Source organism: Bubalus bubalis, chromosome 9, assembly GCF_019923935.1.
Source record: "Bubalus bubalis isolate 160015118507 breed Murrah chromosome 9, NDDB_SH_1, whole genome shotgun sequence".
Lineage (NCBI taxonomy): Eukaryota > Metazoa > Chordata > Mammalia > Artiodactyla > Bovidae > Bubalus > Bubalus bubalis.
The window spans coordinates 42,398,339-42,450,976 of record NC_059165.1 but is presented as its reverse complement, the minus strand read 5'-3'; the positions used below and the strand labels follow the sequence as shown (position 1 = coordinate 42,450,976).

At 39.5% G+C, this 52,638-nt stretch overlaps 1 protein-coding gene across 1 annotated transcript; it reads right to left on the bottom strand.

Annotated features, from left to right (window-relative positions):
- Positions 1 to 16,511: 16,511 nt before the first annotated feature.
- Positions 16,512 to 40,914, bottom strand: LOC112586850 (hepatitis A virus cellular receptor 1-like). The gene is made up of 8 exons (XM_025292351.3): positions 40,789 to 40,914; positions 36,513 to 36,845; positions 30,941 to 32,296; positions 29,799 to 29,894; positions 26,635 to 26,690; positions 20,935 to 21,049; positions 20,011 to 20,047; positions 16,512 to 17,436 (listed from the first exon to the last, which is right to left on the bottom strand). The coding sequence occupies exons 1-8, from the start codon at positions 40,829 to 40,831 to the stop codon at positions 17,334 to 17,336; spliced, it is 2,139 nt and encodes a 712-aa protein (XP_025148136.3). The 5' UTR covers positions 40,832 to 40,914; the 3' UTR covers positions 16,512 to 17,333.
- Positions 40,915 to 52,638: the final 11,724 nt, after the last annotated feature.

Genomic DNA, 52,638 nt, shown 5'->3' with positions numbered 1-52,638 from the left:
TGATTCCCTCCGGAATTTCATAAATTAAAAACACTTAAGATTAATTTTCCAACTTGTTTAAAAGCCACTGCCTGGAACTCTGCAAAATGATCTCCAGTAGAAAATGAATGCTTCCCAATCCTATCTGGATGCAGCCTGAACACTGTAACAAACAGGCTGCCTGCATCCTCGGTGACCAACATCTCCTGCATGAACACAGTAGCACTTTAGTCATCACCCAGAGAAGGCCGTTTTCAGGCAGGTCTCTACTGTTGATACATCCAGCAGAAAAGAGAAAGAAAACAGGAGAGTAATAGACTTCCAGGGTGTGAGGTGGAAGAAGATGCTGAAAAACTAAGAGCTGGACAAGACCAGAAACAGAGGATTAAGAGTATTTTTGAGTTTCCTACAAGTGAAGGTACAGAGCTCTATCTGAACTCTCCAATGGAAAAGTTTTTCCAGAAATTTACCTTTCTGCTTATTTAATTTTTTCACTCCAAAGATATTAAATAAATCTCTATTATGTGTCAGAGTTGTGCCATAACTGGGGAGAAAAAGAACAGGCAGGATGGACCTACTCTCCACCATCTTGGCACTGAAGCTTAAGGACCATTGTCGAAGCATGAAGGGGTCTGACTCTGACGAATAAAGACAGCTAGAGACCTTCACCTACTTTGCACCAGGGAACAGAATTTGTGTCCCAGTTACTGCTCCTTCTTTTATGAAAAACTCTGCTCCATTTCTCTCCATGAATGAAGAGGTCAGTTAGAGATCTTTCCCTTTGAGTACCCCCAAGCAAAACTGGTCAACACACACTGAGTGTACTTCCTTTTTCTCCAGGAGCATCTGCCACACCACAGGCCTTGCTGGGTCATCTTATTAACTGAGGCCAAGGAGAGCTGTGCATTGGCACTTACTGTTGCAGAGTCAACATTCAAAGAAGTATAAACCTTTAGGCTTTGAGGGAATCAAGACCATCTAGTCCTACTCCAGTAGTTTCCTAACCCATTCCATGGATCACCAAGCTCTTTGAGAATCACTGACTCCTTTAGACTTCCTATGTTGAAAAAGAGTAATATATACACACATATATAATATGTGTAATATATACACATGTATCTCAGCACATAATTTCCCCTGTATTTTCAGGAGTTTCATGGACATACCATGTAATAGAATATCTAGAATTCCAGAGATCCCATATTAAGAATTCTTACTCTCTATAAAAGCCCACTGGAGCTCTAATGTCCCAATTAGCAGTCTCTGAGTTGGGTGGATGGAATGCAGAGGCAATGTAATGCCTGTGTATTACCACACAGGTCCCAGCTCAGTCCTCAAGTGAGTTAGTTATCTTTAAAATATGGAAAACCTCTGCTGGGTGGCCAAGCACAGAATTTCTCAAATCAGTCAGCTGAGCCATCTCATGTTTTCAAAGACAACACCAAGCCCCTAAATGAAGTGGTTGAATCTGGTGGCATTGAAAGGTGACAGCAGCCCAGAGGCTGTTAGGATTGCTGCCCACTGTTGATGGAGCAGTAACACTCGTATGGATCCTCCACTTCATATACATTTTCCTCAATGATATAGATGTTTTCCTCTGGGTGCATCCCCTCTGCTGCTGTACTTGCCAACCCTGAAGGAGAAAGGTTGGCCAAAGTGATGATGCTGTGGAAATAAAGTATTGCAGTTAAGCATTTTCTGGACAACATGTAATAGAATTGAGAGAATGGGCTTTGCTGAAGAGTTAGCAACCAAGGCAGTATACGATCCTTGATCAGGTCCTGACTAGGAAGGGAAAACATAAAATAACAATGAAATAATCTGGGGAATACTCTGTACAAATTCAAATTAATCTGAAATTTCTTAGGTATAAAAGTAATATTGTGTTATCTAAGAGAATATACTCATTCTGAGGAAGTGCAGACTGAAGTGTTTATGTGAAGTGTCAAGATGTCTGAAACACCTGTACAAATGGTTCAGAAAAAAACAAAATTGTATACATAGAGAGAGAAACAACATAAATGTGACAAAATATCAAATAACATGCTCAAATTGCACTGTTATTTCAATTATTATGTGGGTTTAAACAATTCCAAAAAGTAAAAGGAATGTGTTATGGATCCAATGAGACTTGAGTTTGAATTCTACCTCTGTTGCTTATCATCCATATGATCTAGGCTAAGTTGGATTTGCCTTTTCCATTTATTCATTCAAAAACTGTTTAGTGTGTTACACACTGAGCCCATGCATCAAGAGATACAACAGTGAACAAATCACAAAAAGCTCCTGGAGGCTGTATATTAGTAAACTCAGGGTGTTAGGGTCCTCACCTATACAATGGGAATAAGTACTCTTCTCTCACAGGGCTGCTGTAAGGAACATTTATCCATGCAATCCTCAAATATTTATGAAGTGTGTATGAAGAATCAGGTGTGCACTAGGGGATACAGTTGTTAATGTGGCTGATAAGTTCCTAATTTTCTATGGGGTTTACATTTATAGGTAGAGATAAAACACTAAGCCAATAATTTCATAAAGAATGAACTAGTAGTAAATGTAAATATTACCTATTGATGTTATAATATTTCAGGTTTCAGCTCTAATAAATACTGGTTATAGATCATATAAAGCCATGATGATTAGATGTTCTATTTGGTCTTATTTGACTTTTTTACTGCAGACTACTTTGTCTTCATAATTACAACATCTAGTGTGTGAGAATGCTAAGTCACTTCAGTCGTGTCCAACTTTTTATGATCCTAGGGACTGTAGCATTCCTGGTTCCTCTGTCCATGGGATTCTCCAGGCAAGAGTGGGTTGCCATGCCCTCTTCCGGGGGATCTTCCCGACCCACGGAGTGAACCTGTATCTTATGTCTCCTGAACTGGCAGGCTGGTTCTTCACCACTAGCACCACCTAGACTTAGTCTAAAATTATTAGTGATTCATATAGTATTCAGTGGACAGAATCATTTTTTTCTTAAAATATATTTCATTCTGTCCATGTCCCAAATGTCACAATAACCCAGTAAAAGTTATATAACCTTTGTGTGTGTGTAGGGTAGTGTAATTAGGAATGGAGACTAATTCTGCAATATGAAAGACAAGCAGCTTTCAGCTCTGTTTGTACAATTACTTAGAAAGTTTTTTGAACAACAAAGGCTTCCCTGGTGGCTGAGATAGTGAAGAATCCACCTGCAATGCAAGAGACCTGAGTTTGATCCCTGATTCAGGAAGATCCCCTGGAGAAAGGAATTGCCACCCACTCCAGTATTCCTTCCTGGAGAATTCCATGCACAGAGGAGCCTGAGAAGTCTGAGAAGTTATGAAAAGCTCTGAGAGCAGATACTGAGCTTCTCGTTCAATTCTGTAACCAACAGCCTCCTAGAACCTGGGTGGAGTAGGTGCTCAATCAGCTGTAGGGTCACTCAAGATCCCCACCTTATCCTACCCTACTCATGATTCTTACCTTGAATTTTGTATCTTCTCTTTTCTATCAGGATACCCTAAGTAGAAAGCAAAGAAAAGTCCATTTAAAATACTTTAATAAAATAAATGAGGTAAAAAACAAAACAGGCTAATGGGAGGCAAAGATTGTTTAGGGAAATCTGGTCTACCGGTTAAGATTGAATTACATCAAACCACTGATAGGTGTCTTGGTTTATTACATAAACTGTGGTAGAAAGTAATAAAGATGTATTTTCATATTTAACAAATATAGGGAGTGCCTACTACATATCTGGTAGTATGCTAAGCACCAGGGACACAAAAAATGAATTATGAGCCCTGATATCATTAAGCTTGTCTTCCAGTGGAGAGGCACTTAAGAAAAAAAAGTAAATAGAAAAAATAAAATAAGTTCAGACTGTGATGTGACAGAAAGAAAAGTACTGCAGCAAAATGGATTAACCTAGAGCTTATCATACTGAGTGAAATAAGACAGAGAAAAACAAATATGGTGTCATTTATATGTGAAAGCTAAAAACATTACAAATAGCTTTATTTACAAAACAGAAACAGACTCACAGACACAGAAAACAAATTTATGGTTGCCAAAGGGAGAAGGGAGCAGAGATGAATTAGGAGTATGGAATGAACAGATACATACCACTAAGATGATCTTTAAGCTCAGTTCTGGAAGAAGAGAATGAGTCAGCCAAATGAAGAACCAGGGTGAGCATCTGGATCGAGTAAAGCCCTGGTAAAGATGGTGATAAGTGCCTGAAACTGAAAGCATGACTGGAATAAAATAGTGGCACAAGATAAGGTCTGAAATGGAGGCTGGGCTAGATACTATAGGACCCTAGAAGTCATAATCAGGAGCTTGGGTTTTATCCTAAGACATAAGAAATAATTGAAGGCCAGAAATATGATATAACTGGGTTTCAAGAAAATCACTTTGGTTGCTATGTGCAGAATGAACTAAAAGGAGGTATGAAAAAGAGACCAGGTAAGGCATGAACTGCCTCAGAGTAAGGTAGTGACAGAGAGGCTCAGAATCATTAATGGATTTTAGATATGTTTTGGGGAAAGTGCAGGAAGTGAAGCTGGATTGTGTGTAGTTGTGATTGTGTGTTAGGAGTGAAGAAAGAGAGAATTCAAGGATGGCTTATAGCTCAGGCAACTAGCTGGGTGGTAGTGAAACACTATTATGAAGACCCAGCGAGGGGAGGTACGGTTTTAAAAAGGTGGAATATAGACTCCAGAGTTCCTTTTAGGACACGGTAAGGTCGGAGACAAATAAGTGGAGATAACACCTGAACAGCTGGACAGTCAGTACCAACACCCTTGAGTGCCGAAGACAGAAACTAAGGATGACATTTAAGTCTATGGAAATATAGGTTATCATCATCCAGAGGGTATGGAGAGAGGAAAAACACCAGCTGTGGAGAATCTCAACACCTAAAGATCATGCTGAAGGAGATAAAATAATAAAATTGACTGAAAAGAAGCGGCCAAAGTGAGAGTGGTGTTTCAGAAGTCAAGAGAAGGAAGACTTTTTTGGAACATGTGAGGGTCAACTTAGTTGAATATTACTGAAAGATGGATGTACTGCAATGAAGACAGAGGTATCTCCTGGGTTTATCAAAATGGAGATCACTGAGCTTGAACTAAAACTACTTCCATGGCAATTCAGGTGTAGAAGCTAAATGGGGCTGGGGGTGTTTGAAGAGTACAGAGGAATGAAATGTAGGAATAACTCATCTGAAATATGCCTGTGAAGAAGAGGAGAGAAATGGGAGTAGCTGGAGAGAAATGTGTGAACTAGATCTTATTTTTACACTAATAAAAAAGCATAAATAGGAATGGAGAAAGAGATGATTCTGGAGAAAGCGACCAAACGAAGAAAGAATTCATGGCTATGGCAAAGTAGGTGAAACAGGCTTTTAATACTTCATCAGTGCAGCTAGAAGGGAGGGAGGTTTGAGCAGCAGTGAAATATGTGATGCTCATCTCAGACACTGCACTAGGAAGATTCAAGATTGCTGCACATTTCTGAGTGCCGATTTATGGCTTTGATGTCATGATTAAAAACCTGTTACCCTCGTTGTGTGATTTTCTCTAGCAGCTTCTAGGGGAAAGACTGCAAATTGTACACAACTTTCCCATCTATTCTAAGTAGTCATGTTTTGAGTTTTGGCAGTAATCATATGTGTGTACAAAACATGACTTCTATTCCTCATCAACCTCTTTCCACACCCTTTTAAACAACCCATAATGGTCCCTAATATCCAGGCCTTGGCAGAACTCAAAAATTGGGTGTTATCATTGCTCCTTATCAACCTGTAGACTCCATATTCGTGTGGTCAATTCTCAAACTCCACTGCTACCTCTCCATAAACTCGGGAAAGTGGGAGTGAGTAGCTTCTTCCTCTGAACAATTCATTTACCATTAAAGGCAGAATAACAAAAAGGTAAGCAGGATAGCCCTGGTTTCAAATCCTCTATCAATTAACAGTGTCACGTTGGATTAAAAGTTACTTAACCTTTCAACACAATGGCTCTCCAACTGGTAAATGAGAACAATATTAGTATCTTTCTCAACAGGGTAATTATGAGGATTAATGCACATAAAGCACTTGGAAGCATAATGCACATAAGCCACACAGGATGAGCAGCTCATCCCAGTTTTCCCTAGACAGTCCCAGTTTTAGCACTGAAAACCCACATATTCAGACCCCCACCCTCTTCAGTCCTGGGAAATTAGTAAGAAAGGCTACTAAAATAATAGCGGTATAAGGCCTTGGCCTCTGCCCCAAAGAGAAGACAGTATATTACAATTATTAAAGTAAGTGAGGTTTTTGGAATGATGGAAGTGTTTGGTCTTTGATTTTGGTGATGGTTTCCTGAGTGAAATTATCTACAAAAGTTCATTAAATTGGACACATTTTAAATATACAGTTTATTGCATATAAATTATACTTATTTTTAATAAACATAAGCAACTTAGAAGCAAAAAGTTTGTTGAGTGCCACAATGGAGGAAAATAACAAATGCTGCAACCTTGACCATGACCCAGGGTTAAAGGAACCTGCTACCCCTCTTTAAAGAACCACACTTAAGAAATAAATAAGATAGAAAATGCATAGAAAGAAGTGATTGTTGATTCATGAATTTAAAAGATTTATGTTCTTTACAAAATAAGAAAACAGGTACTAGAATCAACCTGCCTGAATCTGAATTCCAGCTTTGCCACTTACTGATTCTGAAACCTTCCAAAAACCTTGATAGTTGACCGTCTCTAAGTGTTACTCTCCTCTGCTGTAAAAAATGGGGATAACAGTACTACCTACCTTATAAGATGGTGATGATGATGATAAATATAAAAACATGCTTGTTACATGGTAAGCACTGAATAAAAACGAACTATTATTAATCCTGTGGTTTGAAAGGACTAAAGAGTATTCATTCTAATCATTAAACCTAATAATTATAATACCTAGTTTGGGGTTGGTTCCTATATTAACAGCTCTGAATCATAGGGAGAGAGAAGCACCATCAAATAACTTTCATTTGAGAATTAAACCACCAGAGTTAAGAATCAGAGCCAGGAAAAAAAAAATTGGGGGGTGGTCCTAAGATGGTGGAGGAATAGGACGGGGAGAACACTTTCTCCCCCACAAATTCATCAAAAGAACATTTGAACACTGAGCAAATTCCACAAAACTTCTGATTGCTGGCAGAGGACATCAGGCACCCAGAAAGGCAGCCCATTTTCTTCGGAAGGAGATTACGTGCCTAACGGCAACTCCCAGCAGAAAAGCAACCCAGATGCTCGCATTGGCCACAGCAAGCAGGTGCTGGACAGGGAGGCTCAGGCTGCGTTGCTTTGGGTAAGGAATGGGCCTGAATGCCTTGAGGGCAATCTGAGGGATCTAGCTTGAGATAGCAAATCAGACTGTGGGATAGCTATCCTGCAAAAAGCCCTAACCTAAGACACCACCATTCAAGAACAAAGGACTGAGCAGAACTAGCCAGCTGTAGACTGGCCCATCCCCCACTGGAGACAAGCAGGCGAGGGCAGGCAGAGCCGGAAGGGGGCAATTGCGATCCCAGAGATGCATCCTCTACCAAACTGCAAGCAAGCTTCACTGCTATCCAAGACTTCTTGGGATTCTGGATGGTTGACATCCACTGGGAGGGTCACAACCATAGATCAGCTTCCCAGAAGACACAGATAGCATACCTGAGAAGGTGCAGCCTTTGTACACCCAGAAAACTGAGTGACTGGGACAGGGGAAGTGATAAGATGCAGCCTCCAATGGCGGGGCCGTGGCTGGGTGGGGTGGGAACTGCGTTCAAAAATCACCTGGTCACCTGAGCTGCTCGGACCTGGGAAGGGCACAAAACGCAGGCCCAACCAAGTCTGAGCCTTTGTGGACTACCCGAGAACCTGAACCTGAGCGGCTTAGACCTGGAAAGTGCTTGCAACCCACGGCCTGCCACAGACAGTTCCCCACAGAGCAACCTGGAGCCTGAGCAGTGTAGACTGGGAAAGCACACATGCCATGAGCAGGGACAAACCCAGTGTGGCCGAGACACTGCGAGCACTCCCCACACATGCTAGTGATATTTGTTTGCAGTGTTCCTCCCTCCCCACAGCACTACTGAACAAGTGAGCCTAAAAAAAGTGACCTCCACCGGCCCCTTGTGTCAGGGCAGAAATTAGACACTGAAGAGGCCAGCAAACAGAAGAAGCTAAAATAAACAGGGAACTGCTTTGGAAGTGACAGGTGCAATAGATTAAAACCCTGTAGTTAGCACCAACTGCTTAGGAGGGGGCCTATAAGTCTTCTGAAGTATAAGCTGGATGAAGGAACTATCTGAAAATGAACTGACCCCACAGTGTCCCCAACAGCTCCAGAGAAAGTCCTAGATATATTTTTTACTATTATTATTTTATAAATTTTCTTAATTCTTTTAAAATTTTAAAGTCCTCTATTACTCCTTTAATTTTCATTTTTATAACCTACTATTACCTTGCAAAAAAAAAAAAAAAACCTATTTTTAAAGCAAACTTCATATACATATATTTTATAATTTTTGTTACTGTTTTGTTTTTTTAATATTGTATTTTTGGACTCTGAGAGAGAGGGAGAGGGTGGGAAGATTTGGGAGAATGGCATTGAAACATGTAAAATATCATGTATGAAACGAGTTGCCAGTCCAGGTTCGATGTACGATACTGGATGCTTGGGGCTGGTGCACTGGGACGACCCAGAGGTTTGGTGTGGGGAGGGAGGAGGGAGGAGGGTTCAGGATGGGGAACACATGTATACCTGTGGTGGATTCATTTTGATATTTGGCAAAACTAATACAATTATGTAAAGTTTAAAAAATAAAATTAAATTAAAAAAATAAAAAATAAATAAATAAAAAAAGAATTGCATTAAACATGGGAAAAAAATATTGTATTTTTGAGAATCTAACCTCTACTCTAGATTTCTAATCTTTACTTTTTGGTATTTGTTATCAATTTTGTACCTTTAAGAATCCAATCTTCAGTACCTATTTTTACTTGTGAGTGAGATTACTGGTCTGATTGCTCTCTCCCTCTTTTGACTCTCCTTTTTTTCCACCAGGTCGCCTCTACCTCCTCCCTCCCCCTTCTCTTCTCTACCCAACTCTGTGAACCTCTGTGTTCCAGACTGTGGAGAACACTTAGGGAACTGATTACTGGCTGGATCTGTCTCTCTCTTTTTGATTCCCCCTTTTATCCTCCTGGGCACCTCTGTCTCCTACCTCCCTCTTCTCTTCTCTTCTCTTCTCTGTGTAACTCCATGAACATCTCTGAGGGATCCAGACTGTGGAGAACACATAGGAAATGATTACTGGCTAGCTTGCTCTCTCCCCTTTTGATTCCACCTCTTCTCCTCCTGGTCACCTCTATCTCCCTCTTCCATCTTCTCTTCTCCATGTAACTCTGTGAACCTCTATGGTGTCCCTCACTGTGGAGAAACTTTTCATCATTAACCTAGACGTTTTATCATTGGTGCTGTATAGATGGAGGAGTCTTGAGGCTACTGTAAGAAAAAGACTGAAAACCAGAGGCAGGATGCTTAAGTCCAAATCCTGAGACACCAAAGAACTCCTGACTCCAGGGAACATTAATCAATAAGAGCTCATCAAAAGCCTCCATACCAGCACTGAAACCAAGCACCACCCAAGGGCCAACAAGCTCCAGAGAAAGACATACCACACAAATTCTCCAGGAACATAGCCCTGAGCTTCAATATACAGGCTGCCCAAAGTCACACCAAACCCACTGACATTTCAAAACTCACTACGGGACACTTCATTGCACTCCAGAGAGAAGAAATCCAGCTCCACCGACCAGAACACTGACACAAGCTTCCCTAACCAGGAAACCTTGACAAGCCACCCATCCAACCCCACCCACAGTGAGGAACCGCCACAATAAAGAGAAACCACAAACTGCCAGAATATGGAAAGGCCACCCCAAACACACCAATATAAACAAGATGAAAAGACAGAGAAATACTCAGCAGGTAAAGGAACAGGATAAATGCCCACCAAACTAAACAAAAGAGGAAGAGATAGGGCATCTACCTCATAAAGAATTCTAAATAATGATAGTGAAAATGATCCAAAATCTTGAAAACAAAATGGAATCACAGATAAATAGCCTTGAGACAAGGATTGAGAAGATGGAAGAAATGTTTAACAAGGACCTGGAAGTAATAAAAGAGTCAATATATAATGAATAATGCAATAAATGAGATCAAAAGTCCTCTGGAGGGAACCAACAGTAGAATAATGGAGGCAGAGGATAGGATAAGTAAGTTAGAAGATAGAATGTTAGAATTAAATGAAACAGAGAGGAAAAAAGAATTAAAAGAAATGAGGACAAACTCAGAGACCTCTGGGACAATGTTAAACACCCCAACATTTGAATCATAGGAGTCCCAGAAGAAGAAAACAAACAGAAAGACCATGAGAAAATACTTGAGGAGATAATAGTTGAAAACTTCCCTAAAATGGGCAAGGAAATAATCACCCAAGTCCAAAATCTCAAAGAGTTCGAAACAGGATAAACCCAAGGCAAAACATCCCAAGACACATATTAATCAAATTAACAAAGATCAAACACAAAGAACAAAAATTAAAAGCAGCAAGGGAAAAACAACAAATAACACAAAGGGGATTCCCACAAGGATAACAGCTGATCTTTCAATAGAAACTCTTCAGGCCAGAAGGGAAGGGCAGGACATACTTAAAGTGATGAAAGAGAAAAACCTACAGCCCAGATTACTGTACCCAGCAAGGATCTCATTCAAATATGAAGGAGAAATCAAAAGACAAGCAAAAGCTCAGAGAATTCAGCACCACCAAACCAGCTCTCCAACAAATGCTAAAGGATCTTCTCTAGACAGGAAACACAGAAAGGGTGTATAAACTCGAACCCAAAACAACAGAGTAGATGGCATTGGGATCATACTTATCAATAATTACCTTAAATGAAAATGGGTTGAATGCCCCAACCAAAAGACAAAGACTGGCTGAATGGATACAAAAACAAAACCCCTATATATGTTGTCAACAAGAGACCCACCTCAAAACAAGGGACACATACAGACTGAAAGTGAAGGGCTGGAAAAAGATATTCCATGCAAATAGAGACCAAAAGAAAGCAGGAGTAGCAATACTTATATCAGATAAAATAGACTTTAAAACAAAGGCTGTGAAAAGAGACACAGAAGGACACTACATAATGGTCAAAAGATCAATCCAAGAAGATATAACAATTATATATGCACCCAACGTAGGAGCACCACAACATGTAAGACAAATGCTAACAAGTATGAAAGCAGAAATTAACAGTAACACAAGAATAGTGGGAGACATTAATACCCCACTCACACCTATGGATAGATCAAATAAACAGAAAATTAATAAGGAAACACAAACTTTAAAAGATATAATGCACAAGTTAGACCTAACTGATATCTATAGGACATTGCACCCCAAAACAATGAATTTCACCCTTTTCTTAAGTGCACACAGAACCTTCTCCAGGATAGATCACATCCTGGGCCATAAGTCTAGCCTTGGTAAATTCAAAAACATTTAAACCATTCCAAACATCTTTTCTGACCACAATGCAGTAAGATTAGATGTCAATTACAGGAGAAAAACTATTAAAAATTCCAACATACGGAGGCTGAACAACACACTGCTGAATAACCAACAAATCACAGAAGAAATAAAAATATGCATAGAAATGAATGAAAATGAAAACACAACAACCCAAAAACCTATGGGACACTGTAAAAGCAGTGCTAAGGGGAAGGTTCATAGCAATACAGGCATACCTCAAGAAACAATAAGAAGTCAAATAAATAACCTAACTCTACACCTAAAGCAACTAGAAAAGGAAGAAATGAAGAACCCCAGGGTTAGTAGAAGGAAAGAAAACTTAAATATTAGGGCAGAAATAAATGCAAAAGAAACAAAAGAGACCATAGCAAAAATCAACAAAGCCAAAAGCTGGTTCCTTGAGAAGATAAATAAAATTGACAAACCATTAGCCAGACTCATCAAGAAACAAAGGGAGAAAAATCAAATCAACAAAATTAGAAATGGAAATGGAGAGATCACAACAGACAACACAGAAATACAAAGGATCATAAGAGACTACTATCAGCAGCTATATGCCAATAAAATGGACAGCTTGGAAGAAATGGACAAATTCTTAGAAAAGTACAACTTTCCAAAACAAAACCAGGAAGAAATAGAAAATCTTAACAGATCCATCACAAGCACGGAAATTGAAACTGTAATCAGAAATCTTCCAGCAAACAAAAACCCAGGGCCAGACAGCTTCACAGCTGAATTCTACCAAAAATTTAGAGAAGAGCTAACACCTATCCTACTCAAACTCTTCCAGAAAATTGCAGAGGAAGGTAAACTTCCAAACTCATTCTATGAGGCCACCATCACCCTAATACCAAAACCTGACAAAGATCCCACAAAAAAAGAAAACTACAGGCCAATATCACTGATGAACATAGATGCAAAAATCCTTAACAAAATTCTAGCAAACAGAATCCAACAACATATTAAAAAGATCATACATCATGACCAAGTGGGCTTTACCCCAGGGATGCAAGGATTCTTCAATATCCACAAATCAATCAACATAATACACCACATTAACAAATTGAAAGATAAAAACCATATGATTATCTCAATAGATGCAGAGAAAGCCTTTGACAAAATTCAACATCCATTTATGATAAAAAACCCCCAGAAAGCAGGAATAGAAGGAACATACCTCAACATAATAAAAGCTATATATGACAAACCCACAGCAAACATTATCCTCAATGGTGAAAAATTGAAAGCATTTCCCCTAAAGTCAGGAACAAGACAAGCGTGCCCACTCTCACTACTACTATTTAACATAGTTTGGAAGTTTTGGCCAGAACAATCAGAGCAGAAAAAGTAATAAAAGGAATCCAAATTGGAAAAGAAGAAGTAAAATTCTCGCTGTTTGCAGATGACATGATCCTCTACATAGAAAATCCTAAAGGCTCCACCAGAAAATTGCTAGAACTAATCAATGGATATAGTAAAGTTTCAGAATATAAAATCAACACACATAAATCCCTTGCATTCCTATACACTAACAATGATAAAACAGAGAAATTAAGGAAACAATTCCATTCACCATTGCAATTAAAAGAGTAAATACTTAGGAATGTATCTACCTAAAGAAACAAAAGACCTACGTATAGAAAACTATAAAACACTGATGAAATAAATCAAAGAGGACACAAATATATGGAAAAATATACCATGTTCATGGATTGGAAGAATCAATATAGTGAAAATGAATATACTACCCAAAGCAATCTATAGATTCAATGCAATCCCTATCAAGCTACCAATGGTACTTTCATAGAACTAGAACAAATAATTTCACAATTTGTATGGAAATACAAAAAACCTCAAAGAGCCAAAGCCATCTTGAAAAAGAAGAATGGAACTGGAGGACTCAACCTGCCTGACTTCCGCCTCTACTACAAAGCTACAGTCATCAAGACAGTATGGTACTGGCACAAAGACAGAAATATAGACCAATGGAATAAAATAGAAAGCCCAGAGATAAATCCATGCACCTATGGACACCTTATCTTTGACAAAGGATGCAAGAATATACAATGGAGAAAAGATAATCTCTTTAATAAGTGGTGCTGGGAACATTGGTCAAACACTTGTAAAAGAATGAAACTAGAACATTTTCTAACACTATACACAAAAATAAACTCAAAATGGATTAAAGATCTAAACCTAAGACCAGAAAATATAAAACTCCTAGAGGAGAACATAGGCAAAACACTCTCTGACATAAATCATAGCAGAATCCTCTATGATGCACTCCCAGAGTATTGGAAATAAAAGCAAAAATAAACAAATGGGACCTAATTAAAATTAAAAGCTTTTGCACTGCAAAGGAAACTATAAGCAAGGTGAAAAGACAGCCTTCAGAATGGGAGAAAATAATAGCAAATGAAGCAACTGACAAACAACTAATCTCAAAAATATACAAGCAACTCCTACACCTCAATTCCAGAAAAATAAATGACCCAATCAAAAAATGGGCCAAAGAACTAAATACACATTTCTCCAAAGGAGACATACAGATGGCTAGCAAACACATGAAAAGATGCTCAACATCACTCATTATCAGAGAAATGCAAATCAAAACCACAATGAGGTACCATTTCACGCCAATCAGAATGGCTGTGATCTAAAAGTCTACAAGCAATAAATGCTGGAGAGGGTGTGGAGAAAAGGGAACCTGCTTACACTGTTGGTGGGAATGCAAACTAGTTCAGCCACTATGGAGAACAGTGTGGAGATTCCTTTAAAAACTGGAAATACAAAACTGGAAATTGCGATATGATCAGCAATCCCACTGCTGGGCATATACACTGAAGAAACCAGAATTGAAAGAGACACATGTACCCCAATGTTCATGCCAGCACTGTTTATAATTGCCAGGACAGGAAAGCAACCTAGATGTCCATCAGCAGATGAATGGATAAGAAAGCTGTGGTATGTATACACGAAGGAATATTACTCAGCCATTAAAAAGAATACATTTGAATCAGTTCTAATGAGTTGGATGAAACTGGAGCCTATTATACAGAGTGACGTAAACCAGAAAGAAAAACACCAATACAGTACACGAATGCATATATATGGAATTTAGAAAGATGGTAACAATAACCCTGTATGCGAGACAGCAAAAGAGACACAGTTGTATAGAACAGTCTTTTGGACTCTGTGGGAGAGGGTGAGGGTGGGATGATTTGGGAGAATGGCATTGAACTGTGTATATTATCTTATGTGAAATGAATCGCCAGTGCAGATTCGATGCATGATACAGGATGCTCGGGGCTGGTGCTGGGATGACCCAGAGGGATGGGATGGGGAGGAATGTGTGAGGGGGGTTCAGGATGGGGACCACATGTGCACCTGTGGCAGATTCATGTCAATGTATGGCAAAAACACTACAATATTATGAAGTAATTAGCCTCCAATTAAAATAAATAATGGGCCAAAGAACTAAATAGACATTTCTCCAAAGAAGACATACAGATGGCTAACAAACACATGAAAAGATGCTCAACATCACTCATTATCAGATAAATGCAAATCAAAACCACTATGAGGTACCATTTCATGCCAGTCAGAATGGCTGTGATCCAAAAGTCTACAAGCAATAAATGCTGGAGAGAGTCTGGAGAAAAGGGAACCCTCTTACACTGTTGGTGGGAATGCAAACTAGTACAGCCACTATGGAGAACAGTGTGGAGATTCCTTTAAAAACTGGAAATAGAACTGCCTTATGATCCAGCAATCCCACTGCTGGGCATACACACTGAGGAAACCAGAAGGGAAAGAGACACATGTACCCCAATGTTCATGCCAGCACTGTTTATAATTGCCAGGACAGGAAAGCAACCTAGATGTCCATCAGCAGACGAATGGATAAGAAAGCTGTGGTATGTATACACAAAGGAATATTACTCAGCCATTAAAAAGAATATATTTGAATCAGTCCTAATGAGGTGGATGAAACTGGAGCCCATTATACAGAGTGAAGTAAGCCAGAAAGAAAAACACCGATACAGTATAGTAACGCATATATATGGAATTTAGAAAGATGGTAACAATAACCCTGTGTACAAGACAGCAAAAGAGACACTGATATATAGAACAGTCTTATGGACTCTGTGGGAGAGGGCGAGGGTGGGGTGATTTGGGAGAATGGCATTGAAATACGTATAATATCATATATGGAACGAGTTGCCAGTCCAGGTTCGATGCACGACACTGGATGCTTGGGGCTGGTGCACTGGGACAACCCAGAGGGATGGTATGGGGAGGGAGGAGGGAGGAGGGTTCAGGATGGGGAACACATATATACCTGTGGCGGATTCATTTCGATATTTGGCAAAACCAATACAACATTGTAAAGTTTAAAAATAAAATAAAATTAAAAAAAGATTTATAAAAAAAAATAAAATAAATAAATTTATATTTAAAAAAAAAGCATCCAGCCCTCATGGACCACTTTGGTGTGAGTAGCTCTGAATGTCCCCCAAATTACTCAAGCATGAGTTATTTCAGGGTTTACTCAAAGTGAAATTAATCTCCAGTCTTTTAACTGTTCATGTAGAAATGCTTCTAAATGATTAAAATTATCCTTACATTTAGCCTTTGTCTAATTCTCCTGGGAAAACCAAAATTTAATTAAGTTGTGAAAAAGAAATATAACACAGGTATTGATTCAATATGAAAAAGAATTTTTATCCTTCCAAAACAATTCTAAAATTTTTATCCTTCCAAAACAATTCTAAAAATCAAAGTGGTTTGAGGACAATTTAGCATTTTGTAGAAACTGGTAACACTCTCAAACAATACTATTATATTTGCAAACTCTATTTTCTAAAACAAAAAGCCTGTTTTGCTACTCCCTCCTTCTCTTTTTTCCTTGTATTTATTTCTGCCCTGACTCATTCTAAAAATCAGAGCCTCCCAGTTGTCAATATAAGTACCTAGAACTGTGGCACTGAGGTAGCAAAAATATCATAAATTATATGGCTATTGATTTTCTTCTGGTGCCTTCATAGTCTACTCAATACCATTGCTTCTTCTAACTGCTAAAATACCATCCTCCTCCCAAAGAAAGCATTTAATGCCCTGTATTTCCAGAACCCTGAGAAACCAAATTTGTCTATAATGGGAAAATCACACTCACCTACATTTTTCTATTGGATAAATAGAAACCTGTACACACCATGATTTGAAACCTTGAGGACCCTATGCAATATCACATTTGGAGTCACTTTATTAAAAAAAAAAAAAAAAAAAGGGACAATCATGAAATGCTTCCATGTTAAGTCCTCTAAGTCCCAGACTAGATGTTCTAATTCTAAGTTGTTTTCAGGTATTCTTGACAGCCTTGGTAACTGAGGTAGAAGTGTTTTTTCTATCTTGCCAATGAGAATTCTTGATGGAAAACAGGATTCATGAGATCTAAAGAGAATGTACAATTCTAAGAAGTATGTTTCATGTTTTGAAGAGACCTCTGCAATGATCAGAAAGTTTGAGCCAATTTAGTATAAAAAATTAGGACTCTGTGACAGTGTTGACTTTACACAGTTGACCTAGCATCACTCTACCCAGTGTCCCTGACTCATAGGAATGCCATGGGAAAATGACTGAAAAATTCTGCAGCTGATTGACAGGACTCATATGGTGCCTGGTCACTGTCTGCTATAGTCAAGGGCATAATACTTTAGAATCTGGATCCAGGACCTAGTGATAGTCATCAATAATGTAGACATTGTCTTCTGCTTGGATAGGCTTCAGAGCTGCATTTTTCAAAGCTCCAATGCGAGTATCTTTCAATGGAATCACACTGTAGAAACAATAACATGAGTAAGAAAAAGAAGATCAATTCTCAGGTATGAGCAGCATATTTGTTTATATTCATTCAAGGCTGGGTATTTGCATTTCTCAGAGCCCCACTCAAACATCCTATGAAATGAATAGAAGCTTCCAGAATTGTGAATATGAAGTTACAGGAAATTATTTTTGATAAGGAGGTAGAAAGTCACACCTTTTGGTTTCAAAAATCTCACACTGGTCTCTTTCAAGACACTCCTCATGCAATAGAACACAAAAATTTATAATCTACGAAGACAAATACCACACATCAAATTGAAGTATTAAACCAGGATGCACAGTCTCAAAGATGGCCAGAAAATGGTTTGGCTGGTGTTTTTCTACTTGAGGACTGTGAGCCTTTAGTGAATGTTATTTAGTGGTATGTATCCTGTATTTAAGATATATATATATATCTTATGAATATGAATATATGAATACAAAATATCAGAGCATATCAGATGTAGTAAAATAGTATTGCTTCACCTAAGCATGTTCTAGATCCCAGAGTCAAAAATCACACCCTGCCTTAACAGTCAAAATTAGAAAGCCATGGGTTAGATGAGTTTTATAACATGAATGCTCACACATCAAGTGTACACAAAGGTCATTTGTGGAGTTTTAATATCAAGGCTTTTTTAGAGGTTGTCTGTAGGCACCATTTTTATTACCTAAGCCTGCCCAGAAAAGAAATGCACTGAATCATAGCTGAATGATGAAATAACATCATGAGGAAATACACCTTTTTGTTTTGTTTTGTTTGATTTTCTATATTATACAGCATCTTCTACAATAAATATTTTCTTTTCTATTTAGTTGATTAAAAACTGAAACTTTAAAAAAGTAACATTGAAAAAACAAAAATGAACTAAAAGGATGTTATCATTCATAGTTTTCTGTCTGTAAAGAGTACTTTTTTCTTTTTCCCTCTTGGAAGACAGTCAAAAACTCCTAAAAGTCTAGTTTTGGACTCCGGGGACCTCTGTGTGATATGACATTGGATGTCACTTAACATCTCTAAACCTGTTTTCTAATTAGTAAACTGATAATAATACTACTGCCTGTCTCACAGGTTTATTGCTGTGAAGGGCATGTTTGCAATAATAAAATCCAGCATCTATGAAACACTTGCAATATGCTGGAGATTATTCAAGGCATATTTTGTGGACTGGCTCATGTGATTAACTCAGATATAGGAAAGATTGGGTACAAACATTCAATGAAAGAGAACTAAGAATAATGGATGGCAGTTAAAGAGGGACGAATTCGGAATCAAAGAAAGACTTGACTTAAAGCCCAAGCTGGACCAGATGAAGCAGTTTATTTTGCTGGAAGTCGGTAGTGGTTTCCTACCTTTACAGAGGCTTGGGGAAATGACTGCAGGGATGCATACAAAGAAGATTTAATTTTTGACTGGGTGAAGGGGTAAACTTGCAAAACTGTAAATTGAAATGCCTGTGAGGCCAGACAACTAATGTAAATGAACAGAGCAGGCTGGGTATGGAATAATAGGGGATGGTGGGAACTGTGGGGAGCCGGAGGCATGTCCCTACCCACTCACTGCCTTTGCGGGTCTTAAGCCTGGAGGTGTCTTCCTGCAGATTTTTGCAGAGCTACCTTCTGCTAATTTGAGGTTCACTCACATAGCCTACTGCCCTGCTCCAGTATTCCCCATGGTATTTCTCTGGAAGTTCTATGCTGCTACTCCTGCTAAGTTGCTTCAGTCATGTCTGACTCCGTGCGACCCCATAGACAGCAGCCCACTAGACTCCTCTGTCCCTGGGATTCTCCAGGCAAGAATACTGGAGTGGGTTGCCATTTCCTTCTCCAATGCATGAAAGTGAAAAGTAAGGGAAGTCGCCCAGTAGTGCCCGACTCTTAGCGACCCCATGGACTGCAGCCCACCAGGCTCCTCTGTCCATGGGACTTTCCAGGCAAGAGTACCAGAGTGGGGTGCCATTGCCTTCTCCGGGAAGTTCTATAAGACCCTGCTTATTCATTTATATGTTTTCTGTCTGTTCTCATCTTTTCAGAATATAATAGAGATTCAATACACATGCAATAAACAAAACACTGAATGAAATCAAATAACAAACTAAACAACCCATTCAAATGACCCCTGAAACAATATCTGCAATTTAGTTCTCTTGCTCTAAGAGATAAGGTTTGAGGTGTTATTTCTGTAGCAGTTATGACACAATTCCAGGGAAATATAGAGGTGCTTGGAGAAGGAAATGGCAACCCACTCCAGTATTCTTGCCTGGAGAATCCCAGGGAAGGAGGAGCCTGGTGGGATGCCTTATATGTGTTCACACAGAGTCGGACACAACTGAAGCGACTTAGCAGCAGCAGCAGCATAGAGATGCTAAAATCATCACTGGAAGGTTGAACAGCAATGGAGGTGCTCTATATACTAGATTTTTCAGGATGCAGAGTATAAAATGGAGAACTTGGAAGGAAAAGAGGAGAGGGACAGAGAAATTTTCCTTATGTTTACTAGAGTAAGAACATCAAAAGGCATTATTAACACAAACCATTTCAAACTTACCGTAGTAGCTCCGCCTTGCTCCCCAGGCAAAAATATCCTAAATTGAGGGGGAAATGAAGAGAAAATTAAACAGGCAAGCCAAAGAGTTCATGAGATTTTTTTTCTAAACCAGTATATTATTACCATTATTAGTTTAATATGAGCAAAATCAGTACAGCTCTCAGATTCTAAAAAAAAAATTAATTTAGAAGAAAGAATATTTTTAAAAAGGAGAAAAAAAAATCAATCTGGACCCTAACGTGATAACTCCAGGTAACTTCTCTTGAATCTCCAGGAGCCAAGTATACCCTTGGTATAGAGTATCTTGTGATTCGTAGGTTTAGTGTATTGGCCTACATGCCCTAGCTTACTTTAATGCCATTATATTTCACGGAAAAGAAACCCTGAATATTGTGCTTCTCCCATAGAAGACAGGTTTTACACACACATACACACACAACTGGTGGAAGGAGACCACAACGTGCTGGATGACTGTCATGTGAAACCCTTTGTTCTTCTCCTAGCTCTGAAATCATGTACCCTCCTAATGTCTCTTGTGCTTCTTCTATTAAGTGGGTGTTATAAAGCCATCAACAGTTTTACTCCCGATAGGGATAAAATATTGTTATTGAGGGAATAGGAAAAGAACAAAATGGGAGGGAACAAATGTTGTATATTACAGTGGCTTTTGGCTTCCAAATCTCAACTTTACACAACCAGTGCTTATTTCTCCATATTTAATTTCTCCTATCTAGAATTTAAATATCATGTTTATGGAATGATAAATTTAAAATAAATAAAAAATTAAAAAAAGAACAAGGCAAGAACCAAGGAAGTTACGTGAAACTGATATCATATCAAATGTAAAGCCATATGTATTTGCCGCAAGAATACTCCTGTGGGCTCAAGAATATTTCTGAATATTTCAGTCCTGAGGTGACTTACTTCTCCTAATCCAGAATACCACAAACATGACCAACAATGCTAAAATAGTAACCGAGATTCCAATGTAGACTCCCTTGTTGGTGCTCATCCATGTTTCCTGTGCCAGCGCCTCAACCTACAGAAACATCAGCAGATCAAACACAAAACAGAAAAATAAAACAATCTTTTTAGAGTTATAGGCAGAAAACATTTCAGAAAATAATATACCCAGGCAAATTATTGTTTATTGGCCCCTGGCTACTTCTGGATCATGAGGGATAAGACCAAGTGATGTACAGTTATAGACTTATGATGAAATTCTAAGACTACTCAAAATTCAAAATGTATTTGTGGGTGGTGGAAATGTTTACATCTTACATGCGGTGGTATTTAGACAAGGGTACACATTTGTTAAAACTCAAACGGTATGCTTCAAATGAGTGTGCTTTATTATTATAAATTATACATACTGTAAAAAAAAAAAATAAGCTCTTTTCATAAATAATCCTCTTCAGTTCAGTTCAGTCACTCAGTCGAGTCCGACTCTTTGCGACCCCATGAATCGCAGCACGCCAGGCCTTCCTGTCCATCACCAACTCCCGGAGTTCACTCAGATTCACATCCATCGAGTCAGTGATGCCATCCAGCCATCTCATCCTCTGTCGTCCCCTTCTCCTCCTGCCCCCAGTGCCTCCCAGCATCAGAGTCTTTTCCAATGAGTCAACTCTTCCCATGAAGTGGCCAAAGTACTGGAGTTTCAGCTTTAGCATCATTCCTTCCAAAGAAATCCCAGGGCTGATCTCCTTTAGAATGGACTGGTTGGATCTCCTTGCAGTCCAAGGGACTCTCAAGAGTTTTCTCCAACACCACAGTTCAAAAGCATCAATTCTTCGGTGCTCAGCCTCCTTCACAGTCCAACTCTCACATCCATACATGACCACTGGAAAAACCATAGCCTTGACTAGATGGACCTTTGTTGGCAAAGTAATGTCTCTGCTTTTGAATATGCTATCTAGGTTGGTCATAGCTTTCCTTCCAAGGAGTAAGCGTCTTTTAATTTCATGGCTGCAATTGCCATCTACAGTAATTTTGGAGCCCAAAAAAATAAAGTCTGACACTGTTTCCACTGTTTCCCCATCTATCTCCCATGAAGAGATGGGACCGGATGCCATGATCTTCGTTTTCTGAATGTTGAGCTTTAAGCCAACTTTTTCATTCTCCTCTTTCACTTTCTTCAAGAGGCTTTTTAGTTCCTCTTCACTATCTGCTATAGGGTGGTGTCATCTGTATATCTGAGGTTATTGATATTTCTCCTGGAAATCTTGATTCCAGCTTGTGCTTCTTCCAGCCCAGCGTTTCTCATGATGTACTCTGCATAGAACTTCAATAAGTAGGGTGACAATATACAGCCTTGACATACTCCTTTTCCTATTTGGAACCAGTCTGTTGTTCCATGTCCAGTTCTAACTGTTGCTTCCTGATGTGCATATAGGTTTCTCAAGAGGCAGGTCAGGTGGTCTGGTATTCCCATCTCTTTCAGAATTTTCCACAGTTTATTGTGATCCACACAGTCAAAGGCTTTGGCATATTCAATAAAGCAGAAATAAATGTTTTTCTGGAACTCTCTTCCTTTTTCCATGATCCGGCGGATGTTGGCAATTTGATCTCTGGTTCCTCTGCCTTTCCTAAAACTAGCTTGAACATCAGGAAGTTCATGGTTCACGTACTGCTAAAGCCTGGCTTGCAGAATTTTCAGCATTACTTTAATAGTGTGTGAGATGCGTGCAATTGTGCGGTAGTTTGAGCATTCAATGACATTGCCTTTCTTTGGGATTGGAATGAAAACGGAAATTTTCCAGTCCTGTGGCCACTGCTGAGTTTTCCAAATTTGCTGGCATGTTGAGTGCAGCACTTTCACAGCATCATCTTCCAGGATTTGAAATAGCTCAACTGGAATTCCATCACCTCCACTAGCTTTGTTCCTAATGATGCTTTCTATGGTCCACTTGACTTCACATTCCAGGATGTCTGGCTCTAGGTGAGTGATCATACCAAAATGATTATCTGGGTCGTGAAGATCCTTTTTGTACAGTTCTTCTGTGTATTCTTGCCACCTCTTCTTAATATTTTCTGCTTCTTTTAGGTCCATACCATTTCTGTCCTTTATCAAGCCCATCTTTGCTTGAAATATTCCCTTGGTATCTCTAATTTTCTTGAAGAAATCTCTAGTCTTTCCCATTCTGTTGTTTTCCTCTATTTCTTTGCATTGATTGCTGAGGAAGGCTTTCTTATCTCTCCTTGCTATTGTTTGGAACTCTGAATTCAGATGCTTATATCTTTCCTTTTCTCCTTTGCTTTTCACTTCTCTTCTTTTCACAGCTATTTGTAAGGCCTCCCCAGACAGCCATTTTGCTTTTTTGCATTTCTTTTCCCTGGGGATGGTCTTGATCCCTGTCTCCTGTACAATGTCACGAGCCTCTGTCCATAGTTCATCAGGCACTCTATCTATCAATCTAGGCCCTTAAATCTATTTCTCACTTCCACTGTATAATCATAAGGGATTTCCTTTAGGTCATAGATGAATGGTCTAGTGGTTTTCCCTACTTTCTTCAATTTAAGTCTGAATTTGGCAATAAGGAGTTCATGACCTGAGTCACAGTCAGCTCCCAGTCTTATTTTTGCTGACTGTATAGAGCTTCTCCATCTTTGGCTGCAAAGAATATAATCAATCTGATTTCAGTTTTGACTATCTGGTGATGTTCAAGTGTAGAGTCTTCTCTTGTGTTACCTCCTTTACATAGCTTAATTTTAATTCTAAAGATGTCCCACCAGGTAGGTATTTTAACAGAAAGGAAGTGGAAAATCAGAGAAAAAGATTAAGTCTCAAGTCTCCTCCTGCATAAGAGTTTAATCTCTGGAGTCAGAATCCCAGATTAACTTTTATTTAGTTGCTCTGTGACCCTAGCAAGTTATTTAGCCTCTCCAAACCTCTTTTGCTGTCAAATGCAGATTAAATAGGGTTCTTGGGAAAGGTACTTCAGGTACCTCCTGATAAACACTCTGAGGAATACAGAGGAGGGTGACCTAGCCTCTGAGCTGTCCTTGCCTAAACGGAAAACAGTCAGTGCCCTGGAAGGGAAAAGCTGTGTTATCACCTTACTTGTGGGAGGGAAAGCAGTTAGATGGAACACAGGCTTACAGGAAGCCATCTTTGCTTGCTTTTTAAAAAATATTATGTTACATAAAAACTGGAAGTTCATTTTAGAGTGTGCAGCTCAGGATAAAGAAAGGAAAACAAAAATCAATCATAATTTCAACATCCAGAAATAGTTACTATTACCATTTTTCATTACATACTCTTAGAATTTTATCTTTCTAGTAGTTTTCTTAACAGACACAGTTACCATATCCAATGTATACTACAGTATATACATCATTTTACCTTGTATCTATAATCTATATATAATAAATATATATATATTTTTTTAAATTTTTGGCAATGCTACATGGCATGTGGGATCTTAGATCCCTAATCAGCCATCGATCCTCTACTTACTTCATTGGAGGCATGAAGTCTTAACCATTGGACTGTCAGGGAGGTCCCAATGCTATCTGAAAAGTTAGTTTCTTCATTTAACAATTGACACTGTCTTCTCATGGCAGTAAGTACACTGAAGTGACACCATTTTTAATGGCAATAAATGCGCATGCTTAATTGATAAGTTATTAATCTCTTATTATTGAACATTTAGGTTGTTTATAACATTTTCATGATTATAAACAGCAGCAATGTATATCTTGTTTTATACATCTTTATGTATATGTTCATTCTCCTCTTAAGATACAGCTCAAGAAGTTGACCTACTGGGTGGAAATATAGGCTGCTTGGTTTCAAGATACCCGGGAGACACCTTGATATCTTCACGATCAAGACACAAAAATCCCACGATTGTACTACCACCTATTGAGAACTTGCTTCTGTATTACTTACATTATATAGAAGAGATTAATTGCTATTGAATATACCTGTCCTGCAGGTAACTGAGGTCAAAAACAATCTTCTCATTTGCAGTGTTTGTTTCTTTTTTTAAAACTAGCATAAGTCTGACTGACATGACATTTACATGGTGGCAGTTCTGCTATTTAACAAGCACAACAAATTCAGCCCATATCCAGCAGATCAATCAGTACCCATATCATCAGAGTGACTAAATCTTTCATATCATTCCTACGTGGTAGTGTTCTCATTGTCACTAAGTTATGCAACATAAGGCCATTTGACGTCACATTAACCCCACTTTGCTTAAACTTGAATATCTCTTATAATGTCCATGCTGCAATTTCTCACCACTTGCAATCAAGATTACTCTCATACCTGAATCTGTTCATGTTTTTTGCTTCTAAGAGTTATTTGCACATAGTGAAAGGAAAGTTGTTTCACCCAAAGGAGCCAAAAGTGAAAAATCTCACTGATAAATTCTTCTAACTTACACACAAAGATGAGGCTTTGATGAACATCATAAGACTATAATCCCTTGGATATTTCCCAAGCTAATTGTGGGAAAAGTGCAAGAACAAATTACAGATTACAAAGTTGTTGAAGACCTTAGGACCTTAATATGTCATCATATGGGGAGGATCATATATAGAAAGACTCAGCAGTGGCCTCAAAATTTCTCTATAGGAGGAAAATTGGATTGGAAAAGGATATTAGGGGGCCAATGTTTAAGGAACCACACTTTCGCTGACATAATATTTTTGGTGGGGATGGCTCTCATTCCACTACATCAATTCAAGGCTTATTATTTCTCTAACAATGATCTAAGTCTTTCTTGGTATGTAATGTTAAGTCACTATGCCTGAATTAATTCACTCTTTTTTTCTTATTTTCTGGTCAGGGGAAATTCTGTCTTGGGTGTATATGTGTGTCTAGAGAAAAATATCACTTTTCAGGTATTTCTAACAAAGTAGTGCATCTATATAGACTTTTTAAATTAATTAAACTATCCATGAAATTAAAAGATGCTTACTCCTTGGATGAAAATTTATGACCAACCTAGACAGAATATTCAAAAGCAGAGACATTACTTTGCCACCAAAGGTCCATCTAGTCAAGGCTATGGTTTTTCCAGTGGTCATGTATGGATGTGAGAGTTGGACTGTGAAAAAAGCTGAGCGCCAAAGAATTGATATTTTTGAACTGTGGTATTGGAGAAGACTCTTGAGAGTCCCTTGGACTGCAAGGAGTTCCAACCAGTTCATTCTAAAGGAGATCAGCCCTGGGTGTTCTTTGGAAGGAATGATGCTTAAGCTAAAACTCCAGTACTTTGGCCACCTCATGCGAAAAGTTGACTCATTGGAAAAGACCCTGAAGCTGAGAGGGATTAGGGGCAGGAGGAGAAGGGGACAACAGAGGATGAGATGGCTGGATGGCATCACCGATTCGATGGACGTGAGTTTGAGTGAACTCTGGGAGTTGGTGATGGACAGGGAGGCCTGGCATGCTGCGATTCATGGGGTCGCAGAGTCGGACACGACTGAGCGACTGATCTGATCTGATCTGACCCCTATTTAACAGTCAAATTCTTTTCTTCCTTTATTTTAAATTAGAAAGAATCAATCTGTGGACTAGTCTGACAATAATAATCTCTAAATGTAACTTGATTCCAGAAGAGACATATAAGTGAATCAGGCTAATAAAATAGGAAGGAATATGCTTACAGTTTGATTGTTATGCCATTGGGGATCATGAGATGGTGTCACAGTGCCATTTCCATCTGCTCAACAAGAAAGAAAATTAATAAGAATTACAAAAAGATTTTGAATTTTCCTGCAAGCACCAAATATATTCACACTGCGTTCTGGTAATGAAGGGAAAGTTGAAAAATTATATAGCTTAATGCTGTAGGCATCCCAGGAATAATACCAAGTTAATAAAATTTATTAATTTAAGTAGTAAGGTTGTGTTTCTTAACCATTTTGTCAGGAAGCCTTTGAAAATGAACCCTTTTTCTTTTCTCCCTATGGGGGGAAGGAAATACATGCTCACAGAAAATTTACTGAAAATTTTAGACAAGTCAGAGTGACCCATTCTCAGAACTAGGTTAAAACTTACCACTTACAGATAAATAATCAATATTTTCATGACAACTGAGAAACTTGCAATGAGTGCTCAGAGGTCATTACACATCCAAAGAGCAGAACCACTCTGTTCAAAATGAACATTACATTGGTTTTACATTCAAAATGTGAGTCAAATGCACTAAGTTACCTCAAACAGGTGGCATCCAACTCCTACATTATATGCCAGTGTGCACAGACACTGATCCAAATGTGCTTTAGAAAATATGTTACAACACTCCCAAGACCAGTATACCTTATATTACCTAAACTCCCAATAAAAGGATACTATGCCTTAAAGTCTTCAATGTCCAAATTTTAATAGTGTTTTGATATATCTCTTTTGTCCCACTGAACATATACTGTTGGCCCTTCTAAGCAAATATAGGTCAAATACAGGATTCTCTCTTTACTGAGTATCGATTATATACAAGCACTTTACATCCTTATACCAATTTTCTTAATCTGAAATTTTAGATGAAGTGCTGAATTGGTTGAAGTTTCCAACTCTACTAAAGGACAAGAGCCTCAGCTCATAACCACCGCACACACTATGTTCCCATCCAATGAAAATACTGCAGGTCTCAGAGATTCACATACTACTGACAGAGCTATAAAATCATCATGTTCTAATGGTAGTGAAAATAAGTAACCATATTCCCCCCAAGTTTTCACACTTTATACTACTGTATCTACAATTTAAACATTCCGACACTACTTCTTCAAGAGACAAAGACAGTGTCTACGGTCTAGTCTCTGTGTATGATTTATGTTATAACCTTAAATCCTTAAGCTATAGAATGAGTGATGTTGTAAAAAAAATAGCATGGACTTGAGTCAGATGAAACTTGACTTCAGTGCTGATATGTCACTTACCAATGTGACCTCCATTAATATCCTTTACATACAAATTACATACATATGCATGTAAATGTATGTATTTATATTTCTAGCTGGGGTAACCTTGAACTACAAGCTGTTGATAGCACCCGTCTCATAAAGTTATCACATTAGATGATGCATGTAAGGTGCTTAACACCATATTAAACAAATATCAGGTGTCACAATTATGTTGCTATATAACAATAGGAGCAAAGGGGAAGGGACACCATGCAATGGATTTTCCAAATAGCATGTCCTTCATTCCTTACAAACATGTAGTGAGGAATGAAACAACTTGCCCTCGGGCGTGCAGCTTGAAACTCGGGCAGTTGAATTGGAAGCTGTTTGTCTCCAAAGTAGACAAATGTCCTCCTCAGTCTGGCAAAGGCAAGAAATAAACCTGCCCTGAAAGAATTAAATGAGATAATGCACAACAATTTGCTGGCAAATGCATCTGAAAAGGTAGGTGCAGGCCCTAAGAAAACCAAAATTCCTCCTGGACTAACATTCTTGGCTTTGTGAGGCTTTAACCCAGTGAAGTGTGACTCGGGCACTGTGAGGATTTGGTTCAAGGGCCTCAGAGATGCTGCCAAGATGGCAGCAGTCACAGAAGTCGTGGGGACACAGCTGCTGCAATGTCTGTTCCATGTTGCCAAGTCTACTTGACCAGGTTTAGTGACATATTTTAGAGAACAATTTCCCATTTTCTACTTTGTTCTTCCTCTTAGCCTAAAAGTGTGGGGTGCAGTTGCCCCAACTGCTCTTACCTGTATTTTTATCTGCTTTCTCCTTGTTTCTGTGCCAAGAAACACTTCACACCAAGGATTCCACTTTCAAAACCAAATCTCACTATTAGCTAATTTCAATTAAATTGGCCCCTCTCTGAGTCCCGCTGCATGTTCATTTTCAATTAAGAGCTTCCTTGAATGATTGGCTAAGTAGGCCACCCTGGGTGTCTCCTACAGCAACTCCTGAGCATGATGAATCATAGGCACAAGTCTTACAAAATCTTACAAAATCTGACCTTGTTTGGGTGCTTTACAGGTACATGGACAAATAAGCCAGTTCTGCATTACAAAGGGGTTCACCTGTGGCACTCTCCAAATATACCACCATGGGTAACACAGTTAGCTTGGAAAGATGACAATTCAATATCATGTTTCTCCATTATAGGAAAAACAAACTAATCTTACATCTCAAAAGAATATGGACTTTCCAAAACTAGGGAGAACTGGGAGACTTTTGGAGTGGAATAGCACAATCCTAGTGGGACCTGCCTCTTTGGCTCTGGTGTCCATGTCCTCAACCCAACTCAAAGTGTCCATGTGAAATGAAAGCTCGACAAGGCAGCAGGGGAGACTCCTGGCTCTGTGTAGTTTCTGGGGCTTAGAGGAAGCATAAACAGGCAACCAGTTCCAGCTGGACCAGTTTGTATTTAATTGTTTTAAGGCTCTGTCCAGGGAAGTATGCCTAGAAATAAGTTTAAAGACTAGGCTGATTCATTTCATTTAGAAAAATGTGGATATGCATGTGGATGGTCCCAAATCATACTACCTGCCTATGTCACTCAAAGTACATATTTCTGGACATTCTAAGTAACAGTCATAGTTGCCACTCTATCATTTACCTTGTAACTGTGTCCCCAGATCTTTATCTCAAAGAACGCTTGTAAGAATAAGTAATATTTCCTCCATTTTCCAAAGGATAAAAACAGATTCAAAGAGGGTAATAAGACATTTGTTCAAGTTGCATAGCTGAATGGAATAGCCATTGTTGGCATTCAAGTCACGCTTGTCTTATTTCAGAATATGTGCTCTGAACAATGTGCTAATATTATCAAAATTTGAATGTTCCCAGGTGTTCAGGAAAGAAACTGAAGTTACCTGTTGAACAAGAGTGCCATGGTGAGCTGGTTATGTTTGTTTCATACAGGGTAGTAGGCTGGCTTTCTGCTGTCTGACTTGGAGAAGATAAAGAAGCTATAGGAATGACAAGAACGGGAAAATAGTGTTCAATTAGTGGAGGAAAATTTACACCCCCAGCAGAAAGAACAAACAAAACTAAATCAGAAATTACCCTTTGACTCTTTCTTAGAAATGTATTAATAGATGTCCTTGAGGTATTACCCTGCTATGAAGGCATTTCATTATCATGAATAAATCTGATCTAGATAATGATCTGAGAGCCTAACAACAGAATTATTTCACTTTTTATACTTCTTTTGTTGTTCAGTTGCCAAGTTATGTCCTACTCTTTGCAACCCCATGACTGCAGCATGCCATGCTTCCCTGTCCATCTCTGTCTCCTGGAATTTGCTCAAACTCATGTCCGTTGAGTTAGCAATACTGTCTACCCATCTCATTCTCTGCCACCCTCTTCTCCTTTTGCCTTCCATCTTTCCCAGCAGCAGGGTCTTTTCCAATGAGTCAGCTGTTTGCATAAGGTGGCCAAAGCTTTGGAGCTTCAGCTTTAGCATCAGTCCTGGGGTTGTCATAAGAATTAAGGGGCTTAATACTTATAAAGCAGTTAGCATGTTTCCTGACACAGGAAACAGAGTAAGCATTAACTTCACTGAAATCTTATCCTCAAGTGTTGGGTTAGGCTTCAAAATGGATTAAATGATCTCTATTCAGATTTTTGTCATAATTCTATGTTAAACTGGGCCGAATGCACCATCCTTCTAAGATGTCCGTGACTAGTGGTCTGGCTTTTTTTTTTTTTTTTTTTTTTTTGCTACTAATGATTCCTTTGAGAATCTAGTAAAAACCATAGGTCCCTCTCACTCTGAAAATTCTTAAAGATACACAAGATGAATATAAGAGGGCACAAGTGGTTCACAGTTTCCAAACTGTGAAGCCAGGTTTGGAAACCTATATAGCAAAACCAATACAATATTGTAAAGTTAAATAAAATTAAAAAAAAAAAGAGTCCCTACCCTAGATTGTACGTCTACCTTAACACAGTGCACTGAATGGTGCATATCCTTACTTTAGAAACTTCTGTGCTTAGAAGTACTTTTGCTTACCTGGCTGGAGGTCCTTTGTGGGTGCTGGCATTGGAAGAGCAGAAGTAGAGGACCTTGCTGTCACTGGAGCAGTGGTGACTGTCATGGTTGGAGTAGTGGTATTGATTGTTGTTGGCACAGCAGTGGTGGTGGTTGTTGGAGCAGTGGTGACCATTGTGGTTGGAGTAGTGGTGGTAGTTGTCTTTCTTGTAGTGGTTGTTCTTGGAGTAGTAGTAATGGTTGTCTTTCTCATAGTGGTGGTTGTTCTTGGAGTAGTGGAGGTGGTGGTGGTGGTTGTTGGAGTCATGGTGGTTGTTGGAGTCATGGTGGTTATTGTTTTGGGAGTAGTAGTGGTGGTTGTTGGAGTAGTGGTAGACATTCTTGGAGTAGTAGTAACAGTTGTCTTTCTTTTAGTGGTGGTTGTTCTTAGAGTAGTGGAGATGGTGGTGGCGGTTGTTGGAGTCGCGGTGGTTGTTGTTTTGGGGGTAGTAGTGGTAGTTGTTGGAGTAGTGGTAGTCGTTCTTGGAGTAGTAGTAATGGTTGTCTTTCTCATAGTGGTGGTTGTTCTTGGAGTAGTGCTAGTGCTGGTGGTGGTAGTGGTTCTTGGAGTAGTAGTAATGGTTGTCTTTCTTGTAGTGGTGGTTGTTCTTGGAGTAGTGGAGGTGGTGGTAGTGGTTCTTGGAGTAGTGGTGGTAGTTGTCTTTCTTCTGTTTGTTCTTCTTTGAGTAGTGGTGGTAGTTGTCTTTCTTCTACTGGTTCTTCTTGGAGTAGTGGTGGGAGTTGTCTTTCTTCTATTGCTTCTTCTTAGAGTAGTGGTGGGAGTTGTCTTTCTTCTATTGCTTCTTCTTAGAGTAGTGGTGGGAGTTGTCTTTCTTCTATTGCTTCTTCTTAGAGTAGTGGTGGGAGTTGTCTTTCTTCTATTGCTTCTTCTTCGAGTAGTGGTGGCAGTTGTCTTTCTTCTAGTGGTTATTCTGGGAGTAATGGTGGTAGTTGTCTTTCTTCTAGTGGTTCTTCTTGGAGTAGTGGTGGGAGTTGTCTTTCTTCTATTGCTTCTTCTTGGAGTAGTGGTGGCAGTCGTCTTTCTTCTAGTGGTTATTCTGGGAGTAATGGTGGTAGTTGTCTTTCTTCTATTGCTTCTTCTTCGAGTAGTGGTGGCAGTTGTCTTTCTTCTAGTGGTTCTTCTTGGAGTAGTGGTGGCAGTCGTCTTTCTTCTATTGCTTCTTCTTCGAGTAGTGGTGGCAGCTCTCTTTCTTCTATTGCTTCTTCTTGGAGTAGTGGTGGTAGTTGTCCTTCTTGTAGTGGGGGTGGTTGTTGGAGTAGTGGTGGTAGGTGTTGTTGTAGTAGTAGTGGTGGTGGTCGTTCTCGTTGTAGGTGGAGCTAGAAATCAACATGAAAGCAGGGATTCATCAAGCAGCAGGAAACAAGAGACTCGTGCTGGGCCTGTGCACCAACACAACCAAGCACACTGTCCCCAGGCAGAACTCAGCACTTATCTCCCATGAACTCCAAGTTCTTGTTATGGGTCAACTAGAATCTGTGACTGAGGAGGGAGTGAAGACATGGTCACAACAAGGCAACAGCAGCATTTAAAGGATGATATTTCAGGAGGTATTGCTATTAAAAAATGACACATGGGATTTGTGTTGAAGAACTTTGTAAAGTGCTTATTAAACTTATATGCAGAGTACATCACGAGAAATGCTGGACTGGAAGAAGCACAAGCTGGAATCAAAATTGCCGGGAGAAAAAAGCAATAACCTCAGATATGCAGATGACACCACCCTTATGGCAGATAGTGAATAGGAACTAAAAAGCCTCTTGATGAAGGTGAAAGAGGAGAGTGAAAAAGTTGGCTTAAAACTCAATATTCAGAAAACGAAGATCATGGCATCTGGTCCCATCACTTCATGGGAACTAGATGGGGAAAGAGTGGAAACAGTGTCAGACTTTATTTTTGGGGGCTCCAAAATCACTACAGATGGTGACTGCAGCCATGAAATTATTCCTTGGAAGAAAAGATATGACCAACCTAGATAGCATATTGAAAAGCAGAGACATTACTTTGCCAACAAAGGTCCCTCTAGTCAAGGATATGATTTTTCCAGTGGTCATGTATGGATGTGAGAGTTGGACTGTGAAGAAAGCTGAGCACCGAAGAATTGATGCTTTTGAACTGTGATGTTGGAGAAGACTTTTGAGAGTCCCTTGGACTGCAAGGAGATCCAACCAGTCCATTCTGAAGGAGATCAGCCCTGGGATTTCTTTGGAAGGAATGATGCTAAAGCTGAAACTCCAGTACTTTGGCCACCTCATGTGAAGAGTTGACTCACTGGAAAAGACTCTGATGCTGGGAGGGATTGGGGGCAGGAGGAGAAGGGGATGACAGAGGATGAGATGGCTGGATCGCATCACTGACTGGATGGACGTGAGTCTGAGTGAACTCCGGGAGTTGGTGATGGACAGGGAGGCCTGGCGTGCTGTGATTCATGGGGTCCCAAAGAGTCGGACATGACTGAGTGACTGAACTGAATTGAACTTAACTTTGTAAAGACTAGTCATAGATATCAGATTTACATATCTTCATAAACATCTGTGAAGGAGGGAAAAGTGTCTAGAGCCTGAAGCTGTCTTTGTCCTCTCAGCAATACATAACTAGAACACAAATAGTAGTTCCTAAGAACCAGACTATCGACCAAATAATAGCATTTGCTTCTGTCAGTTCTAAGGTACCAAACATATCTGCATCTTAAATGTGGATTAATTCACATCATTAACATACTCTGGATAACACAGATGCCATATGCCACCTGGGAAGCCCTGAAAACAGTCATAGATAGTATATACATGAATGGATGGGGCTGTGTTCTAATAAACCTTTATTTATTTAAAAAAAAAAACAAAAAAACAAAAAACCTGTTGGTGAGCTTATTTTATAATCTGATCTGGTCCTATGGCTACAGTTTGCCGACCTGGGCCTAACAGTGTAGTTAAAGATTTTGAAGAACAGTGCAGTCTCAATCCCCTCCCTTCAGTTTGAAAAGAAACTTAAGAAAAAGAGGAAGCAAGAAAAACATCTGATCAAAGGAGTATAACAAGGAGGAAATTTAATCAGCTTGTTCCACTAATGTGTCTTGTTCAGGAGTAAATATTTCCTAAGAAACTAGGACACTAAGGCTAGGAAAAGCTGCTGAGGAAGAGCCCTAAGAGAGGTTGAAAGTAAACTCTTTCTGTGAAAAGTGCAAGAAAACTCAAGTAAAGTATTGGGTTGGAAGCAGAGAGTCACTTTGGCTCAGTTATGAACCCGTTTCCCACTGGACAGAGTGGTGACTTTGCAAATATTCATCTATTAAAGAATTTATAAGCACTATAAATGTCCCCTATTAATTTCTTTCTTCCTCCAGACCAATCATATAATTTCACAACTCCAAAAATAATCTCTTCTCCACACACAGCCTCCTGCCACATGTGTATAGCACCAGCATCTTTTGGCTTTCTTAAATTGCCTCCTAGATGTTTTCCCAGAGTCAGCTATTTTCTGCATCACAATTGACCTGATTTTACTTGCCTTCATCAAATAAGCTAAGTGTCTTTGATGAAGTTAGGAAAAGTTATGAAATTGAAATATCAAGTTCATTTAAACTAAAAGAGACCTAGCTTATAAAGGCTCTGAATATTGGCTTCTGTTTTCATTAGAAACTTTAGTGGGAGAATACTTACTATGAAAGAGCACCAGAAAACATGAAATCCTTTTGAACCTGCTCCTTTCACCAAGTGGTAAGAAAAATTAAAATGTCTACATCAAGATAGAAAAACATAAACTTCCCAGTCTTTCGGATTTCACAAAATTCTTAAAAGCCAAAAGTGAACAGTTATTGAGATGAAAATGTTCTCATATTGCAATAACGACTTTTTTTCTTTTTTTTTGTTATAATTGTTCTATTTTATTATTAGTTATTCTTAATCTCTTACTGTGCCTAATTTCTAAGTTAAAATTTATCATTGGTATATAAGCAAAGAGTCGTACATGACTGAGCAACTGAACTGACAAGCACAGGAAAAAACATGCACAGGATTTGGTACTCTGTGCAGTTTCAGCTATCCACTGGAGGAGACACACTTGGAATCAACCCCCATGGAAATAAAAGCAAAAATAAACAAATGGGACCTAATTAAAATTAAAAGCTTCTGCACAACAAAGGAAACTATAAACAAGGTGAAAAGACAGCCTTCAGAATGAGAGAAAATAATAGCAAACGAAACAACTGAAAAAGGATTAATCTCAAAAAATACAAGCAACACCTGTAGCTCAATTCCAGGAAAATAAACGACCCAACCAAAAAATGGGCCAAAGAACTAAACAGACATTTCTCCAAAGAAGACATACAGATGGCTAACAAACACATGAAAAGATGCTCAACATCACTCACTATCAGATAAATGCAAATCAAAACCACAATGAGGTACCATTTCACACCAGTCAGAATGGCTGCTATCCAAAAGTCTATAAGCAATAAATGCTGGAGGGGGTGTGGAGAAAAGGGAACCTGCTTACACTGTTGGTGGGAATGCAAACTAGTACAGCCACTATGGAGAACAGTGTGGAGATTCCTTAAAAAACTGGAAATAGAACTGCCATATGACCCAGCAATCCCCTGCTAGGCATACACACTGAGGAAACCAGAATTGAAAGAGACACATGTACCCCAATATTCATTGCAGCACTGTTTATAATAGCCAGGACATGGAAGCAACCTAGATGTCCACCAGCAGTCGAATGGATAAGAAAGCCATTTTAACTTTTAAACAAGCAATTTAGTGATATGATGTGAGTGAAAGTGAAAGTCACTCAGTTGTGTGCAACTCTTTGAGACGCCATGGACTATAGAGTTCATGGGATTCTCCAGGCCATAATACTGGACTGGGTAGCCATTCCCCCCTCTAGAGGATCTTCCCAACTCAGGGATCGAACTCAGGTCTCCACATTGCAGGCTGATTCTTTACCAGCTGAGCCATGATATGGTGTGAATTGGGCTTCAAAAAATCCAAGGGTAGAGGGAGGGGATGAAACTATCTAGACTCTTTCAAAGTATATACTACAAAATTGAGTTTACAGTTGTCTAAACCAAATGCTACATCTATTTGACAGGACCTTATATTACCTGTTTTATATGTGTGAAACTCTCTATGAGTTTTAAAATGTTAAGAAAGAACATTTGAAAATTCTCCAAAGAAATGACCTCAGAGAAAAGGTCAGATTTTCAAGAAAAAGAAATTCAGCTCCATAAAAATACTCACTATATCTCAGTGTGGAACAGTGAATGCTTTTTCATGAACCAACTAGTATTCCTGAAGCACTGCTTCAGGAGACAGTTTGCTGACTGGGAAGACCCTCTAGCCTACGGTCTTGAATCAAGGTTAGTCTTAACACTTCACTCTACACAAATACAAGATATTCAGTTGAAGAGTTATTAGAAAACAAGATCATGGGAAACTTTTATTTCCCTTCTAAAGGAAAAGAAAGTTAATATCAAACAGAAAACTCTGTCTCTGGGAACCCACAGAAGTGATCAAAGAAGTAGGAAGATAAGCTCACCTGGATTGATCCTCAACTCTAGGGTGGTTTTTATGTCATTGAACCACCCTCTCACCTCAATTCGGCAACAATACAAGCCACTGTCAGACACGGCAGCATTGTTTATGGTCAAAGACACATCCCTTCCACGAATATTGCCATTTAGCTGATAACGTCCATCCCTCCGATAGGTGACTCTGTATCCATCAGTCCAGATGATGTTAGTTCCACAGTTCAACCAAGGACATGCCCCTCGGCCCCAACACATGCTTGTGACTTCTCCATTATAGTAGCAGGGTAGAGTGACACTCTGACCCACCACTCCAGTCACTTGATGGTAAGAGGTTACACCATCTGTAAATAAAGAGAAACCAGAGCATGAGGTCTCAAAATTTTAACTTTAATTTTATGTTCATTTTGTTCTTTATATAGTTTGTGCTGTTTGAAATTATCTAACTGTATCTTGAGTTTGTAAATTAAATATATGCATTTTTCTTGTAAACATATTCTTTAGCAGTATTATTATTAACCAGATATATTTGAGGATGAAACATCATATAAATGTCTTTCTGTATTCAGGATTACTTCCTAATAGGACATCACCAGATGGTCAACACCGAAATCAAAGTAGCCAAAGATGGAGCCAAAGATGGAGAAGCTCTATACAGTGAGCAAAAACAAGACCAGGAGTTGACTGTGGAAAGATATAAGCATTTGAATGCAGAGTTCCAAAGAATAGCAAGAAGAGCTAAGAAAGCCTTCCTCAGCAATCAAAGCAAAGAAATAGAGGAAAACAACAGAATGAGAAAGACTAGAAATCTCTTCAAGAAAATTAGAGATACCAAGGGGACATTTCATGCAAAGATGGGCTCAATAAAGGACACAAATGGTATGGACCTAACAGAAGCAGAAGATATTAAGAGGTGGCAAGAATACCCAGAAGAACTGTACAAAAAAGATCTTCATGGCCCAGATAATCACGATGGTGTGATCACTGACCTAGAGCCAGTCATCCTGGAATGTGAAGTCAAGTGGGCCTTAGAAAGCATCACTACGAACAAAGCTAGTGGAGGTGATGGAATTCCAGTTGAGCTATTCCAAATCCTGAAAGATGATGCTGTGAAAGTGCTGCACTCAATATGCCACCATATTTGGAAAGCTCAGCAGTGGCCACAGGGCTGGAAAAAGTCAGTTTTCATTCCAATGCCCAAGAAAGGCAATGCCAAAGAATGCTCAAACTACCGCACAATTGCACTCATCTCACACACTAGTAAAGTAATGCTCAAAATTCTCTAAGACAGGCTTCAAAAATACGTGAACCATGAACTTCCAGATGTTCAAGCTGGTTTTAGAAAAGGCAGAGGAACCAGAGATCAAATTGCCAATATCTGCTGGATCATGTAAAAAGCAAGAGAGCTCGAGAAAAACATCTATTTCTGCTTTATTGACTATACCAAAGCCTTTGACTGTGTGGATCACAATAAACTGTGGAAAATTCTGAAAGACATGGGAATACCAGACCACCTGACTTGACTCTTGAGAAATCTGTATGCAGGTCAGGAAGCAACAGTTAGAACTGGATGTGGAACCACAGACTGGTTCCAAATAGGAAAAGGAGTACATAAAGGCTGTATATTATCACCCTGTTTATTTAACTTATATGCAGAGTACATCATGAGAAAGGCTGGACTGGAAGAAACACAAGCTGGAATGAAGATTGCCAGGAGAAATATCAATAACCTCAGATATGCAGATGACACCACCCTTATGGCAGAAAGTGAAAGGAACTAAAAAGCCTTTTGATGAAAGTGGAGGTGGAGAGTGAAAAATTGTCTTAAAACTCAACATTCAGAAAACAAAGAATATTGGCATCCGGTCCCATCAGTTGATGGGAAATAGATGGGGAAACAGTGTCAGACTTTATTTTGGGGGGCTTCAAAATCACTACAGATGGTGATTGCAGCCATGAAATTAAAAGACGCTCACTCCTTGGAAGGAAAATTATGACCAACCTAGATAGCATATTCAAAAGCAGAGACATTACTTTGCCAACAAAGGTCCGTCTAGTCAAGGCTATGGTTTTTCTAGTGGTCATGTATGGATGTGAGAGTTGGACTGTGAAGAAAGCTGAGTGCCGAAGAATTGATGCTTTTGAACTGTGGTGTTGGAGAAGACTCTTGAGAGTCCCTTGGACTGCAAGGAGATCCAACCAGTCCATTCTGAAGGAGATCAGCCCTGGGATTTCTTTGGAAGGAATGATGCTAAAGTTGAAACTCCAGTACTTTGGCCACCTCATGCGAAGAGTTGACTCATTGGAAAAGACTCGGATGCTGGGAGGGATTGGGGGCAGGAGGAGAAGGGGACGACAGAGGATGAGATGGCTGGATGGCATCACTGACTGGATGGACGTGAGTCTGAGTGAACTCCAGGAGTTGGTGATGGACAGGGAGGCCTGGCGTGCTGCGATTCATGGGGTCGCAAAGAGTCAGACACGACTGAGCAACTGAACTGAACTGAAGGACTGGTTTATGAGACAAAGTATCAGGATAAAGGGCAGAAATATGTTCAGTCTTTTGGTGAATATGATTCAAATTCCTCTCCAAAAGGTTTGAAACAAATGACACTCCAGCAATGCATCAGTGTGTGTGCATTTTATCCTGTGTTTGACAGGTATCTGCTTACTAAATGTTAATACATACAGGTGGCTTTTCCTCTCCCCTAGATTCAGTCACTGTCTCAGTTGAAATCTGATTTTAAAACAGAGTTGCATTTAAAATTTTGATTTTCAATTTTATTGCAACTTTTTAAATGGCTATGCAAAAAATGTCACCTCACAAATCTTCTCTAAGTTAAAGAAGAAACAGCTAATATCCTAGTTTCAGCATCATTGGCTAGAAGGCAAAAGCCTAGTAAACTCTTTAGAAATCAGTTTTTAGAAAAAAGGGTTTATAATACTCTCAGAAGGAACTGAGGCTTGTAATGGGCTTTGTTGTTTTTGTTTAGTTGCTTAGTTGTATTGGACTCTTTCCACCCCATGGACTGTAGCCCGCCAGACTCCCCTGTTCATGGAATTTCCCAGGCAAATTCCCTGAAGAATTTCCTTCTCCAGGGGATCTTCCCGACTCTGGGATCAAATCCATGTCTCCTGCATTGGTAGGTGGATTCTTTACCACTGAGCCACCTGGGAAGCCCATCATGGGATTTAGGATCGATTAAAAAAAATTCAAGCAGGGATCTCTTCTTGTGAATTGATGACTGTCCTGCAATGGAGCACTGTCCAGTTAGCCAGGTGAAACCAAAAAAATTGGACAATATTTAATCAGATATTAAACTTTGCCTCTTATAAACAAACAGGCAGGAAAACTGTCTCCTGCAACAGTGGTTTAAAAAACTGTATTGCCAAATGAAGTCTGAGTGGTCCTTAAAAGAAATCTGAGATTCAACAAACAGTCATAGTTAGAACTGGGCTGTAAGTCTGGGAAATGCTATGGGAATAAACACTCATTGTTATATAAAATAAGTCTAGTTTTTATTACAGGAATTCTGATTATATTTAATTTTGCTTAATATCATTTTTTAATTATAAATGTAATTTATGCTCATTATAGATATTTGTTACAGAATATAATTTTAAAATGTACTTTTCCTCATATTCCTACCTTTAGAGATTTTTTCTTAATTTAGGATTATGTCTATTCCTAAAAATTTCCCCTATCTCATAGAATGTTAACATATGAGATAAATTAAATTATTTTGTTTATTAAAAATTAAATTTTTTTGTTTATTGATTAAAAAAAATAGGGCCACATGGCATCGCATATGGGATCTTAATTCCCCAACCAGGGATAGAACTTGTGCTTCCTGCATTGGAAACACAAAGTTTTAACCACTGGTAAACCAGGAAAGTTAAAATACTTTCTTCTTAAATGAAATAGTTACACATGGTTAAAAGTATCAAAAAGTACAAAATGGTACAATAAAGGACTCGTCTCCTTCCCACCCATCCCCATTTCTTCTTCCCACCCTCGTCCACGGTTACTCTCTTACATACACTTGAGTAGTTCATGCATACACATCCATATACCTACTATTTTTTTTTTTATTTAAACACAAATGGTAGCATAAGCTGTACTGTACTGCAGCATGCCTTATTCACCTACCCATAGATTTTTTAATTCTTAGAACTTGAGCTTGATCCCATTACCTTTGACAAAGCCCCCCTCCACCATGCCCACACATCCCCTACACACCCCCTACATCCTTGGGGTTCCAAAGCACAATCCACCTATTCACTTACCTGGAAGGAGTAGGAGGCCCAGGATGACTACCCAAGGATGCATGATGCCATTGGCCTGAAGGAAAGAGAAAGCAGACTGCTTGGTGTGGCCCTCAATCAGATGGTATCAGAACAAGACTTAATTCTCAGATTGCAACTTCTCCTTTCACCCTTACAGGGTGAATCACATAAGCCTGCCTGCAGGAAGCAGGAGCACACTTGCAAATGCTTCCACTCTCTGTCTGCTCCAGGTGACTGAGAGCTCTGCCCCTTCCAACAGACAGGCAAAGCTGTCCTCTGAAACAGTGCCTACTTACCCAGCTCCTTTCCTACACCTAGAGTCCAAACTGACTCTAGGTGCTGACAGAGGAGATGAGGGAGCAAACACGAAGGAAATGAGAGGAAGGCTTAGCAGGGAAAGCCAGAGCAAAGACCAGACTTCCCATGGCAAAGGTAAACTTATCCTTAGCCTTGAAGATGAGTCACCTGCCTTTCTGAAGAGAGGAGGGTACTTCTTCTTTTGTGGTCACAATGGCTAGTCCACAGCCTTAGTCAAATTATCAAATGCCCACTGAGCTAAGAACTGAGAGTTGTGATTTCACTTATGGCTCAGGAGACTGCCTCTCAGATAGCTCTGAGTAACCACACCCAAGACAGGTGGAGAGATAAGCTTATCTGTGATTTTGGAGAAGTACAATAAAACATCTCAGTAGAAGGTCCCCACTAGGTACAAGAAACAAATACCTCAATTAATGCCTTTAGCGTTTTTCTAAGTACAAGAAGATGCAACTTGGATTCATAAAATTTTCTTCTGTAAATACCTACCTGAAGGCCTGTTTTACCAGTTTTCTCAGAGCACAGAGTAGTTCATTTTGGATCACTGCACTGAATTCCTTTCAGGGTATATTGAGTATCAATGACTACAATGGCTAGTGACTTAATTCTTACAGAACCAGATGGCTAGGGACACGCCTTAGCTGGCAGTGCCCCCTAATGGTTATAAATTCAATCATGATTTAGGAGGCAGTTCATGACCACTTTATCTCATCAGATCAGATCAGATCAGTTGCTCAGTCATGTCCGACTCTTTGCGACCCCATGAATCTCAGCACGTCAGGCTTCCCTGTCCATCACCAACTCCCGGAGTTCACTCAGACTCACGTCCATCCAGTCAGTGATGCCATCCAGCCATCTCATCCTCTGTCGTCCCCTTCTCCTCCTGCCCCCAATCCCTCCCAGCATCCGAGTCTTTTCCAATGAGTCAACTCTTCGCATGAGGTGGCCAAAGAACTGGAGTTTCAGCTTTAGCATCATTCCTTCCAAAGAAATCCCAGGGCTGATCTCCTTCAGAATGGACTGGTTGGATATCCTTGCAGTCCAAGGGACTTTCAAGAGTCTTCTCCACCACAGTTCAAAAGCATCAATTCTTCGGCGCTCAGCCTTCTTCACAGTCCAACTCTCACATCCATACATGACCACTGGAAAAACCATAGCCTTGACTATATGAACCTTTGTTGGCAAAGTAATATCTCTGCTTTTGAATATGCTACCTAGGTTGGTCATAACTTTCCTTCCAAGGAGTAAGCATCTTTTAATTTCATGGCTGCAGTCACCACCTGCAGTGATTTTGGAGCCCAGAAAAATAAAGTCTGACACTGTTTCCACTGTTTCCCCATCTAGTTCCCATGAAGTGTTGGGACCGGATGCTATGATCTTCATCTTCTGAATGTTGAGCTTTAAGCCAACTTTTTCACTCTCCACTTTCACTTTCATCAAGAGGCTTTTGAGTTCCTCTTCACTATCTGCTATAGGGTGGTGTCATCTGCATATCTGAGGTTATTGATATTTCTCCTGGCAATCTTGTTTCTTCCAGCCCAGCATTTCTCATGATGTACTCTGCATATAAGTATACAGCCTTGATGTACTCCTTTTCCTATTTCGAACCAGTCTGTTGTTACATGTCCAGTTCTAACTATTGCTTCCTGACCTGCATACAAATTTCTCAAGAGGCAGATCAGGTGTCTGGTATTCCCATGTCTTTCAGAATTTTCCACAGTTTATTGTGATCCACACAGTCAAAGGCTTTGGCATAGTCAATAAATCAGAAATAGATGCTTTTCTGGAACTCTCTTGCTTTTTCCATGATCTAGCGGATGTTGGCAATTTGATCTCTGGTTCCTCTGCCTTTTCTAAAACCAGCTTAAACATCAGGAAATTCATGGTTCACATATTGCTGAAGCCTGGCTTGGAGAATTTTGAGCATTACTTTACTAGCGTGTGAGATGAGTGCAATTGTGTGGTAGTTTGAGCATTCTTTGGCATTGTCTTTCTTTGGGATTGGAATGAAAACTGACCTTTTCCAGCCCTGTGGCCACTGCTGAGTTTTCCAAATTTGCTGGCATATTGAGTGCAGCACTTTCACAGCATCATCTTTCAGAATTTGGAATAGCTCAACTGGAATTCCATCACCTCCACTAGCTTTGTTCGTAGTGATGCTTTCTAAGGCCCACTTGACTTCACATTCCAGGATGTCTGGCTCTAGGTCTGTGATCACATATCGTGATTATCTGGGTCATGAAGATCTTTTTTGTACAGTTTTTCTGTGTATTCTTGCCATCTCTTCTTAATATCTTCTCCTTCTGTTTGGTCCATACCATTTGTGTCCTTTATCGAGCCCATCTTTGCATGAAATGTTCCTTTGGTATCTGATTTTCTTGAAGAGATCCCTAGTCTTTCCCATTCTGTTGCTTTCCTCTATTTCTTTGCATTGATCTCATAGTACAGAGAATACCTTTTTCTCAGTCAGGCCAGTATTTTGATGATCTTCAGTGTGCTCTCACTGGACTAGGCACTGCTAATAGTAGCCAAAAGTCTTTGGACCACATGTCTTTCAAATTTGTTTTGGTCCAAGTAAAATATCCTGTGTTGCTTCTTCCCATATGTAGAGCTACACTATTACAATCTTGAGTTCATAAATAAATATATACATGTATAGCTCTTAAATAAATTATATGTTCAAGTTGCCTGGTCATCATTTTTATCAGAGGCTTATTCACACATTTAGTAATGCAAGAAATCACAATCTTGTAAAATAGGCCAAATGCAAGTAGCATAGCATGTAGCATTAATAGGGTCATAAGTAAATATTTAGGCCAAGAGTTTCAATTAGGTGTGATCCAGTATATTACCAGCTCATCTGACTCAATCTGTCCTGTACAAATCACTATCTTAAAGGCAATGAAATACTTGTATTGTTCACAAGGCATCCAGCCTAATTCCCTAGTGTTATTAGGCTGATAATCCTTAGTTTAACTGTTCCCAATGTAAGGCAACTTTTAAACTTAAATGATTTAAATAATCTGGTGGGACATATAAATCCACCCTGTAACTGAAGGAGGGTCCCTCCTAATAATCAGGAAGTTATATTTGCTGACTGAAATTTAGTTTGTTATTTTTGAGCTTGAGTAAAATTAAAAGAAAATTTATATTATAGCCATGGTCAGAGAAAGCACCATTGATTGGCCAAGTGAGGGAGTCCAATCTAGTAATATCAATATCTGCTCAAACAGAACTATAGCTTTCTTCTGGAATAAATTTCCTAAGAGTCATCGAATTAGACCCATGGAGAGGAGAAATCCACCAAGGTAACCCAGAAGTACTAGGTGTAGGCAACTGATCATATGCCTAACAATTGGATTAATTTTTAAACTCTGTGTAAGACTTACAGCATGAAAAAAAAATATGGATTTATGAAAAAGTCCAAGAAATTATCAAAAATATTATAATATATAATTATATCCATATTTCTATTATATAATATGACATTATTATCTAATATAACTATTATGCTGAAAACTCTATAAATAATCATACAAGTCAGGTCGGTAATCCAGGGATAGCTGTCCACTTCTGACGTTGTCTTCTCTTTGTCTTGGTAGGAGTGAAATTTCTCCTCTGTTTGAACTTTGTTTTAAGGTGAGTCTAAGGGCTCCAGTCGGAGAAGACATTGGCACCCCACTCCAGTACTCTTACCTGGAAAATCCCATGGACGGAGGAGCCTGGTGGTCTGCAGGCCATGGGGTCGATAGGAATCGTATACGACTGAGCGACTTCACTTTCCCTTTTCACTTTCATGCATTGGAGAAGGAAATGGCAACCCACTCCAGTGTTCTTGCCTGCAGAATCCCAGGGACGGGGGAGCCTGGTGGGCTGCCATCTCTGGGGTCGCACAAAGTCGGACACAACTGAAGCAACTTAGCAGCAGCAGCAGCAGCAAGGGCTCTGGTGCAAGAACTCTTTCTAAGTGAAAAATACAAATCCAACAGTCAATTTCTTTCATTTGTTCTGTGCATGAGCTAATCAAGCAAGTCTGACAAGTGTCCTTTCATGTAGGTTGGAGACAGTCCTTTAAATGATGCCTTTCCAAAATGCATAATCTGGTTATAGGTCATGGGGCATCTGATATTCATCCAAAGGTAGATTACAGTGATAATCTTCAGAAACAAACTTAGAGTGTTCTTTTAATAATTCAATTAAACTCTACAATAATGTAACCTAACAACAGGGGTCTATCTCAGAAGTGAGTCTTGGGCAGTAAACACAGACCTAAATTAACAATACTAGAATTTAATATCCATATATGTAATTTTTCTCTCTAAAATTATGCTGACTTCTATCAAATATAGTCAAATTAAGAGTAATTTGTTTGCAAAAATAAGTCTGCTTTCAGTAAACTTGGCCTGATTACTTATATAAGTGTAATTGATCATACAATCCTTTTAAAAATTGGTTTAGGTGGAACTTTTTATAAAGAATCTCAGATTGAATTTTTAAAAGGCTTCTTTCTCAAGGTGAGAAAAGTCATCCCAAGGGCATGCCATCAGATCCCACGTGTGATACCTAAAGATCTGAATTAATTTCTCTCTTCTCAGTGTTCCAAAGTGTCTTCAGATTCCTGCAACTGTCAGGAGGTGGACTTTCTCATTTACTTCATAAGTCTGCTAGCAACCTAAGGGTTTACAATTTTAGAGAGATCAGGTAGAAAGAAAAGATACATGTTTCAGTTTTGCTTACAAAGGTATCACTAACCAAATTGCTGTAAGTCATAATTAGTTTAACGGGAAAGATTTCCTTATATCTGGAAAACAAAAAGCAGTAATATTTCAGACCAGAAAAACCATAAAATCTATAACCATGTTCATCAATTCACTCAATCCTATGTAACTAATACTTGACCTTTTGTTAACAGTTTTATAAAGCTTTTAAAAGCCTGCACTTGTCAAAAATCCTTTCTGTGAATTTTCTTGAAAATGAAGCATTTTTGTAAAGACATCAGGATCAAACAAAAACAGTCTATGAACAACAAAGATTTTTAAAAACATAGTTAAAGATCCGATTGTGCTGCAATTGACAAAGAAACTTCTTTACTGCTGTGACACACATTTTAAGATAATAGAAATAAGACTGATAACATTTTACTATGACATACCAGATTCTTAGGAATTCCAATAATTTCTAAAGTATCTAAAAATTGCCCGCCTGCCCCATACAATATAGCCTAAGGATATTTATCACCATCCGTTTGAAATGCTTCCCATGCAGTTTGAAGTGAAAGTGAAGTCGCTCAGTCCTATCCTACTCTTTGCGAAACCCCCGGACCACTAGGCATCTCCGTCTTTAGGATTCTCCAGGCAAGAATACTGGAGTGGGTTGCCATTTCCTTTTCCAGGGGATATTCCCAACCCAGGAATCGAACCCAGGTCTCCCGCATTGCAGGCAGACGCTTTAACCTCTGAGCCACCGGGGAAGCCCTTCCCATGTAGTTTAACATAGGATATAAGCCTAGTTAGTTTAATATTTTTATCTTTGATAAAGAGAGAAAACAATTCCCTTAGGTGTTTCAGGACCTTTTGGAAAATCTCAAAGTAAGCTAAAGGTCAAATGAACTTCAAGTAGAATTTGATCTCTGGCAAGTTTGCCAATAATATCAAAAGGCTTTAAAAAAACACTTGGTCAGATGGCATCACAGGTCACTGTGAAACAATACTTATTGACTTAACTAAGAAACAATAAAATATTTCAAAGGCAAATACAGAAAGTTATAAAAAATTATTTAAAATACAAAGAACATTCACAATCTGTTACAAAAAGCAGATCAATATTCTTAAGAAAACTCTCCCCTCTTAATAGAGAGAAACCAAATTCAGGTTTTGTACCATTTTACATTTGATATTGAAATTCATTTGCCCAATTAAATTAATCCTAATCTTAGTTCTGCACAAACATAGAATCCTTTCTAAAGATTCTTATTTCCTCTCAAACCTACAGTTTTCTATACTTATAATAATCTCTCTTCTTTTCTATTTAGAAATAACTAGCATCAGAACAAAATTATTTTCTTTTTCCTTATTAAAATGCATTTTTATTTCTTATATCTTCTTCTTGTGAAGTCGCTCAGTCGTGTCCGACTCTTTGCAACCCCATGGACTGTAGCCTACCAGGCTCCTCCATCCATGGAATTTTCCAGGCAAGAGTACTGGAGTGCGTTAACATTTCCTTCTCCAGGGGATCTTCCCAACCCAGGGATTGAACCCAGGTCTTCCATATTGCAGGCAGATGCTTTACCCTCTGAGCCACCAGGGAAGCCCCTCTTCTTCTTACTTGCATACAAAGACATTTGTCATATTAATTTTATAGGCTGCTGCTCCTGCTAAGTCACTTCAGTCGTGTCTGACTCTGTGCGACCCCATACACGGCAGCCCACCAGGCTCCCCCGTCCCTGGTATTCTCCCAGCAAGAACACTGGAGTGGGTTGCCATTTCCTTCTCCAATGCATGAAAGTGAAAAGGGAAAGTGAAGTCACTCAGTCGTGTCCCACTCCTAGTGACCCCATGGACTGCAGCCCTACAGGATACTCCGCCCATGGGATTTTCCAGGCAAGAGTACTGGAGTGGGTTGCCATTGCCTTCTCTGAACTTTATAGGCTAATTACTTAGAATTATCAAATTTTTAAAAATATTTATTTATTTGATTGCATTGGGTCTTCATTGGGGCATGCAGGATCTTTAGGTGCCGAATGCAAACTCTTAGTTGGGGCACATGGGGTCTAGTTCCCTGACCAGGGATCAAACCCAGGTCCCTGCATTGAAACCACAGAGTCTTAATCATTGAACCACCAGAGAAGTCCTGAATTATCAACTTTCAAAAACCTTAATCTCTAGTGAAAACTGAGAAGCAAGTAATTACATACTGTCTTTTACATTAGCATCCCACAGATTGGCAAACTTGAAATACTGTTTATAAAAACTCAACATGAAAAAAATAAGATTGTTCAAAATTGGGAAAGGAGTACATCAAGGCTGTATATTGTCACACTGCTTATTTAACTTACATGCAGAGTACATCATGTGAAATGCTGGGCTGGATGAAGCACAAGCTGGAATCAAGATTGCCAGGAAAAATATCAATAACCTCAGATTTGCAAACGACACTACCCTTATGGCAGAAAGCAAAGAGAAACTAAAGAGCCTCTTGATGAAAGTGAAAGAGGAGAGTGCAAAAGCTGGCTTAAAACTCAGTGTTCAAAAAATGAAGATCGTGGCATCCAGTCCATCCACTTCATGGCAAATAGATGGGGAAACAATGGAAACAGTGACAGACTTTTCTTAGGCTCCAAAATCACTGCAGATGGTGACTGCAGCCATGAAATTATAAGACACTTGTTCCTTGGAAGAAAAGCTATAACCAACCTAGACACCATATTAGAAAACAGAAACATTACCAACAAAGGTCCATCTAGTCAAAGCTATGGTTCTTCCAGTAGTCATGTATGGATGTGAGAGTTGGGCCATAAAGTAAGTTGAGCACTGAAGAATTTATTCTTTTGAACTGTAGTGTTGGAGAAGACACTTGAGAGTCCCTTGAACTTCAAGGAGATCCAACCAGTCCATCCTAAAGGAAATCAGTCCTGAATATTCATTGGAAGGACTCATGCTGAAGCTGAAGCTCCAATACTTTGGCCACCTGATGTGAAGAACTGACTCTTTAGAAAAGACTCTGATGCTGGGAAAGATTGAGGACTGGAGGAGAAGGGGACAAAAGAGGATGAGATGGTTGGATGGCATCACAGACTCAATGGACATGCATTTGACCAAGCCTTGAGAGTTGGTGATGGACAGGGAAGCCTGGTGTGATGCAGTCCATGAGGTTGCAAAGAGTTGGACACAACTGAGAGACTGAACTGAAGATCATGGCATCCAGTCCCATCACTTTATGGCAAATAGAAGGGGGCAAAGTGGAAGCAGTGATAGATTTTCTTTTCTTGAGTACCAAAATCATTGTGGACGGTGACTGCAGCCATGAAATTAAAAGACACTTGCTCTTTGGAAGAAAAGCTATGATCAACCTAGACAGTGTATTAAAAAGCAGAGACATCCCTTTGCTGGCAAAAGTCCACATAGTCAAAGCTGTGGTTTTCCCAATAATCATGTAAGAGTTGGACCATAAAGAAGGCTGAACACTGAAGAACTGATGCTTTCAAATTTTGGTGCTGGAGAAGAATCTGGAGAGTCCCCCAGACTGCAGGAAGATCAAACCAGTCAAACCTAAAGGAAATTGACCCTGAATATTCATTGAAGGACTGATGCTGAAGCTGAATCTCCAATACTTTTTCCATCTGATGTGAAGAGCTGACACATTGGAAAGATCCTGATGCTGGGTAAGATTGAAGACAAAAGGAGAAGAAGGCAGCAGAGGATGAGATGGTTAGATAGCATCACCAACTCAACGGACATGAATTTTAGCAAACTCCAGAAAATAGTGAAGGACAGGGAAGCATGGTGTCCTGAAGTCATGGGGTCCCAAAGAGTTGGACTAGACTTAGTGATTAAAAAACATAATTTCTAAAATGTGTGTGCTTTCTTAGAGAAAAGGTTACAATGTGGCACCAAATGTATTTATTAATAGTCCTGAATCTTTAGTTTCTCTGCAAAATGATGTCGACATTCAGTAATTAATGTGGACAAGGCTCTGTGATGTGCAGTAAGTGTACAACTTCATAGGACTGAATTTTTGGACAAGCTGTTTCCAAAGGGAGCACCCACTATGTCCTCAAGGCTCCCAAACAGCACAATCAGATCAGATCAGTTGTTCAGTCGTGTCCGACTCTTTGCGACCCCATGAATCGCAGCACACCAGGCCTCCCTGTGCATCACCAACTCCCGGAGTTCACTCAGACTCACGTCCATCGAGTCAGTGATGCCATCCAGCCATCTCATCCTCTGTCATCCCCTTCTCCTCCTGACCCTAATCCCTCCCAGCATCAGAGTCTTTTCCAATGACTCAACTCTTCGCATGAGGTGGCCAAAGTACCAGAGTTTCAGCTTTAGCATCATTCCTTCCAAAGAAATCCAAGGGCTGATCTTCTTCAGAATGGACTGGTTGGATCTCCTTGCTATCCAAGGGACTCTCAAGAGCCTTCTCCAACACTTCAGTTCAAAAGCATCAATTCTTCAGCACTCAGCCTTCTTCACAGTCCAGTTCTTATGTCCATACATGACCACAGGAAACAACATAGCCTTGACTAGACGAACCTTTGCTGGCAAAGTAATGTCTCCGCTTTTGAATATGCTATCTAGGTTGGTCATAACTTTCCTTCCAAGGAGTAAGCATCTTTTAATTTCATGGCTGCAGCACCATCTGCAATGATTTTGGAGCCCAGAAAAATAAAGTCTGACACTGTTTCCACTGTTTCCCCATCTAGTTCCCATGAAGTGATGGGACCAGATGCCATGATCTTCGTTTTCTGAATGTTGAGCTTTAAGCCAACTTTTTCACTCTCCACTTTCACTTTCATCAAGAGGTTTTTAGTTCCTCTTCACTTTCTGCCATAAAGGTGGTGTCATCTGCATATCTGAGGTTATTGAGATTTCTCCTGGCAATCTTGATTCCAGCTTGTGTTTCTTCCTGTCCAGCATTTCTCATGATGTACTCTGCATATAAGTTAAATAAACAGGGTGACAATATACAGCATGACGTACTCCTTTTGCTATTTGGAACCAGTCAGTTGTTCCATGTCCAGTTCTAAACAGCACAAAGGATTTTTTCAATTTGAGCTATTGGACAGTTGCTACTCTAGAATCAACTTTGTGACCCCTTGAAGATACATCCCAGTTGAGGGATAAGGCTCAGGCAGCAAACATGAATGTCCACAGGAAATGAAGCCCCAGTGCAGGCACAGAGAATGAGAGGATCAGACTCACCTTTGAGAAGGAATGCAGGGGCCACTATGGTGAGAAGCATGAGGACCTGTCAGGAAGCTATTGCAATATTTCTATCTGGGGGTGCTTCAGTCTGAAGAAGGCCTTGGTTGGAGGAGGCCCAAGTCTAAGAGCTTCCTCGACCTACTTAAACACAAGCTCCCTCCTGTTGCTGGGCCTTCACACATGCTGTGCCCTGAACTACTTGCTAAAAATCAACCCTTCCATAAAACCAAGAGATATGCTTATATGTCTTTAACAGAAGAGAGGAGGGAGAGCAGCCCAGGCCCTGGTTGTTTCAACACAGGACCAGCAGGACTTCTCGCAGAGTGTGGAGTAACAGCCTAAAGATGACTCCAAGCGATGTGGCCTGATCAACTGGAAAGACTGGAGGGGCCACCAACTGAGACAGGGGTAGCTGTGTGTAACAGTTTGGGAGGAAATATTGTGGACTTCAGACATGTCGAGTTTGAGATTTCTCAGACACCCAAGTAAAAACTCTTCCGGAGAGGGGATCTGGACTGAAAATACTTATTTGAGAGACATCAGTCTAGAAGTGGGATTTTAAAGCCATGAACCAGAGTTGATGCTCAGGGGATCTTCTTGGCTTAGAGACTAGGCCCTGGGGCCTTGTGCAAATGGTGGAGGTGGAAGAGGCACCATCACACACATAGAAACAAGCCAATGAAGCAGGAGGAAAGGTAAAAAGTAAATGGGATCCTACTGCAGCCAAGTGAAACAAATGCATTAGCAAAGAGGCAATGATCATGAATCAAATGCCGCAAAGGCAAGGAATGAGATTTGCGTGTAGGACAGGGCAACCTGCAGATCATTAATGACCTTAATAAAAGCAGCTTCAGTAAAGAATAGTTGAATGACTGTTCACTTTCCCAATCTATGTTACATCTCAAGAAAAGGGTTTACAAGGAAAGGGAAAATCAAAAGAGAATTAAAAATTGAAGTCAGGGAACTCTTTCAAGGAATTTTGTGACAAAAAATAAAAGGAAGGGGGAGTTTGGAAGTAGGGTTAAGAGAAAGATGATAAAAATAACAGCATGTTTGTATGATCTGGAGATGACTGAGTGGAAGAATTGATTTGGGCAAGGAAAAAAATGCATGGAGCAATAGAGGGACAGAATCCACTGTCCAATTAGGGGATTCTACTGAGACATGACTGGGATAGCACATCTTCGAGAGCAAATGGACGAGGGACTCAAACATGACCATTTGAAAGTGCTGAGGTGCCACTGGAAACCAAGGGGTCATGAAAGCAAAGCCCAGGAGGCCAATGCTCTCCAGCTATCTGCAGTTGCCAACTATGAGGAAGAAAACACATCAGAGGATAGCTATTTTTTAAATCTTCTCCAGTATTTAAATAATCCCATCAATTATCTTCCTAAGCATTCAGGCGTTTCCTAAGACCAAAGTTGAAACTATAAAAGCTGCCCAAAAGAGACTTCCCAAGATAGCCACACCCTTCCTTCTATCCCAAGCCTAACAAAACTCCAAGCCAAAACTTGTACTTGCTAATCTTTGCAAGATCAACTTTCTAACACATACAAGAATACTATCAAACCTGCAAAAGTCAGAAGCAAATATCAGGCTCCTCCTTTAC

What these genes read in the sequence shown, in the direction of transcription:
- LOC112586850 (XM_025292351.3), bottom strand. Translation starts at nt 40,831, where the DNA reads ATGCATCCTTGGGTAGTCATCCTGGGCCTCCTACTCCTTCCAG. An exon ending in GGGCCTCCTACTCCTTCCAG is followed by an intron (nt 36,846 to 40,788) that starts GTAAGTGAATAG and finishes CTTTATTTACAG; the next exon opens with ATGGTGTAACCTCTTACCAT. An exon ending in AGAGTTGAGGATCAATCCAG is followed by an intron (nt 32,297 to 36,512) that starts GTGAGCTTATCT and finishes GTTGATTTCTAG; the next exon opens with CTCCACCTACAACGAGAACG.